Genomic DNA, 72,089 nt, shown 5'->3' with positions numbered 1-72,089 from the left:
TTTGTACCTATCATGCCATAAGAAATATACGTGTCCAAAGAACAGGAAGAGACAGTGCCTCTGGCTTCATGGAAGACTCCATAATCAAATTATCCTATTTTACATACAAAAGTATGCCCAAAAGTTAAAGGACTCTGTAAATTTGAGCACTGGAGAGTTGGCGGTGTGAACAAAACACTAAACTTTGCTCTGTTAAATCACTAAGAAAAGCAAAATAAAATAAAAAAAAATAATCAAAGTCTCAGTATAATCTTAAGTAAACATTCAAAACCAATTCCTGTAACTGGGATAGGAATATTGCAAAACCTGATTCTCTCATGAAACTCCTAGAACTTCCTGGTTTCATGTGACAGAAATGACAAGAGCAGCTTCCCATATTATCTTTGGGGGAGAGCTGGGCTGAAGCCACAAAGATTAGATTTGGACCTAGACTCCTCCACAGCATCAGGATTTGACTCCCTTTCTCATTTTTTTAATTACCAGTTGTAGAAAACTTAGAACGTAGCGAAATATCGAAAACCCCTCAAATCTAAAAAATTAAAATAAATATGTAATACAGGCCTTTAACTAATGAACCCAACCACATGGGCAGATCCAATCACAACATCGAGACAAAAAAGCCTATTGCAGAGTTGGCATCCTAATTTGACACTAAAGACTGGGAAGAAGTAGAGACTTGTTTTATTACAGAAATCACAGAATGCTCAGGGTTGGAAGGGACTTCTGGAGATCATCTAGTCCAACCCCCCTGCCAGAGCAGGGTCACCTACAGCAGGTTGCACAGGACGGCATCCAGGCGGGTTTTGAATGTCACCAGAGTGGGAGACTCCACCACCTCTCTGGGCAGCCTGTGCCAGTGCTCTGCCACCCTCACAGTAAAGAAGTTCCTCCTCGTGTTAAGATGGAACTTCCTATGTTCAAGTTTGTGCAAATTCAAATAGGATGGACAAATAACATAGGATACATACTAAACAGTCTGAATTTATGCATGAACAAGCTTTATTACGTAAGGCAGAACTGAGATGTCTTGGGGTTTTAAGACATGGACACAGATTAAGAGACCCAAAAGCTATTTTGTCAGATGTCCTCCTTGATGACAAAAGTAAATCTTCCTGTTTGATTGTTGAATGAGCAAGTATAGCTTTCCTTTGGGTTTGACCTACATTTCTTTTAATCTTTTTAAAATATCAAAATTAATAAAATAGCGTTTCAGTAAGTTGACAAGTCTCACATATACACATACTGTATTCTCTCACCTATTCTCTCTGCATTATGCTCAGGCAAAAAGAGGAAAAACCTCTTCAGCTGGAATTTAACATTTCAGCTGGTGGCATTCCCTACCAGGGGCAGTGCAGTAAAAACTGAGCATTTCTTGCCACAGAAGCGCATGTAGGGATCCTACAATCAGTATCTTGTGCACCCCTGCAATGGCTGAAGACAGAAAATGCTCTAATGCATGTACCTATTCACAAAGGTACAGCAGTCATCATTTGACAAGATGTGTCCAAATCTTTCAAATACTCCACAGATTGATTCAGCCCTTCCAGCAGACCATTTAAGTATCTGGGAACATATTTCCTGACTCAAAAGATGAAGTATGAACAAAAGATATTAAAGAAATCTAGTCATGGCCTGATAGGTACACTTTTCCCTTCAAAACAAATAACTTTTTCAAGTATCTCTCCCTGATTCTTTTTTCTTCTACTCTTGACTGCTCCAGACAAATAGTTCAAGTGTATTTACTATCCTCTACAACTTACCCTATGCTCCACTCCAACGTAAGGATCCTGCTGCGTTCTCTGCCCCCAGACCTATTCTCCCACAGTGCGTAACACTGCATGGGAGACAACACATCAGACGGACACAGCCTCCAGGAATCTGATTTGACCTTAGGGAAACAGGAACACTGGACCAGACCACATACTGGAATAGCCCTCAGAGTCCTCTGAAAGATGAAATTCTGATTTCCTCTCTGAAATCAAGTAGTACATTTCTAACAATTTCACTATGTTAAAAATTTCACCAGACCAAAAAAACCCATGCAATTTCCATTGTTATCCTTCGGATACCCAGTAGGGCTTGACAATAATTCTCCAAGCACTAGATCAAAAGATTAAATGTGGTAAAGCCTGAGAATTTTTATGAGGAGTGTTTTTAGAAGTGTATCAGCGTACTGACAGATCAGAGACAGGAGAAGCACTTGACTCTGACCTCTGCAGAGCACGAGCTCTCTGGAGCAGAAATTCCCTCTCTCACGTGCGCACTTCATACTACAGCAATACGCCAATCTTCCTGGCAATGTAGTAACAACAATAAATAGGGAGGCAGGACTGAGGTTTTCCACAGAAGCATATTTGAATCTAGTAAAGGGACAAAGATAGGGAAGGAAAACAGAAGAGTCACAGGTTTTACAAAGATAAATACTCTGCTACTCTGTCAGCAGCCCTATTAACACTGCACTGGCTTTAAACTGATGCAACTTTAATAAATAAATAAATAAAAGTCACATTAGTGCAACAGCTGAATTCTCTCTAGCACCTCTCCTAGCCCAAGCCATCAAACCCACATCCTTCATAACGCTCTGTAGACCGAGACATTTTCAACTTCTGACAGAAGGTGTCTAGAACACCAGAACAATCAGAGTGCATTTTTTTCCTATTAATTTTTGTTCTGTGAAAACCTCAGTAAAGCATTACTCCGATTATATCCCCAGTTAGAAATACAAACTTCTGCTGGCATTAAAATAGTCTGTCAAAGCCAGTGGAAGCGCCTGCCAGAACATCACTTCCATCACTTCCTTTCAGAAGTGCATGTGTCCTGTTATTTAGTTTTCAAGTATTTTATGATATCCATGACCTATAGTTATAAGTTCATTTCTAGCCAAACTCAGCATCAGGAAATTTTCAGTTTATTCTTCTGATACTTTCCTCTCTTGACTTCATCCTACTGTGTCTCAATTATAGCCTAAGAATAGCAGCAATTCCACTCCTCTGATTTATTATCCTGTCTCTGCTTCAGAGAAAGATGCAAGCAGCCCTATGCTAAACACCTGAGTGTTTGTCCATCCTCTTAAAAGATCCAGTTGTAACCCAAAAATCCTGTGTTACTGTGGGAGGAGCAGACATCTAACATCTAAGCCCTCAGTTACTTCTTTGATGGTATCCGCCCATTGCACATATATCTTAGCTGAGGACTCAACAATTTCACCTCCTTTTCCCACATCACTGAAGTTCATTCAGAACCCTAAAAGCTATACAGGTACTTTTCATATTTGATCTCTTCAGTGACCATACCCTTCCTTTTTGGTTCTTGTTCCCCTCAAATGTCCAACTATTGTATCGCCCTCTTTTTTAACTGGGCTAAATATATATATAGAGAGAGAGAAAAGCAGGAGAAAAGAAAGAAAGAAAAAAAAAAAAAAAAAGGAGGAAGGTAAAATCCCCATGTCCCAGAGGTGGATCTCTCCCTGCCCTCTTGAACAGCACTCTCACATCTCCACTTTCTCCACCTGGAGACTTGGTGGGGACTTGCAGGGCAGAATGTGTTTCTACTGGAGTTCATCTAAGGAACAATCAGCTTAAGCAGTTGTATTCAAATAGTATTAATGTTTTCAAATCGACTTCCTATTTTCCTACTGGAAACCTTGCCAAACGCACTCTTCAACAGACACTAAAATAATTTGGATAGTTGATATGCAATCCAAATTTTTAGTGGAAAACTGCCAGATTCGACATCTGTGAGAAAGTGGGTAATTTTTGTTATCCACAGAGAGCATGCACTCGGTCCGATATTTTCTACCTCTACACATCTCCTTCTACTGGAACTGCTTCATGGTTTTACATGATCAATGGGTTGCCAACAATGATTTAACCCCTTCATTGCTACCAGAATCCAAGACCCCACTGTCACCGTTTTAACAAAGTTTCCATCTAGAAGGATATTGTAAAACATCTACTTTCAAGAGCAGGATGTTCTTATACATTATCTCTGAGCCCTCCAATTACAGCAAATACAGATATGCTTTTTTGAGGTAGTATCTTCTGATTATTATTTGCCAAATACAAGCCCAGTCTCTTGTAAGCAAAGGGTTAATTCCCTTCTTCCTCTTGCCCCTTCTCTTGCTGGAGAGAGGGTCTGTCTGAACAGCTGCTGGGGGAAGCAAGGATGGGAAAATGCCTCTGGGAAAGTAGGCCTTCCTGCTGAGGACCCAGCCTAACCCCAGCAAGGAGATAGTTTTTTCTTGCATTCAGTTCTGCTTAGGGTACCTCCTCATTTATTAATGGTTATAAATATTTGGTTCTGCCTTCACACCATCTAACGGGTCAGATCCTCCAGGCAACTGAGGTGCATGAAGTTATGCTGATTTTCACCGGCATACAACCTGTATGACTTCTGCTCTAACTTCTTGGTTTACACTAAGCCACATCACTTCTGGTTTAGACTGAATTTTACTATGTCATTTGCAAGCATTAGGAAAAGCAGAATACAAAAAATACAGAAGAAAGGAGAAAATATTAGAGAGACCTTTTACCATGCTAGGAGGTTTTTTTGTTTGCTTTGTTTGTTTGGGTATTTTTTAACAAAACAAAAACTCAAGACCTTCTGTTTGAAACTGCCTGCTGAGGTTCCTTTAAATAAATGAAAACAGATAGTCCCCGGCTGTCTGGGCTACACTAAAGCAGCTCATCCTCCAAGTGATTTGTAATGTTGAAAAGGTTTATCTTCACTAAAAAGATTATCAAAGTTCACTTTGTAAACGCACATGTATATTTTATTTCTCAAAGATCACCAGTTTTCTTCTTGTTTCCACATTGTCCTGCTGGGAACAGGTGGCAGAACTCCTGCCACCAAAGCAATCTCAAAATGTATACTAAACAGGGATAATCTGTTGTCGTTGTCTTAATGATCAAAAAGGAAGCTCCTCCTGGCAGTTCTTTTTTGCCTATTTCCCCCCCCCCCCCTTTTTTTTTTTCCCCCAATGCTGTATTTGAGGGCAAATTCAAAGCTAGTGAGTGGGAACCTCTGCGCCACTGATAGATTTTTTTACTGGACAAATACCAGTGGCAGCATCACAGTGCCCAGCTCTGTTGCAGAAATCCAATCAGTGCTCACAGTCATTCCAACAAACCAGAGAACCAGACAGAACTATCAAGAGATCTTTTGATCTTTGGGGTTTTTTCAGTCTCAGAAGTGAACAGAATGCTGTAAAATTATGAACAAGGTAGAGATTGAGAAGCGTCCTATTGCTGCACTTTCAGAAGACATAAGAAATAACACACTTAAAAACCCCACAATATTCTCACTGTGTTACATCTAACGTAGACTGTTCACACACAGGGTCAAGGACACTTCATTTGGATTTATCTTACCACCCTAACATTGTGCAAATAGCAGTAATTTTTCGTATTTCATAGCTAGTTTCATCTAAGGATCTCATAGGACTCAGCAAACACTGGTGAACTAAAGGTCTGGTTCAGAAATGTACATGGAGATGAAAACCTCCCATTGACTTGAGTAGGGTTTGGATCAGGCTGTAAAAGTCTCCACAAATTTCAAGGTAAATACCACCATTACCATTTTACAGATAAGTAAATCAAGTGACAAATAAATAACACGGTGACAGTACAGCAGAATCAGCACTGGAAACCAGGAATCTGGACTCCTAGACTTTGGCCTGATTGAAAAAACTCTTGCAGCTGCTGCTTAACTTATTTGTTCAGCAATACTCACAAGAGAAGAGGAAGAGCACAGAACAGGCTAAAAAACAGTGGGCACAGTTGAAACCTAGCATCAGAGTTTTCCCAGAAAGGATGGTAACTGTAAGAATTACTATTCTCTGAATATATTGATACATCCCTCCCCCTTCCAATGTTTGACCAATAAAGTAATATGGTGAACTGCAAAAATAAAATGGTCTCAAAATGGCAGACAAGTACTAAAGTTCCTAAGAAATAAGACACGTTTTAGTGAGCGCAACAATAAAAGCTGTTCACTTTCCTGTATGTGATATATTTCCCTTTTTGCACATAAAACACTATTTGAAGCACAACTAGCAAACTTAATTACTAAGGCAACAAACAACCTGAAAATGGAAATAAAAAGAAATAAGGGTTAAGTTTGTTTGAAAGTCTAGACTCTTGCATTGGTATCCCTTTTGCCTCTTTAACAAATCTTACAAATAGCCATTTCTTACCCTGACATGGGTTAGTGGTAGACTTGGCAGCGTTAGGTTTATGGTTGGACTCGATGATTTTAAAGGTCTTTTCCAACCTAAACAATTCTAACACACCTGTGGGATAGCCAGTATAATGTAAAGCATATAGGCCTTCTTTGAGTCCAGTAGAATACTTTCATTGCTTTTGGTAGAAGAAAAATGAGCCTTGAATGTTATTTTTCATACTTGGGATCCCACAGAAAGTATCATCTCTACTGAATTTGTCACCTGATAAGATCAATCTCTTACAGATAAAAATACACAGGAAAGAATAACTTTAACTCCCAAATTACCCTGAAAATTTGTTACCATCATCCTGTGATGAATTTCATGATGTATTCCCCAACACTTCTGTTCTGCACCTTTCAACACTAAAAACAGAGCCAATCACTCAAATTCAACTAAGTTACAGTAAAGACCTGATCAAAACATGCTTGTAATTACCAACTTGTATATGCACATGCATTAAAGTGGTCTATATATATCACACACACTTTTAAAAATTTTTGTTCTAGTCTGGTTGTGGGGTCCAGCATGGATGAGGCTGAGGAACTCTGGTGGTTATATGAAAACTTGTCCCTGATGGCACCCCTGGGTTTCTGAGACATCCCCAGAAAGTCCCAACTCCTGTTAGCTCTCGCTTCTTCTACTGGAGATTTCCAGAGAACCCGCCACATGCATTTTTAGGCCAAGTGGCAAAATATTTGGCAGTGATAGCACCAGGAGATAGTTTATGCCCCAGCAACAATCAACAAAATGAACAAGGAAGATGAAGATGGCTTTCTGGGTGGAGCATAACGAAATAAATTCCAGGATGGAACCTCATTGCAGAAAACCTGCTCTAATCTGTATGCTGTTCTTTTGCTTGGCATTTCAGGAGAAAGGGAGTACTTTGAAAGGACCGCTGACTTCTTACTACGCAAATGTAGGCTGTTTTTATAACCGCAAAGTACTTAACAGAATACCTAGGATTTAGTCTTAACGTAAAGACATCGTTTCCCAGAAGACTGATACCTTACTATCTTCCTATTGCACAAAATTATCCCCAGATGTATCTGTATCAGAAATTCTAAAAGGTTTCCATTTTTTTGCCTTTTTCTTAGATCCATAAAAGAATGTGCCCAAACAACAAAAGTTATTTTCTTGGTGAACTTGTAAATCTTCTACACCTACAACTTTCACATCACAATATTTGTCAAGGACTGCCAGTGTGAAGCGCAGTATTAGACAGCTGACAGCAGACTTCTCCAGCAAAGCTCTCCAGAGTTTCCTTACCACGCTGATGAACTGCTCCGCCTCCAAGTAAGTCTCACGTGAGCTCTTAAACTTTCCTTTACTTTAGAATTAATAGTATTCAACTGCTGACAGAAGGGAGATGCCAAAATATCACACTCTACACGGACACTCTGTAATACTTAGATACAGCAATACTCTTGTTCCTTCCATTTTGAGACTGTATAATTGAGAATTAATACACAGGCCAACACTTAACTTTGTGGAATACAGCGAAGCCTTTCAGAAACACAGCAATTGGTCATGATATCTCAGATACATACATCCAAGTGCAGGTTAACATACATCCACAGCTCACAGTTCTTCATTTATTGCCCCTTCATGAATGCCCTTAAAAAAGTGTTGTTGTTGTTTTTTTTTTTCCCCAATTATGCCTACATCCACAGGAGCAACTTAGTTGAATAAGAAACAAAATATTCAGCCTGTGTTTCCCGGCACAATCATGGTGAAATGCATTCACAATGTTTATTGAGAAAATTGAAGTTTTAATCACAATTCATAGAATATTTGCTTTGGGAGTGACACAAAAATCTCTGATTTAAAACTGAAAACAACAAAATCCTGCCTTAGGAGTATATAACACCATGCAAGTAACACAGAAGATTTTGGATCCCAATTAAACTCAGAACTAATAGGTTTTCTAAAATTGTAAGGTTCCAAGACAGCTTTGAATTTCAAGGGAGAGTTCGTTCTCAAGACTTTTGGTTTTTTTGATCCTAGGAAGCAGCAGAAATGCCAGAAGAAAACCTGTGAACAGCCACAATTTAAGAAAACTAGGGTTTTCAATGTCAGTCTTACACTGATGGCAGTAACTTGCATTTAATGATGAACCTCCTCTTTTTTTAAGTATGTAACTGGTAAACAATAGGACTTTAATATTAAACCATTATTAATTACAAAGTATTTTTATTGCATAATTCTTCTTTTACTGCTATAAAAAGCAAATAACTAAGAACAATAGAACACGAGTCTTGCACAGTTAGTATTTCTTTACTTCTGAATGCCTAAATTTACATAGGTATGATTACATCTGTCCCTTCCTGAAAACTGTAAGAGTCTTCAATTACAGAATCACCTCCTTCTACATTCTAAAACAGTATCTCCCTATGAACATCTCCACATGTAGAATCTTATAATCTTATATATTTATATTCACTTTGCTTTTGTAATAGTCAAGTATGCATAAGCCATGAGAGTTTAAATGCATCACAAATAAATGCATTTGTGCATATATATACACACACACACAGTGTGTATGTATATGGATGAAGGACTTCAGTTATATGAGCAACAAGCTGATCCACAATAATTACTTTTGCGCCCACACAGAGCTCCTTTACCTTCAGGGGTACTTCATATGGTCTGTATTTTTGTACTTTTAGCAATACTTTTAAAATTACTTTACCAGATACCATCATACTCATACTACAGAAATAATGGAAAAGAACAGTAAGCATGATAAATACATCAGCTAATGGGTAGTAGGCTGTACAGCTCTGCAGAAAGATTATTACAGGCACAATGCCACAGATTTATTTATGGCTTAAAGCAGTGCATGTCATAAGCATACATAGTTTTAGTAGGTGGAGTCATCTGACCCAATCTGGCAGAGCTTTCACATGGGAATGGCAAGGACTCCTCATTACCCATGAATTAATGCTTTTATTGGCAAAAAGTGTCTCCTATGTATATTCCTGAGTGAGAACAATGTGAAGTAGTTTCCAGTGATTCACGTAAACTCTTTTTCCTTTTGAAAAACTGGCTAACAAAGTCACTTCCTTCTCGAGTTCTGCTTCAGCTCTTCAGCCCTTCCAACCATGCAAGCCTGCACATTGGGCTCATTTGTCCACTCTAGCAAAGAACCTCAATTCAAGGGTGAAACACAGTTATTTAATATTGAGCTCCTATCATAGCTTAGCTCAGCAAGGTAACTCAAATCTGCATCACGATCATATGTAAAATTTAAATATGCAGATACAGTTACTTGTCTCCATACTCAGACAAACATTAGTAATGCTGCTACAGGTCTGAAATGAAGCATGTGCTTTTTCAATGAACCGTGGATTTCACATCTTACTGGAAAGAAAGGCTCACCGGCTCAGTCCTCTCCAGCACAGCAATGGCTGACCCGTTCAGTTCACATATCACTCAATCACCAGCTCCGCCTGCCCTGAGTCACTGGAAATCCCTGAGTCAGGTTCTGAGCAGATACCGTTCTCTTAGACTGCGGCATCTCCTGAGACCACAGAGCCTGGGGACACGATTATACACACACCAAGTAGAGTCCACAGGTTTGATTAAATTTCCATTAAAAAAAAGCATTACTGGAAGCATTATGTCCATAGAATACAGAGTTTGTGGACGGGGTTCACGCTTTATCCTTTCAGTTACCATAGAATGATAGAGACAAATAAGTAACATCTCTGTCTAAGGGTGCTAAACCAGAGCACTTCTAATACCATGAGTTCTACAAGCCATTAAAAACTTGTTCTAAGGACATGGCTGCTTTTGTGTCCACAAAAGCAGTCTCATCCCCCTCTTACCACTTGCCACAGGAAAAAATCATCCCTCTCATCCCTTGCTTTCCTCATTACATGCCTGCTGTTGCAATTTTCCTTTGGCTTCCCTTCTCTGTCACAGCAGGTATCTGCTGCTGTCCTGATTTCCAAGGCTCCTCCCAGCCTAACACCATCTTACTCTTTCCTCTTCGATTCTGCACAGCCAGGCTGAATTGTCACTCAAGGCAGCTGACAGCACCACCCTCCAACACCTATTAACCATTTTTTCAAAAATGTACACCAGGTATTCCCCATAGCTCCCCTCTTAACCAAAAACATACTGTAAGCCTTCACAAAGCTACTACTTCTCTTTCAAAACTCCTCTTAAAACCTTCCTCCACTGAAGTAAGTACAGAAAAACCACCAACTTTGACCATTAATATCATAAAAACATTAAACCATGCTGAATACCATTGTATCACTCTTTCTTATTTTACCCATTTGTATGTTTGACTTAAAGAAATTTTAAAGACACAATAGATAGGCAAAACCAAGAACTACAGGATTCAAGTGGCTTTCATTGCAATAATTAGAAAGAACCGCATATTTGGATAGAATGCGCACAACATGACAATGCTATGCCAAAGGAAACCCCATTTTTACCATGCCCAGTTCAAATTTATACCTTATGACGCTGCATAATATGGTAGTGCCTTCATGTGAAAGGTTGGGGTCCCATAATGCTACCGACATGAAGAGGCAACGCCCAAAGCTTTCCTCTGAATCAAACCTACACATCCTAAAGTTTAGTCCCAACCGCCACTCCCCATCTCCATACGGACTCTGCTCTCTGCCTTGACGCACAAGAGGAGGGCTTTTTGCTGCTTGAATCAAGCCACAACTGAGCCGCGTGTTCCTCATGGAGCCCAGACAGCTTCAGCTTTATTATTTATCCAGTTTGGGACACGTGCTATCTGGGCTCTGCATCTCCAAAATGCAGTTTGGAAGGTGCTTCATCTGGGTGTGTGCAAGCCAACTCCACCACCCATGGCAGAGCCATAACTGCTTTTGCTGCCAACCCGCATGTTTAACAAGGCGGTGAAAAGAAAGTGTCATCTTTGACTAAAGTACAGGAATAGTTTGCATTATCCTCCTTTCTGCAGTTACTGAACCAAACAGTCTTTGATGTATTATTTTTTTTTTTTTAACTCTCAATTCTGTTTCCATGCAATGAAAATAATACATAATATTGGCTTCGCCTTAAAAATACTTCTCTTATGAAAAGCATTCCATTTGTACTGACTTTAGTGGAAGGTACGTGGGTGTGTCAAAAGAATTAAGTCCCGAGACACTTCTATCTCCCTGTATACTTAATAAAGCAACAATTCAAACCTTGTTTGTTTAAAAGAAAAAGTCCAGCTACGAGCAGTTTGTAAAACACCACAAAGAAGCTGCCTGAATCCCAAGATCTCAAAGTCTGGACAAGACAATTCAATCTTGTTCAGATTCGATCCCACTTCAGCAAAACACCTGACTGCAGCAGGACTTCATATCATCTTTAAATGCCTTGCTGACTGTAGGCTTAAGTACTACTGTAGCAAAATTAATATAGTAAAAAAAGTTACCATGCACAGCATACTGGGACATTCATTATCTCGGCACATTTCCTTGGAGGGCTGGAGGGGAGAGGAGGTTCGAGCCGATGGAGGGAGTTTGGACACTCGTGTCCAGGGGACCATTATGCCTCAGCACCCTGCTAATCTCTCCCAGTTTTCCTTTCTTCCAGACTCTACAGCACCTTTGTTTCCTTCCATTTATCCTCCTCCTCCCCTCCCTCCCTTCCCCTCACTCTCTCTTGGTGGCCATTAACTACGCTGACAGTTTGACAGGCTGAAATAAGGAAATAAAACACTTAAACATTGTTTCCTGATGTATGCATTCATCTCCTCTGCCAAACACAGATATTGAGGAGATACTTCACTCCTCCTGTCAGCTTGCTAAATTATAGCCCAGCTTTCACAGCAACACAACTCTCAGGTCTCGTGCGCTCACTTGATCTGTCTTCCTATCAGAAGGCCACGCAAGGGCCATTTCCATGTCTTTAGCAGGAGCTTCTTATATTTATACTCTTAATACCACATTTTCATATGCCTAGGGTTGAATTTCTTTTAAGAACAGAATCTCATGCTTCTTCTACTGAACATGCTCACATTATCATGACAGCTCCACTTCTTGCTTGGATTACAATGAAACTACTTCGGGAATAAAATAAACTAGATTGCATTAAACTTCGTGTCATTCTCATAACCCATTACAGCAGCTGAGTAAACCAAAACCGAGCTTTGCTTTCACCAGGTTTATTAGACTTTTATTTAAGCATTTTCTCCTGGTTGACAGAAAACATGCTGCTGGAGACTAGAGGCATCCCACCCTTTATATAAAAAAAACACTGCTTACAGTGTTGGCTTACAGGAGCCAACGTTCTTCGGCTCCCGGGGGGAAAGCTGCAGTGATACTGTCACTGCTCATTACCTCCAGTGGGTGTTGCTGTGAACAAGCCTATGGGAAAAATACAGGGAAAAGAGGGGAAAAAAACCAAAGCAGTATAGAAGCCCATAAACATGTCCCACGTCCAGAAAGCTTGCCTGATCCATATGGCCAGAAAGAAATGAAAGCTCGCTAAGAAACTAAATAGTGGTACTTCTTTGCCATTTATGACCATCTTCCACACCAATCAGATAAATACAAGCATTTGATACTTCATCCGCTGTGCTGCTGTAACGCTGCAAAGGAGCCAAGTCGTCTTTTTGTAATTTCAGTAGCTCCCAAGGTCTATGTAGAGTAGCACAGTGCTGTGGCTGTAGCCTCTCGGGGATGCCTGACAGACAATATCCATCGCAAAGCAGACCGACCTTACATCTTCACCATCCCAAAACGGCTGAGGAGTTGTGACAAACAAGGCACTGAAATACATGATATTCCCTCTTGAAAAGTTATGAGTGTAACAAACAAAAATATATCCATAGCCCAGAATATACTGTCACTTTTTCCTCTGGCCAATGCGGAAGGTTAGCTCAGGTTTCAACTAGCAGGTAGCAATGTAGCAGAAGTAGGCTGGCACATTTCGGACCCTTAGAACAAATGAACAGAGACCCCTCTTCACACCCCAATATTACAAATCCTTGCAGAAGAACTTTACTCTCTTCCTTGCCTCCCACTTTGTCATTATTTCAGATATCTCTAATCATGACCCAAAGAAACAGCCTTTGAAGTAACTGTGTAATTCTACTGACGTGCAGATTTAATTGGAAGTGGGATAAAAAAAAACAACAAAAGTGTCCACAAGGAAAAGTCTGTATAAGTGATGCTGTTGTTTAGAGGGACAATGAAATCTTTTTTTTTTTTTTTTTTTTTTTTCCTGTTTGTAAGAGTTGCTATTATACAACAGAAATGATTCAAATTCAAAAAACCTAAAGAGCTACCAGAGCCTGAGTGGAAAAGTAATCTATTTGCTCATCTAGAGACGGTAAGGGCTTTACTACTGCCTTCCAATATTGACTGTCCAAGAACAGTATTTCAACTGGTTACACCCATTCCTTTAGTTATCCTCCAAAGACACATTAATAAAAGCAGCAGCCTGTTATGTGCTGTTATTTAACTGAGAGGGCTTGAATTTCATGAATGAAAACAAAAGAAAACATCAATAAAGCAAGAGGAAATACAAGTTCCTTACTACTTCCTCCACACAAGCATATAAAAGGGGCAGTCAACCAAAAATTACTGTTAACTCTTTACCGACAACATGCACAGAACTTCCTAAAAATATCTAAGATTGACTTTGTTTTTATCTTGGAAATCATAAAGAGCTCCCAGCACACTGTCAGAGAGGACCAATCTTTTTTCTCTATCATTATTTCATACTGCTGGAAAAAAGAGATCCCACTCACTTGAGATCAATGCAAATGCCATGATATTTTTCAAGACTATCGGCTACTGATTATTGCATATTGGTGAAATTTCAGTTCAGCAACCTACTATGCCCTGAAACTTTCTCTGATGTTGCCCAGACACATACGTTGCCATCCTACAGTTCTTAGCAAAGACTCACTTATTCTGTCAGTGGCCTTGCATTTCTGTTTACTGCTAGATAAAAAAAAAAATAATCAAGAAGGGGTGGAAAAAGGGTGAACCAAGGTTGCTTTTGCAAGTGTAGCTTTTCAGATTGTATGAAAGATTTCTACATTTGAACACTATGAAAAACTGAAAAACTTAACCAATTTTTTTTTTTCCCAAATAGCCATTTTGCTCTTTATTTATTAAATGGTCTCTTCTTACTCTTTCCCAGTGAAGAAAAATTTTAAAATGAAAAAATTAAGGTAACCCACAAATGAAATCTATTACACGAAAATCAAATCAACCAAAAAATACATAGGAAGTGGAAAAAACCCAACAATGTAACGTCAGTAAGAGAGTTTCATTTCCTTCCATAGTTTTTATTGGAACAACTACCATTGTTAACTTTCCTCAGCATATATTTTCTTTCTTATTGTGGAATAGTAGAATATTATTATTTTATTTCCCTGAACTAAATTGTCATTGTCCCTACTTATAAGAAGAAAGCCTGCTACTTTCACCAAATCTGGAAATACTTCTGTTTTAAAACCTGTATACCGTAGGACAATATTGGTTTGAAAGAGAGGACTCTTGCCTAAGCTGGAAGCCGCAAGTGCATGATTATCAGAGTCATTTGAACAAGCATCCAGAACAGAAAAGTCTGAACTTTTAAAGAACTACTATCTACCTCCCCCAAGCAATGCCTTCACACTGTGGGCAAGGCAGCACTCATAGGGGTGGTCCTACAGCTCGCCATTCCTCTGCATGTACCTCATTCTCCTTTCCTCATAACAAATGTGACTTTTCTGCTACCAAGAGAGGTCCACCAGGCAGGTTTGGAAACAGTACTGTAAAGCTTGAGACCTACCCAAAAGTAAATGGCAACCATTGATAATTTTGGGGGTGTGAAGCAATAGTGACAGCGTATCTACTGGGGATGCAGGTTGAACTGCAAGCTAGCAATAGCGTTCTGCAGAGGGTCACATGCCTTGCTGCCACCTTCAAACTTCACCATCCAGACTTCCAGGACAGTACACCCTTCACCATATACAAAGCAAGGCCTGTACATATACCGCAAGAAAGGCCTCCTGCAGGACTTCTGCACAAATTTCTTGCTCTCTATGGATATTAAAATATTTTTCTGAGTAGGGCAGAATTTCCTCTCTGAAGTTTGTGTGAAAACAACTCCGTGCGTGTGTGTCTCTGTGTTTGCATGTAACAAGCATGTCACCTTCCTAGAAATATAGCTGGCTGTCAGCATGCTAAAGAAATTGCAAGTTGCTACCTTTGTAGCAGATACTGCATCTAATTATGGTTAACAGGGTTCTTCCACCTCCTTGGAGCAAGAACATTTGAAACAAAAAATAAAATTAAATTCTTCTGCAGGACACCATAAAACTTGTGGACATTAGATTTTAGCCTGATGTTCATTTTTGCCTGGGGTTTCTCATTTGTCATACCACAGGTACGAGAATTTCAAAAGTCAGAGCACAAGGTGCACACGTGGCTTCTAAAATGATACCAAGTCCTCCATTGTTCAAATTAAATTTACATACTAGATATCAACATATGATTATCTTCAGTAGAAATGCAAGGAAATATTGAGCAGTAAATAGAGAAAAATATGAGACTGGATAAAAATACCAGACATTGGATAAACCACAACAGAAGAGATACATGCTTTTCACATTCCTATTTTAGGAAAGTATCTTCAGAGGCAAACAAATCAGATACAGCAGCTCTTCAGTCACCTGTACATTAATGAACCTGAGCTCAAGGATGAATAATTGCTATTCCCATGTTTCAAAGGCAATGCAGAAATGTAAAAATAAAAGTAAGTGCAAGAAGGTGGAAAGTGGTAGGGAGTTCTTTCCATCAGGGTAGGCTATGGCTCAGGGCAGTATCATGGGTGGGAGAAGGATTACAGCTGACCACAGTAAGTGATCTTCCACAAGGTCACCTATCATCACCAAGACTTGGTGCCAGGCACTGGACATCAAAAGACATTGTGCAGTTGTCCCCTTAAGCACAACACATTTATAGCATATGCTCAGAAAAAAAAAAAAAAAAAAAAAAGCCTAAAATTGACTTCTTATTTGGTCAAGCAAGTTCTGTATCAGTATGTATGTCTGTATCAGTATGCAGAGGATCACAAACAGGCATGTGTAGAATGGTGTAGAACGGTTAAGACCAGTTACTAGCTATCTTAGCTTATTTCAACCTCGCCATAAATGAAGGAACCATTTAAAATAAGCACTGTCTGAAAAAAAGGAAACCTTATCAAAAAGGGCATTTATTAAAAAGCAACAGTTTTTTATTCTGTACAAAGGTCACCTTTATACCAATGCCTTCCTTTTAACCTGAAACGTGATGTTAACAGCTACTTCCAGCAGTCACGATAAGCACGAAGCAGTGGTCCTCCTCCCCAAGCATACCAGCCCCCATCACCTGCAAAGGAAGTTCCTACTTAAAACTACTATTTATAGAAGGATGTTTATGGGAAAAAACTAGTCAGGTATTTCCCTGCATGCTAGAAATAAGGGGGTCTTTACAAAGAAAAAGCCTCAGAAATGCAAATTATTGCCCTTCCCATCCTCCAAAAGGCAGAAAGCCAAACAAAATTAAACTTGAACACCCTTCCATAGTGTCTCAGCAAAACTGTCACTTGTGTGCCCCATTTCCTTTAAGGACTGGGATCCCTAGATAGACCACACCTTCCACAATGCATCAAAATCTTGAACCCCAATAAACTGTTATGTTTGTATTGGTCATGGTTTTTAGAAGGACTCCATTTCATTTTCTTTTCCAGTTTTACCTTTACATCAATAAGAACAAGAGACAGGTCATCAAAAATAACTAAAAGCATGATAATTATCCATTTGAGATTTGATTAGGAAGAGCTATGAGTAAACTTTTCAGTGACAAGCCATTTTGAAAAATCAAATATTAAATTCAGAAAGAACCATTCCCCACAGTCTATAATGCAAAAAAGGTCAGTATTCTCACTCCTGCAAAAATGCTTTGCTCACATTAGTAATGCCAAATGAATTTTCAAAGTCAAAATGGTAAATGAAATGAAACAGGGCTTTACAATGCCTGTTGAAATCAACATTACTTTTCACAGCAAACACCAACAATTCACAGTATTAATCGCAACTACCATCATCCCCCAAAGACCTGGGAGGACAAAACCCATGCAGTTGGAGGGGGGTGGAATAAATAAAATCAGTGCTCAAAAGTAAGATGAGTCTTAGACAACAAAGTCTTTGAAACTGCAGGAGCTTAACAAGCTTATATATTTATTTCACTTATTCTGTAGGACTTCTCTCAACTGCTTTAACTCCCTCTTTCCACAGCTTACCCCTGCTGCTTCTCTACTCCTCTTTCCTTTCCACTTCTTTTTATCCCAAGGCCGTTCAAATTGCTGGTCAGGATTGGAAAAAGTAAGGTACGACCAGTTAGCTCCTTCCTACTTGCTTCACATGATAAAAGTTTTGGATGGAAGGAAGAAGCCAACCTTCTCCCAAGTGAAGCCACTGAGTTCTCTACCAGACCTCACATAACACATCAGCCGTTGACAGGGATCCACTTACAGGTTGGTGCCTCTAGGATCCGCTACCTGGGGCAGGGCTGTCAGCCCTACCGTCGCAAGAGCTGCCAAATCCACCGTGGACATCCTGAACAGACTCCCAGCTTTGCACGCTGTGCGCAGCTGAAGAGAGCTGCACACTTTAGAACTGGTTATAAAATGGATAAAAACCCAGAGAGCCATAAAAATGCATACAAAAGAAATAAAGAAACCTCTTGTTCAGAAGCCTGTTTTATATGTTCACAAGTATTTAAATTAATGCATCTGATGGAGTAATAAGGACCAGGTAGAAGATGGCACTTCCCTCTGATGCTAGGATAATTAAAAGGGCAAGGTATTAACTAGCTTTGGAAAGAAAAGTTATACTGGTTGTTCTGGGGATTACGGTCCTGTCTTGATCCTACCTTCACTAATCATTGCATTTAGTCATTAGACACTTTGCCCATTCCCTGAAATCCACGTCTGCTGATTACTGTTTGCTGATCTACTCTTCAGCCAGGATTTGAAACATGGGGATAGTGATAAAATGCCCTTTAGAAAGGCCAGATAATGTCATTTCTGGTTTGTACTACAAGAAAGATTCTTTCACAGATACCGGTGTCAGCTACAGCCTCATCATCTTTTTACTAATGTGCTCCTCACACACAGTGGAATGTTCCAGATCAGATTTTTATTAATCAAATATGTATTTGCTACTTATTTTTTAAAATATCTGAGAAAAAAAACCAAACAGAGCAGCACCACCCCACCCCCCAAAATAATTCTGAATTGAACATTACATGATAGTTATAAATGCTGGCACGCTGCATAGAAAGCACAAGTCACAGAATGATTATTGATGAAACAAATAACATTAGTATACATCCATCTAGTTAATACATACCTTATTAGCATACATTTATCTGAGATGAAAAAACATGCAAACATTCTATATTTTATGCAAATCACGTGCAGATCTCAAGGCTTCTGGAAAACTGCCATTACAGCCTTTGGTACTGCAAAATAGCCACTATGCGCAATAATATTTCCAGAAGTAAGCTGTTGGAGTAAATGAAGTTACATAAGTGATGCACCTAGCCCACAGCACATAAAAGAAAGATAGTATGACCGGCCTCTGTGCTACAAATTCAGCAGCTGGTTATATATTTTATATAATGTAACCAGTAGGAACAGTATCATTTACGTCTTGTATTACCCTACGAACAATCCAATTTATAAAATGCCTATTGTGTTTACACACAAGAAACTATCATAAATCCTGAATGTTAAACAGTGTCAACGGATGAAAGCCAACTTTCCCACAATATTCCGCATGCTGAACTTAACGTGCTTTTAAAGGAAAGGCAGTCACAAGAGAACGCTCCTCTGAATTCAGATATTTACTGATGTTGGGTACTAGCGACAGCAGCAAATCTCTCCTCATAGTGAAAAGATATTCTTAAATTAACCTGAAAGCCTGGTACCTATCCAGAAATGTTACCATTTTTAACATTACGCTCCTTTATTAATTACAGAAGAACCGAGAGTGGGGGAAGTAGCAGATGCTAGGGAGAATCCTATTGCATACAACTTCTTGCCAGTCTTTTGCTCTACTGACAGGAAAGGTAGGTCAGGGGTAAAAGAGTATGTATTTATCCTTATCTGTCACCCTGGATTAACAACTTTGGGGAAAGTCTCGGGAAACGAGTACAGCCAGATTACTGCATACCCAAACAGAGATTTGTCTCCACTGCTGCCTGGAGTACCGGGATGCTGTTACAACCAACCAGTTTCTGCTTTCACCAAATTCATACAGATTAGCTGCCTCCACTTCTGTTCCACTTCCAGGCAACCAGAAGCTACCAACTCACCCCAGCTTTAGCAAATACACAGCCATAGTGTAGAGCATGTTTAAAAAAAAAAAAAAAAGAAATTGCAGCATTTGGTCCAAATACAAGTTATTGTAACTCAGCCAAGCAATGGCACTGACTTCATTGTCAGGACCAGGTCACTGCTTGGGAAAGCTGGTCCTCCTGGGGGACTGCTCCCAGAGAAGCAACGGTCTGGCAGCAACCACAGCCAGGACAAAATGCTTTGGGCACTTAATGGCAGCATACCTCCTGATTTCTAGTGGCTGTAGTCATAAAGATATTTGTCTCCAGTATGGCTGTTTCCTCATATTTTCTCATTAAATCATCTTAGGTTTTTTTTTTGTTTGTTTGTTTTTTGTTTTGTTTTTTTTTTTGTTTTTTTTGGGTTTTTTTTTTTTTTTTTTTTTTTTTTTTTTTTTAAGGGCCTGGTTCTGTTCTTGTGAGTGATTCAGGTCTTACGTGAGAACCACTTTGCTTAGAAACGCAAATTCACTGCTGGGCACGGACAATTTTTGTTCCAAGACTTCCTGCAGAAAGCTGCCCGTCCATTCCCACGGCTCGCTCGACCATCACATCTTCTTAACAGAGGAGAGCTTATCAGGACAAGCTCACTCTCATGAGATTTTAAATATTCTCTCTCTGTTTCCAGGCCAGAAACATTGCAAGAGAGGCTGTTCTTGCCTCATGTTAGTATGACAGCTGCTCTCTTGGTCAACACGCTGGGGACTGGGCTAGGGGATCTCAAACTGAAAGCATGAGCAGCTACAGCTTAGAGCAAAGAGCAGAGACTCCCTTGCTTGGAGGCTGTAACAGCTCATACCTTCCCTGATCAGCACAGAGGGGGGACTTAAAACATACACTTGCCCCTCGGTTGTATTAGTTAACATATTAATGAGTTTTAACATTGGCACCTTTACTCCTGTTCCTGAATAGCTCCAGATGGAGCAGTATATGTTTAAGTGAAAGATTCCGAGTTTTGTTCTTAACCTCATCTATATTTTGACCACATCATAAAGATTCAAGATGTTGGTTTAACCAAACAATTTTATCCACTTCTGATTTTACACTGTACTTCTCCGTAATGGAGTAACACGTACTGTATCAGTGAATGCAAAATGTTGCGATGGTAGTAGGAGCATCAAAGATCAAACATGTATCAGACAACGCTTCTGTTCCTGTTCAGGAACAGGGTGACTGGCAATGCAAAAGAGAAATTTTGAGAAGCATCTGAAGCAGTAAGGACCAGGAGCTGGGTAATATAAGCGGGGGTCAGGCTACCACTTCTCCAGTGACTGCACCCTAATATGCAGAACTGGCCCCTTAGCATTCTTAAAGGTATTTCCCTATCGCTTCCCGTCCTCATCGCATCATTTGTCATTAATGCACACTGCTGTCTTAGCCTGCCCAGGGAATAGCCAAAAAGGCAGCCTAGCCGGTACCTCTGTACACTTAACAGTGGGCATAATCACAAGGCAAGGACATCCTGAGGACTGCTTGCAAACTGTACCAGACTACTATCTGGAAGCTGCATAACCACTACTATTACATACCTACAATTTGCAGGCTTTGTATTTTATAAAGAGTTAGCGGTACGATTTTCAAAGAATGGGAGAGAATTTGGAGCTCAGATTAGATGCTTACAGTCAGACTTACCATGCCTAGATGCCACTCACTCTCTCAGAACAGTTTTTACTTTCTCAGTCTGTAATATTAATCCTTCTTTTAAAAGCAAATGATCAGCATGGGGAGACTGAAGTAAAGTTCATGTCATCCCAGATGCTACATAATGAGACAATACAAGAAAAACATGTGCACAAGCACTGCTCCTCAGTATGTATTTGGCGCATCCATACAGGCAAGTGCAAATGGACTTGACACTATTGTTGTTTGTATTTTTAGTATGAGATGGATAGCAAACAGACGCAGAGACAAACAAAAAAGAAAGCCAGGATAAAAAACCTGCTAGTGATAATAATACTGTTGTTATATCTTTGGTTACTAATACTAATAAAAAGATTTCTATGGAAATCTGTCATGGTTTGGGCCAGACTGGCCAACGAAAACAAATGACAGATTGTCCTCAAACCAGGAAAGAACTCATGAAACAATACTGTCATTGAGGAAATTAAAAGAAAAAGTAAAATGCAATGCTCACTAGACCAAGTAGCTCCCAGTCAAGTACCCTAAAAGCAGCCAGAAACCAACAGCTCAGAAGTGTAAGGTATCAGGTTTACTGCAGTCATGTCACAGTCTATCATACAGGAAACTTCTTCCTGACTGGAGGCAACTAGTGGCTCACATATACCATGAAACACACACCTTATAAATCTGTACCTAACATGATACAAGTGAATGTTTAATCCTCTCTTAATCTGGTCTACCCCAAAAAATACAGTATTTGTCTACGTGAACCTCATTTTATTGAAGTGTTTTATTTTAAACATATATCAAAAAGGGCAAGGGAAAAAAAAAAAAGTCTTGCTTATTATTATAAAATAAGTGTGGCAAATGTTCAACTACACTTTGGATGATGTGGCAACATCATAAATATACTACAGCCTGAGGTGCTTATTGTGCCAATGATAAAACTGGTACAGGACACACAGATTTCTTCATATATATAGTACAGTTAAGGTGACAACTGTATTTTACCCCTCAGTAATGAAATCGCTACATAAAACAGTATCTGTTAAACAGTTATTACAGCATTAATTTCAATATATTTCCCTTAATCAAGATAAAATAACTACACTCAGTCATTCCACTCTTTTTCCAGTTCACTGATAAGCAGAGAGTACCTTCCCATTTAGCAATGCCTTCACACTGGATTTTTAGTCTTTATGGGTGGCACAAAGCCGCCTCACCCCGGCAAACCCAAGGAGGAGGAATCCTGACTCAGATTTTGAGTTCTTCCCTGCTTTTCACTCCCTGCCAAGGAAGATGTTTACTGCAGTTCTGAGCAAATGCAATTTTCTGTCCCCTGAAGTTGATGGTTACAGTAGGAAAAGGAACATTTGGTGCCACCTGTTTCCTCACAAAAGCAGCAGCAATCAGTATCGAGGCCACAATTCTGCCCGCAGTCCACTCATGCAAGCAATCTGGATGGATCATGAAAAAGAAACAGGACCAGAACAAGTGCAATACAACATCCAAATCCTGAATAGACATTAGGAAAAAAAATTTCACTGTGAAGGTGGTGAGGCACTGGAACAGGTTGCCCAGGGAAGTTGTGGAGGAGCCACCCCTGGAAGTGTTCAAGGCCAGGTTGGACAGGGCTTTGAGCACCCTAGTCTAGTGGGAGGTGTCTCTGCCCATGGCAGGGGGGTTGGAATTAGATGATCTTCAAGGTCCCTTCCAACCCAAACCATTCTATGATTCTACTGAACTTTCTCCAGTGACTGAAAAATATTTGTGAAATGTTCACTCCAGGCAAAGTGTCAGCATTCTTTAGCAATTCTACTTGAACCCCTTTCAACAGCTGTCCAGAGGCGCAGCCCAGAGCCGGGAGACAGGGCCCCTGAGAAGGGACACCATGGTCCCTCCTGCTGGGAGCCACAGAGCCATGATGGGTGCGAGCCACTGCCATGCAAAAATCAAAGCACCACCAAGCAGCTGGTGGATTGCATGTGGCTTCTGCAAGAGGCATTGACCCCCAGCACCCATGTACTTTCACAATATGCTTAGTTGTTGTCCTTTGGGTGCTTAACCTGTAATTTGGGGAAGAACAACACTACGTAGTACACCATCCTTGAAACATCACTATTTCTGTTAAACCATAGTGCTGCTTCGATTTTTCTTTGTCACACTGAATCATGGCTTGTGCCTCCCCATAAAAAAAAACCACAAACAACAGCACCCAAATGAGGTGCAGTAAACACCTCACACCCTCAACGTTAATTTGCTCCAGACTGCTCCTTGCTCAGCAGGTCTCTTGCAGCTATTCTTCCAAGGCAATTCACTCCCTCCATGCTTTCCACGGCGTTCTGGGTACCACTGTGCTTCCCACATTTCAGACCTTACAGCTCCTAACTTATACTTGATGTTATCCAACTTCAAGGATCCTCACCCTGTGCTGTTATTCTTGCACTGATGTCAGCAGTTGTCTTGATGGAGAAATCCAATTATCATCATACTTCTGAAAATAAAGTTTAATTATAGGCAAGTATGATGAATCTATAAATTATGATGATTATCAGAGTGAACAGTAGCATAACCAATAGCGTTAAGAATATATCTGAATATTGTCATAGGGCATGGTCCAATACTCTGAAGTCAGTGAAAATATTCCCACTGATGTTAAAAGTCTTTGGACTTTTATTAATAAGAGACAATGAATTCAAGTAATTACTGAAACACAAGTAATTATTTTAGCATTGTTGTTACTGCTCATACTAACAATAATACAATTAGTGCATTAAGGATTCTTTGAACAAAGGTATTAAAACCAAGTAACAAGTGTAATCTAAGAAATACAGTAACATGGTAGCCTGGCATCGTGATATTCTGTCAATAATCTTTTGCAACACTAGAAAGTTGTCCTAGATATTTACATATTTTTCTATTCATCTTTTTATACCAGAAAAATTGCAGTAGGAAAGAAGTCAATAAAATATTTAAAGTTTAAACACAGTCACCTTTTTTTTTAATGTGATTGTTGATCTAGACTAGCAGCTTTGTTTTTATTTATTTGCTTATTTTTGCAGTCTGACATTGTGTTCCCATGTTGCTAGTGAAAACTCCAGCTAAATAAATTCAGTTGAGATTTACTCTTACTCCATTTATTTCCTGAAACATAACTGTGATGTTTGCTGGACAAAGGAAAAAAAAAAAAAAAAAAACAACCACCACACCATATCCAAAGGAAGGATCTATCTTCTTATCTATCCTGTTTTAGTTAATGAGAAAATGTAACCGTGACTTCACTGAGAGCGAGAGGAAGAGAGGCAGAGAGCCTCTCTCTGTCTCAATAAACTGTTGCACATGGTAGGACTAATAGTGTACTGTCTCATAGACATCATTAGGCTAGCTAGTAAGTAGTACATTATCTTTGGTTTTCTTTCTTTCTCCAGGGCACAGTCATGTAGTTACTGCTCCTCATTATCCTTGGTAGCTGTAAATTTAAGTGTAAACTCATTGTCTCTGCAGGGGTTGCAGGTGAGTAGTGTGTAATGTCATTTACTCCATTTTCTCTACTGAATTTTGTAGAACTGTATTTTTAAAAGGTTCTCCTCCCCCCAAATCATCCTCACTAACTACTAAGTGTTGTTAAACCCTCTGGTTTGGCCAGAAAGATCACTTGCTGCATTCAAGGAACCCACATCTGTGTGGTCCCCAAAATGATGTGTGGCCACTACAGGATCTCATAATTTAAACGAGGGTGCTCCTGGGCAGCGGTGGGACAGCAGCCAGGCAGCTTCAGGCACCAGGCGAATTTATTCCATCTACTTTTATTACCAGTTGCTCCACCACTGCCTGCAGTTCCTCAATTATGGCCAGTGAGCCTCCCTCAAAAGCTAACGAGGGAGGCATGTTCTTTCCTGCTTATGGGAGCTGCAAATACATCAAAAAAAGAAAATGGACCCTTTTATTGACTCAGATGCCAACTCCACATTAAGCCTGAAGCTTCCAGTTTAGCTTCTTTGCGTGCTCCTATTATTCAATTAATTTTTGTGGGTAGCCAGCAGAGACCCACATTAAAATATATAATATGGAAGTAATTATGGCATCAGAACACAAGACGCAGAAATATTCAGGGATAGATCATGTCTAGTGGCTTGGGAAGGATTTATAGTCCATCTGACCTGTCCACATCTAAGCCACACAGAAGAGGGCTGGGAGGAAACAGAAGTTGCGCATTAAGCGCTGCTCATTCCTGCACAGGTTGGCAGAATAGAAAAGGCAAGAAATCCCAGTGCAACTAAGCAGACATGAAGACAGATGTAAGCCAAATACAACCAAAGATAGGTTGCAAGAAACTAATTCTGTGAAAGACTGAGCTAATGATGAAGTACGGAAGGCCACCTTTGAAATCACAGAAGATTTCAGGAAGAAACAAAGACCTCCTGACCTGCAACCTGCCGCGCAAGAGATGGAGATTAACTGAGGACAAAGCGTGGTCTCCACCTCATGTCCAGCTAGATAACAAAAATACCTGTATTCCTAGAAGCAGAGAATGAGAAGACAAAAGACAACCCTCCTTCCTCCCTTCCAAGAAGTCACAAGTGCTTGTGAATCAAAGGAAAACAGATGGCTTAAACTTTACACTTAATTTGGCAACAAGAATAAAACGCTAACGAGTAAACAAGGGTATTTTAGTTCTTCTGAGCAAGATGTATGTCCACAGCCAGAACAGCCTTGTGCTTTATAGAACTGGTTCAGAGAAAAAGTCATACATGGTAATGGGACAGTAATAAGAAGTCTCACAGCCTTCAAATCAGAACAGAAGAGGGAATCAGATTTTCTGGTGCTGTCGAAACATGGCAGCATTACAGGCATAATCGACTGGTGCTTATTTTGGGCAAGTCAAAAACAAATTTTGACCTTTTTAATTGCTAAAATACCTATTTCAAAATGATCATAAAACCTACTTCATTAATTTCTTCTACACCTTTTGATAGAACCACATTTATAGGGAAAAAATCAGACTTAGACATTGTCTCAAAAAAGTCAATAAAGAGTGAAATTTTTATAGTTTTATTTTTATGATTTTAACTTATATACACATTTTGACAGTACAGCCATTTTGAAAATCATTTACCCAATGATACTTTAGATAGTTTTAAAGAGAAACCACTGAAATGGGTAAAAGCATTGTAATCTGTCCATTTAAAAACACCCACAGGATGAACTGTATGAATATGCTGCTTTGGAAAACAATTTAAAATTTACTGTAAAAATATCTAAAAAAGTATTCTTCTCATTTGCTTTAAAAAAAAAATAATCAGGGCAGTATTAGTAGCAACTTTGATATTCAGTTTATCAAGTATTAGCGCTGTTACTAAATATACTGAATAAATGTTATAAAGGCAGTGTCAACCAACTGGCATTAGGAAACACTCTCATTAAAATGTAACTGATAGCAAATGACTTACCCTGTTGTATTGTGAAGCTTTAATAGTCTTCCATATTTAGCCAAACTGATATAGTACGCCTGGGAGAGCCTTATGTTTTGTAAATATTAATCCTTTAGTGGATTCCCTGGATTACCTGTATTTTATTATTCAGCATAGCCCAGCTGTACTGCATTTGGCTGAAAATTGACATTGCAAGCAAGGAGGACATGTAGCAATTCTGACTTCTTACCTAATATTTTCTTGCTGGGATTCAAACAAAGAAGAAAACAGCTGTGGGTCATATCAACTGGACAGATTACTGTGGGGAACCAAGAACTCGGTTATATCATAAAAACTGTCAATATAGCTTAGTCTCAAATTAGGTTCTCATAATCAACTGAAGTCACAGTTCTAAGACTTTCTTAAAAGACTCCCAAATAATTAAATCACATTCTTGCCTGGACTAAGATGTTCAAATTTAGGAACTAATTCCAAAGTTAATTTCCAATTTTAACCAAATGTATCATAGCTTCACTTCTTAAACTTTGCATAATACTTTGATGATTTCATATGCAAATCCAATCAATCAATAAGACAGCCCTATGAAGCTATATATGTATATGGAAGTATATGACAAATCTAGAAGTCAGAATTCACTGATATTTATGATGTATATTTAGAATCTCAACCTGTTAAGATTAAGATATTTATTCTTAGAATTTTGCAATAAAATTTATTATTAGCTATGTTAATGTAACACCAATATTTTATTCTTAAATTTTTTTCATGTATATAAAAGAAATGATTTGATTGCAAGAAAAAAGTTACAGTTCTTAAACATTAAACTTCACTGCACTGCATACAGAACAAATACAATACTTCAGGTTACGTGCATAGTCAGACATATACTTTAGAAATACAAGGGTAAGATTTTGGAAGGAACCAAGAATTTGATTGACTTGAGAAAGCATGAGTCGAGTCTGGTTTTCAGAGAGTGCTCAGAATCCCTCTGAAATGCAATTTCAGTTTACGAGTTTTCTCCCCACCACCATCCTAATGAAAGGACAGATATGTTTCCAAACCTGCCTGGACGTTGCTATACAACAGGACTTACTAGGTCCCCACCAGAAGACCCACTGCTGAATAGATATCACAATATTGAAATGACTACCTTTTCTCATGATCTACCAGTACCTTTCTTTCAAGAAACATAGATCAAGTAAAACATTAGCTAAATGAAATAACACATACATCCTGAACATTTGTAGCTTAGGCAATAAATTTTACCAAAAAAAGAGATTACAAAGCACTTTTTTGTCCAAATCCATTGTTTTCCAACAAGCCTTAGGTTCCTAAATTATTCCCAAGTCATTTTTGAAATGGGATTTGGGCTTATAAATCATATTGCATCTTGAAAAATGTTGGTTTTAGTTCCTCCACCAAATAATTCATCATTTGATTGATGTAAAGCCAAACAGAAGAAAAAGAAAAAAAGGAGAAGTGACCAAGGAGGAGGACGACCACTATTTGTGAGTACACTGCAAACTACAGGTGCTTCAAAGAGTTGTGAATATGTCAAGCTCAAGTATATTTTTATAGCTTTCTTTAGCTTACAGGACTATCGCTGCATTAAGAAAATAACACAGATACACATTAATGTTATCAGGTTAATAGGCTTATACTGACTTGCCAAAACAGCACACAAAAAAAAATCCACCCTCCGCAAGTCAATGTTACTCTCATCCCATACTAAGCAAGGTGCTCCGGAATAAACACCACACTGATGAACACAGCAGGGTACCAATGCGCCCAGTATAGAGAAGGCTGCACGTTCATAAACGCAAAGCGTTTCCTAGATACTCATACCATAAGCTGTGATTGAGTACAGCACCTTCTTAAAGGGACAAGCAATTATTCTTCTGCTTGAAGGGCATTAGCATCCTGTATCCACAGGTCTTCTCAGGTTAAACAATTCAAAAGTACTGAGAGTGCTGCCCTCAGCCATAAGCGGCAATGCTCAAACATGCATGGCACAAAATAACTTATCAAGGAAATATCTGTCTTTTCTGCTGGCAATAAGAGCTTAATGAGTAAATCAATATACACCAGGACTATTCCAGAGTCACACACAGGAGTAATTAAGAAAAATCCCTGTCTTTTCCTGAATTTCACAGCATCGAAGAAAAAAAAAAAAAACCCAAAACACAAAAACCAACCCCACAAAAAAACAGACACCCAAGCCTGAGGCACTCTTCCTTAGTCCTGCCAACACACTGACATAGAAGACAGGGTGAAAGTAGTGATCAGGACAGCCACCAATCCAGGAAATAATTCAAGTGCCATAAGAAGTAGGTTGGTTTAGCTCCATTCTTAGTGGATAACTTTCCACTTGCGCTACCACTTCAGTTCGCACAAACTACGCTGACAGCCCCAGGAATAAGATCACTGGAGACTAAACTGCAGTCTGATTCCTTCAGTTTTCAGTGTTGCTCTTGACCTGGTTACAGGACAGATGGGTGACCTGGTCTTGCTCAGCCAAATCTTTATCCACCAAGCACCAACTTCTAAGGATGCCGGTCAATTAAGTTTTGGTAACAAACAGAAATATTTAGTTAACTTCTTCTGGTGTTTTTATACCATCATTTAAGAAAAAAAGAAAGAGGAAAGCTAGTATTTCTCCACCACCTTTAATGATAAATAATCCATCCTTTGGATGAAACTTCTCCATACTGTTTAGCTGCCGGTCGAAAGCTGAACAGTGACCCTACTTGGACAGATAGACGTGTAAAATTCTTCAAGGGCAGGCCAACGCAACGGCTGCAAAGGTTATGCAGACACAATCCCTGCTTTGCGCCTTGGTCACTTCACATCAAGGAGTTTCCAGCTTTTCTTACAGCGCCTCAGCTCACCCTGCAATCGCAGGAAACAGCATTGGCAGGGCAGCCCTCTCTCTCCCTTGGCTCCCCTTTGGCTTTCCTCTCCTTGCACTGTGCCCACACCGACCTACAAAACACAGTTCCATACAGTGGCAGCACATTTCAGCTCTGTTATTCAAAACTAGGCTTCAGAATCAAACGTGGGTGAAATAGCTTGGTGGCTTTCTTGTATCTTCAGGGTATTAATTAAAATCCCTCATTTCTCAAATATCTTGTAACATCTGTGCTTTGTTCTTCCAGGGGAAAACTCGTACCCAAATTTGACCACATCAAAGACCACAGACTTGCTGCAAAGGTTCAAAAGAGCACTGCTCCTGCTAGCGGAGGCAGCTCTCTTTGCACAGCGCTTATGGAAAGCAATCAGAAATTGGGACTTCAGAGTTCTTACCCCAGCTCTATTTTCAAAATAGCTGCAGGGCAGAAATGGAACAAACCTCCATTAAAAATACTGTGGTTTGGGTGCCACAGGGCATTTCTGAGAGCTGCAGCTGCAAGTATTCAGTGTACTTTCATGTATGGAGAGCAAGGCAGGCCTCTGTCTTGGAGGGCATGAGAGTCTCGACGTAATGTCTGTAGAGTGGTTCGAGGACCCTGGATGAAAAGCGCTCTAGAAGGGCAAATCTCATCTACTGCAAGTTCAACACCAGACTGTGCTTCCGACCCCTGTTAATCAGGAATAATATTTCTTTCTGTTATTAGTTTAGGCAATGGTTAAGAAAACCTTTTTAAAATATATATATAGCATAGAGAAAATTTGCAATTCAAATTGATATTTTTAATCTTAAAAGTATTTTGGTGGAATGGAGTGAAAAATAGAAAGAAGAACAAGTCCCATAAATCTGTCACTCGCATAGCGCATCACTCACAGCTTTCCCCAGCCCACTGAGAAGGAGAGCCATACAGCTTTAAAATGACTTCATTCCCATATTTACATATTTTTTAATAGGGCTATGATGAATCTCCTTCCGCTTGACTCCTATTTTGAGCTGTGATATTTTAATCTCCATTCTTGCTGCAACTTAGCAGATGAATGTGCAGTGTGACAGAGCTCAGAGGAAATAGTATAAATAAAGCAAAGTGGAGCTATGACATCTCACATTTTATAGCTTTTTTATTGTAGCCTAAGCATAAACAGAGCACAGCTGTGTTATACTTACTGCTGTGAGCACTCCCCCAGCTCCAACCCCCTACTGCTTTTAAAGAGACACTGCCCCTACTCCGCATCCTCTGGGTACAAGCACTGCTGTTCGAGGCATCACTAACAGAAGCAACCCCCACACACCCATTGCTTCCCTTCCTTTGTTTTCACTTTTTCCTCCTTCTACTGATTTGCCTCCTTGCCTTCCTTTCCCCTCGCCTCCCCGAGTGGCCCAGGATGTGACCTCGCAGTCCCCAGCGCGTACACACAGCCAGTGCCGTGCTGCTACCTACTGAAGGATGCCTTTCTTCCCTTGCTGGTATAATTTGCTCTGTTTTAGTACACAGACACACATGCAGAGCACAGAAACAATTTGCAAAAACAACACTTTGATAAAAGACTTGTAACTAGCTGGAAGTACTCAAAATATTGCCATCTTTTAACAGTAGGATTTTACAGAAAGGGCTCTCACATTTCTCATCGCTTCTTGGTAGCTTTTTTTTTTTCTCCACAGAAGTCAGTTGAAAAGAAAGAAGGAAAACACACCAACTTTATTCTTCCCTATTTAAAAACAAACTATCACGATGAGTTCCTAGACAGCAAAACCTCTTTTCACCTCAGGAATTTATGAGATACCGCAAAGGATCTCATCATAACCATCACCACACATTCAGCTGAAAAAGCTCCCATTTGAAACTTTAGACAAGAAAATCACAATGCACCTGGACACTTTCATGACTATAAAAAGATAAGGGCAAACCCAATAACCAGCAATTTCCCCCACAGAGTCCAAGAACGCTGTTTATCCTTGTGGTATGTTGAAAAGTTTTATGGTTCGACTCGATCTTAAAGATCTTTTCCAATCTAAATGATTCTATGAAAGTGCTTCTCCATCTCTATTTCAATGTTATAGGCACATGTAACATGCAAACGTGTAAGAATTCCTTCTGCTATCCATTTAAAAATATATATATATATATCAAGGCATTGCAATGGTTGCACTGAGCTTGAAAACCGCATCCAACTTTCCCAAATATAGGGCCAAGGGACATGCAGGGAAGTTCTTTGCTCAAGGAGGACCATGTTGCATGTCTCGTCTGCTACAAACAGCTTTAATGGGGAGAGAAGTTTCAGTGACCGCCAATGCTAATGTACAAGCTGTAATCTAGTTCTTCTGTCCATCCTCTGCTCCCACTCGACACTCCTCTGTGCCCCACTGACCCTTGAGAGGATTTGCTACTTCACTGGTGCCTAAAACATTTTCTGCAGCTATTTTTCCCCTGTCTGGGGTTCAATATAACCTGGAATAAAGCATCAAGCAATGCTCATGCAAGCAAAAGAAAGCAGTTAAAAATAGCAAAATAAAACTATGCTACATGTGCCACAACAAATTGTATTTAAAAATTAAAAATAAGTTTTAGAACCCACCCAGAAAGCATGCTGAAATTCTTTGCACGTGCAGAGCTCATTAAACTAACAAGCCTTCAAAGCTGGGATCTCAGGATTCTCGACTCTGCCCAAAGCCATACCTCTACCCAACTCATGGCCTACCAAGCCACCAGCCTGGTACACAGACCGTGTTAGAAAATTGCGTTTTTGTGAGAAGACTAGTAGAATTCCTTTGTTTTGCTTGCATATTACCACATCTTAAAAAAAAAAAAAAAAAAAAAAAAGCGTTATCACAATTCACTTGTCCTTGTCTATTCCCTGAAATCCCCTTGAGCTTGTCCAATCCTACTCTGCTTATACAATCTATAACTTCATACAGAAGTTATTATCACAAGATCATACTGAGCACTTGCTCTGTATAATGTCTGTACTGTAAATAACCTCAGACGTTTTTGGAGGAGGCAGGGGTTGTCTGCACTGATACTTAAGAGACTCCTCATCAGCCACAGTACCCAGGAGGCACTACTGAAAGCACCCACATCCAACATCTCATCTGCAAACTCTTCCAAGACCTGGTCTGAGGGACACCTCGCCTCTTCTAGGGTGCAGCAACAGGTGGGAAGCCAGGAAGGGGGTCAAGGAAGCTGTCACTCAAGGCCTGGCCGTGGGCTGGCAAGTCCCCCCCAAAACTGGAGGAAGTGAGGCTGGGAAGGGAGCAGAAGAGACTGACCCCAGAACCAGAAGCTCAATAGGGCCCAGCAAAGCTTCCAACAGTAGGTTCCTACAGGCTTCCCACCATCACCACCATTTAGGTAGGAAGCAGATGTATACTCCATGCTGACCACAAGACCAATCCTATTTAACAGTATAGTCATCAAAATGTGCTCACTCTGAATGACCGAAGGAGGTGGGCCATAAATTACTTTTTACTGGGAGAGGAAATAGACAAGAGAAAAGATAAATGAAAGGAAAAATAATATAGCCACAAACCAGTATATTTTCTCTACTACCTACCAACATCTTCCTCCTTTTAAGTTTTTAGCTACATTTTTTCAAATTCACACATGATGTCTTCCACAACAATAGTACCACCAACTTCACTTCCCTATGGATGGATCCTGAGTACTTTTCAAAGTTGCTGCAAAACTCAGCAAATACCTAAAGCTGTGGTCAGTGCCACTAAAAATCAGTACTAGAAGTATTACAATGAAAGAAATGAGACATTGCAATGAAGCTTGGAAATTCAGGCTGCCTTATAGCCCTTTACACCTCTCTCATCTCCACCTGGAAAATGTCTTGAAGATATTCATAAACACAATACTAAGCGCATTATGAATGAGAAGAGTGTGGCAAAATTATGGTACAGATTTAATGACAACAGCGGGAACTGACCCCTTAGTTACCAGAATAAATATAATTTCTGTCAGGGATGCTCAATTTGGAAAGCTTAATCCAAGTCAAATAATCTGCAGCTACAAGTTAGACCTCCCCCTTTCGAATTGGCCTCGTGAAGTTATAATCAGTATGAGATAAAACCCTCTATGAGCTTCCAATTAATACAGCTGACCCCAAAATTCCTTTGCACAAACTTCCTGCCCCTTGCAGAACTAAGTTTGATTATCACAATCTAAAATGTTTCATAAATTAAAATAAAGCAAACAATAACAAACCACAGTCATGGCACGTGCAACAATGCAATAGATCAACACAGGTACGGCAATGTCAAGACATCACCAATTCATTCACAGGCTGGTGCAATACTACTGAAGTAGCTCTCACCTACTGGTTTTGAAGGGTAAATATGGCTAAGACCCCAGTTCCTAGAGAAAAGTTCTTATGCCCTGAAAGGCATTTCCCTTATAGGCCACCGCATCTCTCACCGAAAGATTTCAGCCAAATCAAATGGAAGAGGCTGCAGGCAGGAGCTGTAGGGTACCTGCTCTGACAAACAAAGAGAGGTAGCAATCGGCTTTTTTTTTCTCCTTCTTGTTTAGTTTTCAGTCACAACAAATGAATGAAATGAACCAAAGAAAAGAACTAAGCTGAGAAAAAACAAAGTAAAATTAGTAACAGGCTAACAGCATATACCCACTGCCTGGGGCAACATACGGCTGATGGATGATGACAGCCAACAGACGAATCCTCATTCCCTGTCTACTAAACAAATTAGTAATCTCATCAATATCGTCACTACATTCACCTTCTGCAGCAGCTGCTGCTGCAACACAACTGCTATTAAGCTTTAGGGGGAAAGCCTGGCTTTGTCTTGTAGTTTGCCAAATCCTGTGGGCAGTCAGGGTTGGCACCCTTTGGAAAATGCAATTAACCTGATAATAAAAAGTAAAAATAAAAATCTTGTTATTTTTTAAAAAGCCTGCAGAGCTGTGTATGAAGGTGATGGTCACCTGCATGGCACACTTTGAAGTCCTACGAATCTGCAGGACTTGCACCTTCAGGGCCTTTCCAGCTGTCAGGGTCTCTCCAATTAAAGTCTGAGTTCAGAGAATTTAAGCTTGAAGAGGACACCAGGACCTCTCCTCAGACTTCTGGCTCTACACTCCACTTTCCTCATTACTCCTAAAGTTTCTCTTAAAGTGACTACAGACCGTGATTTTCAAAATTAAAGAGTGATTTTTGGATATCTAGTACACCTTGCTTCCTCCCTGCCCCCAAACTGTTCTGAGCCCCATGCAGTAGTGGCACTTCCAACATTGCCAAAAAGAGACAGCATCATTATCTTCACTTCCCGAACCCATCCGAAACAATGACCTAATTCAAACACGTTCCAATTCAGAAAGATCAAATTTCAATAGCACTCAACACAAATCACAGCAAATCATTTGTTGTAAGTCTGAATTACAAAGCATCCCAGCAACCTTCCCCAAATAACTACAGCAAATTTTAATGACTTCACTGAAAAAGAAGGAAAATTTAACTTATGCTGTGCAAATAGACAAATATATATGCATATATGTTCACATGCAAAGACAAGCTTTCTCTCCCTTTCCCCATTCAATTAACCTGAAAAGGTGTTGCTTTTTTTTATGAAGTCTAATAATTTTCCTTAAACGTTTTCACACAATAAAGTTGCTTAAGTTTATTCACGTCAACAGAATATTTACTAATCAATATTCTTCATTATCAGATAAAATATTTTCCATTTATTTCAATTTATCAGTGTCCACTTGAAAATATGCAATCTATGGAAGAGCTTCTTTCTGAAGCAACCCACTATGTTTATCTGAGCATGGATTTGTCTACATACCTTAATTACAGGAATTCACCAGAAAGCTTCATGGTTGCGTTAGACTTCTTCCATCCACAGAAAAATCTTAAGGTCTTCAGAGTGATGGCTGGTCATTAATCCCACTGACTCAGCCTTTCTAGTTGTTAACAGTTGAAACCTTAACAGGATGTCAGGACCATTGTCTTCTCTTGGGGTCGGCTAAACCAACAGAATATGTGTTTTCTCCCATTTGCTTCCATAATTGACTCTACGAAAAATTCACGGGGCTTCTTTGTGCTTAAGTAAGACATGCAACTTTCTTCTCTATCCCCTAACAGCTAGCACAGGGATACGTTCCTGGAACTCATTTAGTCAAAATGTATATTGCATTTATGTTCCAGTTCACCAATTCACATGCATAATAAAGATTTCACGAATGAAACTCAAATACTGAAGGACCTTCATCAGCCACACTGAAATATTTCACCATCTTTAACCACAACACTCCCATCAAACTATTTTCCAGCATTAAACACCTTGCTGCCTAAGTAGCTGGTTACTCCTCCTACACAATATATGGGAAACCAAATAAAACTTTCAAACTCTTATCAGGTAGCAACAGAAATAAGAATTTTGCTACTATATGTGATTTTGTCATTTCCCCCCAGTTTCTTGGATTTTGCATGTGGGTTGTGGGTTTTTTTTTTTGGTCTGTTCCCCACCCCCCCTCCCCCTGCCTTATTTAGCCATATCATAGCAATATTCCCTTTGGCACTTAATCATCCACAAAAAACGTTCTATTGCTTCATAAACTCCATCACAATGAACATAATCCTTTAGTTAAGTGCCAATTAATTATTAAAAACATTCACTGAGGATTAACAATCATGAAATAGATACAGTTCTATTATGTAGTTGTTAATCCTCAATAAATCTACTTGTAATAGGCAGCATTTTAGTATGAGAGCTAGCCTACTTAATCTAATGCTTTATATTTAATTAGATAATTATTGCATGTTAAAAAATACATTCATTAGGTTTAATAACTATGTAATAAGCATACATCTAATAGACAGATTAGTAATCCTTAGAAAAGGAGATTTTTTTAATAATCACTTATATTAGCATCTAAGAGCTACTCTCCAACACGAAGGCCAGTATGTTACATCCTCCCTGCTGACAGAAATGCAGGCTGAGAAGGGGTTAACGCTCCCTGATCCACACTCTTTTTGGGCCCCGGGATGAGGACAGGGGAACCTGAAGAAGTTCACCTACCTACAGCTGTCATATTCCCTTCAAGCACCTGAGATCACACCTCTCCAGAAAGGAGTCCAGCCTCTCCTGACATCAACTGTGTGACATGGCCAAATCACAGTCTTGTTTTCAAGACAGAGGACTTGGTCCGGGAGGGATAAGGAGATCCAACAAGATAAATCTCTCTTAAAACAAAGAGCTCACTGGGGTTCCCAGTTCCTCACAACAAGGCTAAATGCATTTCCATCTGTACAGAGATGCGCTTCTTGCTATTTCATTTCTCATACATTTTTTTGGTACCTCCTTCAAAAAAAGGCTGTGAGGAGACAGGCATATCCTGTTACTCATCTGGTACCTAACTCCTGTTAGGCACCAGCCAAAGGCAGATAGGCACGATGCCTGTTTCTAGGACTATGGAACTATGGGAGCTATTTATAGCATAAAGAATGCTGAGGGGCCTTTTTAGGAAATAAGCCTAATAAAATGATCAGTTGAAGCTGTAAGGGCTATTTCATGAAGCAGTAAGAATATAAACTTATGTCCCGCACCTCTGGAAATCTATCACTCCCAGCTGATGGCCAGCATCATTACCTAACAAAGGTGACTTGCGAGATGATGCTTTGGATGACCCTTAAAAAACCCTATAGCCCCATTTCTGTCTTGTCTTTTTCCCTTGCACTTCAATGATGAGCTGATTTTAGTGACTGCTCTCTTTGAAGAGGTGTTAGTTCTTGAACCGATGCCAGTGCATTGCATCTCAAGAATAGTAGACCTTGTTTTCCGATGGTGTAAGGAATACATCTGTAATTCTGTAAATCTGTGACTGCTTACACTCCGTTCTGGAACCGAAAGTGAGGAAAAAGGAAAGATGGTAGTCAGACAGAATCAAAAAGCACAGATTTTGGCTACTATTTTAAGTCTTGTATTGACACCATAAGTGATCTGTGTTCCTTCTTTAAAGTCAAGCTACAGCAGCTCAAAGTTAACTACAGTATGTTTAAGAAAGTGTCACAAAAAGTCCACTTAACTTGGCAACAGTAATTGCTCTTTAATATGAAAAAGGAACTGCTCAGGATTTCAGCTACAGGGTTATAATCATTGGACCCCTCATTTTGATGCAAATATTCATTTTCTCCACTTCACAAACATCTTAAATTTTAGTAGTATAACATTCAGTAATGAACATCAGTAAATATTTAATGATACTATATCTACTAGCATGTTCTGAATTTTCAGAATAGCAAGTCTTCTAACAAAATTTTAAAAATTCTTTCAGGATCAATAGCTTTTTGTGAATTCTGCTGTTAGCCCAATGATTGGAAAGAAACTGTTTCTTCTTCAGTAGGACAGAACTATTGCCCTTCCTTAAAGCAAAAGGAGGGCATGCATTTGTCTACATGATGGAAAACAAAATTGCACAGAAACACACAATCTTCCCCTGTTTCTCGAGCCTAACTGCAGGATCTGATTGCAATCTAGGTACCCTACTGTCATGCTGCTCAGCTCAACACACCCACCAAGTTATAGAATCATAGAATCATAGAATCAGTGAGGTTGGAAGGGACCTTTAAGATCATCAAGTCCAACCATTAACCTACCCTGATAAAAACACCACCACTCCTAAACCATGTCCCTAAGCACCTCATCTACCCTTTTCTTAAACACCTCCAGGGATGGTGAATCCACCACCTCTCTGGGCAGCTTATTCCAATGTTTAATAACCCTTTCAGTGAAAAAATGCTTCCTAACATCTAATCTAAACCTGCCCTGACATAACTTGAACCCATTTCCTCTTGTCCTATCACTTGTCGCCAGGGAGAAGAGGTCAGCTCCCATCTCTCTAAAACCTCCTTTCAGGTAGTTGTAGAGGGTGATAAGGTCTCCCCTCAGCCTCCTCTTCTCCAGGCTAAACAACCCCAGATCCCTCAGTCGTTCCTCATAAGGTTATCCCACAACTTTTTTTTTTTTTTTATAAAGATAAACTCCTAACTTGAAGATGGCAAAACCAGCAAAAAAGCATCCTATAAAATAACTAGTGAGTAAAGTCTGCCTGAGCAACTGTCAGTTTAACACAGCTGTCAAGAAAAGTGAATTTCCCAATACTACCCAAAGGGGAATCGATACCTAGACTCGCTGTTGCACAGTGCCCTGCCTGCCCAGCCGAACCAGTGACTCTGCAGGAACAGCAAGCCTGGGGGAAGCAGAGAAGGAAGCAATAACAGGGCTGCCAGAGTGGCTGGGGGACAAGGTGCTCATAGCCATGCTGCTGCCTGGGCAGCCCCAACATTCATCACAAGGGAGATGGGAAAAGCAGTTACCTCTTGGAGCAAGGTCAAGCCCTCACAGCACCCGCACCAGGGCAGAGAGAAGTTGCATTAACCTCTCCTGGGCTTACCTGTGGTAAGAACCACGCCACCTCAAACTCCCTCCTGCTCTACCTTCCTCCACAGTGAACTATCCGGCGTTTTCCCAATAAGGAGGCCTTCCCCTTTTATTTTTTTGACAACAGAGGAGTATGACTGCCTAAATTTTCCAGTAGCCTAAAACTCTATGGCTTAACAAAAAAAAAAAAAAAAAAAATCCCACCCCCAGCCATCCAAAAAAAAAACCCACCAAAAAACCCACAAACCAAAAAAGAGAGAGACTGCAAGTCCAGGATACTGCTGGAATAAGCAAGGCAAACTTATAGTTACAGCAGGGTGAGAGGAGGAAGCGGCCAACCTTCTGTCCTCCACAGACCCCTCCTCTGGGCAGAGCTCCCCAGTCAAGCGGGGGGCCGTAAGCATTTATTCCTGCAGAGAGCCAGTCCCCACAGAGCCTTGGGGAAGAAACCGGGCTGCGGACACTCCTTGTTCACGTCTTGTCAAGGCAAGCCAGAGCGCAGTCTGCTCTTCCAGAAGCAGCACAACTCTCAAGTTCAGCAATGGCTTCTTCAGACAGCACAATGTGGCACAGAGGTCTCACCTTGGTGCCACAGGGCAGGCACTGGGCTGGAACCACTGCTTCTGCCCAGCAGCATCCCCCTTTTCCTACCAAAAAGCAGGAGCTGCTTTGAGATGAGAGCACAAGGAAAGGGGGAGGTTTATCGGTTACAGCTGTTTGAACGACTGGTAATTGCAGCTGGGGGTCCTTCATCTTGTGTCACATGGAGTAGGAAAATGGGTCAGACGTAATGCATTTGGTTAAGTATCTAAGCTGAAAAGGTACTATTTTCTTTTAAATTATATAGTCTTTACTGGAAGTAAGGTTACCGGTGCAAGGCTTTCTAGCTTTAAAATGTAACAGGGACATGCCCTCTGAGGGTCAGGCTTTCATTTGCCGATGTTAATTCTCAGCTGCCTGTTATTCGTCCTTCATTGTAGCCTCTGTCTTAGCTGGGCACGCTCCTGATTCCCTGCTATATCCAGACGGTCCATGTAAATAGTGTTTATGTTAAGGAAGTCATGTTCTGTGTGACTGGAGCACATAGAAACTGATGTTGTTGTCACTTTAGATTAAGCTCTCGTTTTAGCAAAGGAGGCAATTGGAGCAGGCAGCTGAGTGGCCGAATGAAATATTCAGCTCATTTCGTTTAAAGCTGCCCCCGTCCCCATTGTTCAGGCTGGCAAGGCTGATTAACCCTTGCTGGTGCCACCACAACAACTGCTCACTCTCCGTCCCTCCGCTCCCCCACAAAACCGAGGCCTCAAACTGTCAGGCAGGTTTCAAAGGTCAGCAAGATGATACTTGCCCATTTTTTTTCCCCAATCGGTGAACTTTAGGGAAAACAAAAATTAACCCTTCAGGCTCCTTTTCATAGAGAAGAGAAATAAAGCAACACTTAGCAAGGGTCAAGGGTATTCTCCATGCTTAACGCAGGCAAGAACACAGCTCCCATTAACTATACTTTGACACCTAATTCCTCACACCTGTGAAAGTCCTGCTAACCTTGAGTCAGCCCCAAGCATTTTATGAACTCCTGCTCATGGAGAATTACAAGATTTTTTTTTTTTTTGCAGAAACTGTTGATAGTAAATAATACGGCAAAATAAAGTCTAGGTAACGGAAAGCAATGGCTGGTGCTGTTCTAAGTGTTCAGCTGCTGCTGATGCACACAGACACTCTATGGCTGCCTAAAGCACTGCAGCCCAAGGCTTCAAACACAGGGCTGCTCGCCTACAGCGATCCCAAAGCCTACGTTGTCAATGCCTTGGCTGCAGCATTGCCACTGCACCGGGCCAAACACAGACCTTCCTCTCAGGGAAGAATCTTAAGCAGTTTAAGGTGAATGGTTGTTGGCAGGAGAAGTAGCGGACACTCAAGCATGTAATGCCTGATGTCCCAGAACCGGAGATGGGCATTACTAACTAGTCTTCCTTTGGCTTGACTTATCACAAAGCTTCTATTTATAGAAAGGCCTAACACTGTTTCATGATGTGCGCTTTCAAATCAAGCTCCACTTGTGCCAGCATCAAGCGCTGTGTCACGTACGGCCTTACACTGAAGGGCCTGATGCTTTAGAGAGCTCAGCAGGACCAGCTCCCACCGCAGGGCTTGGGTGGCTTAGCCCAAGACACAGAATATTCTTGGCAAAACTGTTAGTAACAGCCCTATAAGCTGTAAAGTAATACTATTATAAACTGCAATATTGAGGCACTTTATTTTTAATGAGAGATTCTTTGGTATTTTAAGACAACAGCTCAAGCACAGGTGACAAGTTGTCTTAAATCAGTGACAAGTACTGTACCAATTTCTCCCTTTGATCTATATTTTGTACTAAATTGCAAAAAGAAAAAGCATATCTATTAAAAATATCAGTAGTTATACAAACTACAGTCATACCAACAGAAGACAACCACCAAAGTAACTCTGCTGTGGAGCAGTGGAAATCATAACTTCCCCCACCCCACACCAAGAGACCGAATGGTACACATAAATTTGTCTCTACCTACTGCTAAGGCATTTCTCTAGGATACAACAGAATTGGGAAGTACTGATAAATGGATAAACCTCGTAAAATAATATTTATGTTACCTAAATGACTAATTTCAAATAGCCTTGCAGCTACATTTTACTGTGACATTTTACAGCATAGTTCATGAGAATATCCTGCAAGAGCACTTACACTAATACTCTCTACTTGCATACATAGGATAAAATTCCAGCTTCATTGTAATGATTTCAACGGAGTCCAAATCTCATCAATTGTATGTTTGCTTTACTAGTTATCTGGATAAATATGCAGCTATCTATGAATGGCTCATGAATGCAGATAAATGTAAGATAACAGGAGAATGTAAACATTAAACATGATATCTTGGATGTAATTATTGTACACACAGTTTAATTACTAGCACTTTTTTTCCATTTGCTGTCTTGGAGACTATACTTACCTGACCCCAATACTGTACATATCTGCTTAAAATTTAAGGCCCAATTCAAGAAGATCATTGAATGCTGTTTAAATACATAAGGGTTTTAATACCTCGAGATAAAATATACATCTGTCATAATGAAACAAAGAAGTCCTACATGTTATAATGAGACCTATTTCTTTAAAGACTAACCTCTTCAAGCTCAGAAGCAATGAATGAAATACTCCTTTTAGTAATCTTTTTTGATACTTTCCTGAAAAAGAAGTCATGCAAGAAGTACACAGATGTAGCTCAACTCCTATAATCAGTCTAAATATGAGTGGTTGTAAAACCAAGTTTATGTTATGCACAAACATATTTTAGACCTATGCACTGGGAACAGTGAAGTGCTTGACATCTGGAGTTAGACAGTGGTGAATTGCAGCACGCACACGTCAAGCTCATCTGCATAAATATCTATTTTCAGAACCACCAGGGCTCAAACACCCCCAGCTTTCTGCTAATTTAAAATCACCACTCCTTTGAAATATCAGCATAAAGCCCAACAGGTAAGTTACTCCCCAAAATTCAATTTTCGGAATTATTTCATATTTTCCTCTCTCCGCCCACTTTTTAATTAAAAAAAAAAAAAAAATCACACACAAACACATCCTATTAGCCTGATATCTGACCCGCCTGCATCTCCAAAAGACCCATATCTCAGGATGGGCAAGGACGGAGATGGATGGCCTCTGAAGAGGGGAAGAAATAAAACAAACTCAAAACCCCAAAGGTCCTGCAGAAAGCACGATGAATTCAAGAGGTGGAGCTTTCCCCACCAGGCTGCACTAGTCAGCACGCCGGCATGGCCCTGCAGGCGCCCTGCAGACAGAGGTGTTGGGTTCGACTTGAGAGTCTCAGAGGTCCTAAGGGCTGTGGTCATTAAAACTGCGGCACCTTTTGAAGGAATCGAGTTATTAACCTCCGTGACCCCAGACAAATTTAAACCTGACTAACCGCAGATTCCTCTGAGGAATCAAGGCACGTGTTTGTAAATTGCTTGGATATTCAGCATGATGAAAGATGTTACATAAATGACAGTTATTAATATAATAGTGGCAAATGGGTCAGGAGGAAGATTTCAGTACCTATTTAGGCTGTTGTTTCTATCCAACATCAAATATTGGTCGAGGTTTGGATACTGATGCCTTGCAAGAATAAATATGATGTTCACCTTTTTAAAATTGCAAATCCCATCAGAATTCTAAGTTGTTTCTCTGGTTCAAAGAAAATCTTGGACCAAACTTTTAAGAAAGTTCAAATAAAAATTGTTCTAATTCCTTAGATTAGGTATAGTCTTGTATTAAAGATTTGAGTTTGGACTGTAATATTGTCATCTACTGAATTACTGCCAAAGAAATCCCCCAGCAACATCTGCAAAGCCAATTTTCCCAAAGCAAAGGGAAAAAAGCACCTGGGAATGCAAGGTATCCCCATTGCTCAGGAAGATGCTGTAAAGGTATAAATTAAACTAACGTTTTCTGAAAGAAAAAAAAATGGTTAAAAGCAACCTGAAACATGCATCACAAATGAAGTTTCCTCTTACAACCCAACTAGAGATCTTATGTCCCCACAGAGCATACCACTGTCATACGTGGAGCCGCAGAACAAGCTCACCATCTGAATTCACTGATCTTAAGCAAAGATCATAGCTGTTACACCCTGATGTTATTAGCTTCATTACGACTGTTGCTTGGCCAAGTCCAACAACTATATATAAATATACATACATGAACATATGCATCCACAGACACCAACTTCCCTGCAATTCAAAGCACCCAGCAATCATTTACAGATTATGAACAGGCATCGCTTCCCCCGCATCCCCCTCCCAGCTACTCGAGAGGCAGCCCTCTTCTAAAACAGACCGTAACAACCAAGCAACGGCACCACTTCACAACAAGAAATGAAGTGGAATTGCTCCCAGATTTGAAGTCAAAGAAGATATCAAAAGTAAACAGTATGTAATTACCCAAATGGCAATTTGCCAGAACACAACACAAATTGCCTGAGCCAGTGGCTCCCAGTTCAGAGGTGGAGGCCTTGACAATTGGGGTCACAAGCCTAACCAAAATTAAATCAGAGAAGCTGGGCTCACAAACAGAAGTGTGACTCCTGGGCCCAGAAGCAGGGTCAACAGGGGAAAACTCTGGAAGCTGTTTAAAGGTAAAGGTCTGTCTCTTTACAGATTCAAAGCATTTCACATAGCTTGTGAGAAATAAAGCAGTAACTGGTTATACAAACAGAGAGTGCATCTTTGTTCACACTTCTCATGGCGCTGTTATTAAAAAATACCAGCAGTCTGGTTACAGCTGACTTTTGGGGGGTGAGGGGAGCAAGAAGGTGTCAAAATCAAATACCACAAAAGTGATCCTCACTCGTCAAATTGTAGAAGTTAATTCCCAGAAGATTACAGTACTGTTAATGCAAAAGTGAGCTCTCAGGAGACTATACTACTGTTAATGCTATTAACCTCTTCCGTAGGTTCCCCCCACGTTAAAAAGAAAAAACAAAGAAACTAGCATACCTGTGCCCAAATCTGGGGTGATTCAGAGGGACATTTGAGAAGAGCCTGCACTTAGCACCCTTCCTGCCCCAGGAACATGGCACGGTGTGGTTTTTTGCTTATTGTCTTTCTAGCAAACCATGCAAGAAAGAAAGAGGCGCTTCAGATAGAAGGTTTGGGCCAGCTTAAGCAATTTTATAGGTCAAAATGAAACCCTATGCTCCCAAAGTCATCGGAGAACCCAAAGAGCAGTTCCAAAATTTTGTGACAACACTCAAGCCTGAAAGCAGCATCTCAAGATATAAGGAAATCTAAGGAATCCAGTTTTACAGAACATTTCAGTAAGGCTTCAGTAACTTTTTGGTGTATCCAGGCCAAATACAGAGTGAACCTGGGTCAATTTATGGTTTTTGGTGGAAACTATGCAAAATGTGGTGGTTTCAGCTGAGTTTCGTTCTGGGGTTTGGGTTTTATTCAAAGCCTGAACTCTAAGGGAAACTAAAGGGACATGAAACCGTGCAACACAAAACGGAAATAAGTTTTGCATGAACACTGAAAAGAAGGGAGTCAGTTTCACCAAGCAAGGAGAAAGGGCAAAAGCCCCGAGCAACGAACAGACCCGGGGCTTAAAATTCACCATATGTGTAACGCTAATTCTAATCTTCGCTATTGCTGTCTCTGAGGAGTCATTCCTCATACTTCACCCAACTCAGAAATTTGAGGTCAAGAGAAATTACTTTTCACTCATGAAGCCTTCCAGATTTTTAGTTGGAAGGATATTGCCCCATATTATCTTATCCATTAACATTTTCAGTCAGGTGCCAAGATTAAAATAACAGCATTTTATTTATTCAAGTTTAAACCTATAAACACTTATACCTTCACATATATCTCTTTTGAGGTGTACCATCATCCTTGACTACACACAAAAACAATGCATCATGAATCTATAATAACATCTTCATCTGGTTTGCAGAATGGATTTTTGTCTGGTTAAATGTCTAAATTACTCCCACTTATAGGTTATCCACATATGGACTGAGAGCTGAACCCATTTGAGAATTAGCTTTTAACAGCTGACCTGGTGCCTCAGCAAGTCTTTTGCACAGTCTCCTGGGAAAAAGCACGTTCATGAGCAAGCCTGGAATCACAAACCTTACACCAGAAGAGGCCAAGTGTGTTAATACTTTTCACACAACAAGTTCAACTGCCCTAATGCTACAACACTGCTTAGTGGCCAAGTGACAGAACAGCATTAAATATTATTTGCAGAGAGAGCCATCTGCCTGCCATCACATAGGAGGGTGAAATCACTTACCAGTAAGTGAGAAAAGAAAGAGATGACAGAGTTTAAAATGAGAAATATAAAGGGAGAGAAAAGAGGAAAGCCAGCAAAACCAGCAAGAAGTAAAACAAAAATGAATTATCTGGAGCTGCATCTCAGCTCACTATTGGATCTATTAACATCATATCCCAAATAATTATAGGGTTTCCCCACTACCCTCACACTAACTGCTACTGCATTCTTATAAATTGCTATGTTACATAAAACACTGTGTATTTTTAATGTCCCAGTAGTATCTGAGCAATTATATGCATTATAGTTCTGTATTTTCACATCATTGAGGAATGATAGCTTCAATTCACCACCTCTGTGCTGATGACTCCCACATCTCATTCCCAACCAATCTTGTTCTATCTAAACACACCACATTTCAGCCAGTTTTGCTTCATCTTACAACTGTTAAAACCTTTCTTCCGTCTGTCAGTGAAGACTCAACAGCAGTGACTTCAGACACACTGATGGGACAGCAATTTTTTTTTTTTTTTCTCTTTTTCCACTTGCCTTTAAAATGAGGCAGACTATAAAATATCTAATGGATTTGCTGGATATCTACAGTTAAAGTCAAAGATATTACAAAAAGATCATAGCGTGCTTCTAGGCTTAGTATGTAAACTCCTCAACAAGTGATTTAGAAAAATCATTACAGGTTTTAACAGAAAAAAAAAACAATGAAACACCACTCCTTCCATCTGGCTGGTAAAAGTACTTACCAACAAGTTCAGCTCATTATAGACCAATATCAAATTTACACCTCTTAACAAATAATAGTTATCAAATGGTATTTAACAGCTTTAAAAGACCAACAGTAAATTAAACCAAGAAAAAACGCAATAACCTTAACTAACTGCATAGATCTTGTAGTCCCCTTCTCTGCTGCCATCTGCATTCCCCTCCATGCCCCCAGCACACACACCTGCTGAAAGAGCTCACCTGCTATAGAGCCAGCTTTTATTGAGCCCCTCAGCTCAGGTGTTGGCATTTAGCTAAATCAGTAATATGTAACGGCAGTCCTCGCTGCTCTGATTTCTACCAGACTTGCAGAGGTAGCCCGGGGCCTCACAGAGGACGGTGGTGTTTTGCCAAAGGACCCTTGGAAGAGATGGAGTTCAAAGTGGTGAAGGTACAGCCAGCTGTTGAGGCATGTGAAGCTGGAGGAATCCAGGGCAGATTAAAAAAAAAAAAAAAAAAAAAATCAAACTGGGTCTCCTTTCCCCTATTGCTCTGATCTGTTGCTAGCCTGGGAAATCATGGCCCCAGTCAGAGGAGTAATGGTCACTCAGTAAAGAGGAAATGCGACCTCAGTGTAGTAGTTTTTATTTAATCAATTAATTAGTGCTACCATGGGATCCCCATCACTCCATTAGGTGTGCCAGTGCTCCAAGGATGTGTGATGTACGCTATGGTAGAGTCAGGAGATGTTCCTGCCTAGTTAGTTATCCCATGGGTGTTCCACACTGTGGAATACAGCAACAGTAGTAATCAAAACATGCTAAATAGCTGCTCAAATGTCAGTTCCTGCCTAAGAAATGCTTATTTTGTTCACTCGTCATTTCTGCCATGCACAGCTTGCTTAGGAGTTCACTCTCTTCTCAACCCATAACTGCAAGGGAAGAACAGACTTAATAAAGGCTCAGAGATTTTATTCAAAAGGGTATAAAGAGAGATTTTAAGTTTTACGCATCTTATCTAAACGGTCCAAAACTCCTTCTGGAGAAAAGCGAGAAAGAAATCTGAAAGTCTCTGGACTTTCACACAATTTTTCCAGCTCTCCCGTCTGTTACACAGACTAGACATTTTGCAGATTTCTTGAAGAACTTCCTGGCAACCACCAGCAATCACCAGGGCAGGATGCATATGTGTTAAACTAAAATCTTAAACAAAATAATCTTTTTGAGCTTCAAACATTTATTTTTTTATTTTTTTTTTACTGTGAATTCTGGAAAATGGTTTAGTATTATTTTATTTCACTGCAGCTAGTTCAAGCATGCCGCACCTTGGAACAACAGTGCAGCAAAGGCTTAGGGGCTACCCAGTGGGTGTCTTCCATGGCCCTTCTAGGAAGAAATTGCACAGGTCTTGTTATTTCTGCTATGGTGAATTTGCTTTCACTGTATGCTGTTGTGATTCAGCTCTAAACCAAAATCACAACTCATTTTTTCAGGCACACCCAGCTAAACAGACAGGCTCTTCCTGATTATTAAGTCAAACAACCTGGGGTCCATGAGGTCAATGGCTCAGTTTGTTGCAGAGCTGTTAATCAAGCAAGAATTAATACACTAAGCATAGGAGAAATTGTCAGTTAAGAGTCAATAAAAGGACTTCATCTCTGTGAATCCCTAATAGCCTAACAGCTTTCTCTTGGATGGATGGCAGGTACCATGAAACATGTAAGTGTGACCCCACATCACTGTTAATGTGTAGTCAGTTGGTTTTATGTTCAAGGACATTGTGAAAGTTCACAGCTTTCACCAAGCTTTCTCCTTTACAAATGATACTGGCAGCATACGCTTTGGGGGAGTTATGGCAGCATGAGAACTGGCAGGAACTCGTATCACATAAAGGCCCTCCCCTTTCACAGGCAGCACCTCACAACTTCTGCTACAAGTAATACAAAAGACTTCACAGTGTTGCAAAATCTAGAGCATTATCAAAGGACATTTTTCTAAAATTACTCAGCATCATTAATAAACTTGTTATTAATTCATGAAACAAATCACCTTTAAACCCTTGATTCATTTATGGTTTTTAACAATAAATGTGTTCTCAGTATGCTGTTATTCACCCCATAACGTAAGTAGGTAAATAGTGAGGTAATATTACTTTCTTTAACTACCCATAGGGTAGGTGAATTTTAGATATACTTACATCCCACTTGTACTAAAGACAGAAAATGAAGAGAGATTAAGATGCTTGCAGAAAGCCACAGAGGAAGCTGCTGCCTGTGATGGGATAAGACCTCAAGTGGTAATTCTGTGCCCATTGTGCTGCCTAAAGTCCTCCGCTTCTCTTGGGAGTCACACATTTTAAAAAAAAAAAAAAAAAAAAAAAGAAAGATCTAAAAGTGTTAAAACTAAGCATAATCAAAACAAGGCTTCAATACAGAGTGGAAGAGCAGCGAACCAAAAAGGGAGAAAGCAAGAGTCACTGTGAACTCACTAGAAAGGAGACCAAAGGAGGCACTACAAGAGGGTTTGAGATGGAGTAACAGGCTATAATTGCTTGAAATCCAACCGCTAAATCTTGTGTTGCTTTCCAGAATAAATTGCTGACAGAGGAAGTAAAATTCTGGATTAGTGCAGCAACACATCTGTACACTTGATACAAACAGAAAACTGGGAACGCTGAAGTCAGTGGGAGTGACAAGTGCGCGGCACCTCCTAGAAGATATGTATTCTGCAGTCAGAAGCGTGAGTGCAGCCTGTCTCCACATAACCACGCCGGTCTGAACTGAACTACCTCAGGTAACAATGGTGTTCACAGTGCAGAGGTCGAGGCTTCAGAAAGCCTTTATGAGCACCTTTTCTCCCACAAACAAAATTTCTTCAAGTATTATGTATCACAAAGGAACTAAGACTCACACTGAAACAAGGAAATTCCCATTGGCAGCCCAATCTTAAATATTACCTCTAACAATCAGGGATAGAGCAAATGCCATCAGGCCTTTGGCGGATCCAGTAAAAGCTATCAAAGTCTCAAACTCAAAACTGTAAATGCTGAGCACTCTGCAATTCCTCTTCAAGGCCAATAACTGGCCAGCAACTAAAGTTTAATAAGTATGGAAATAAAGAAAACTATAACAAGACGCTCAGTAATTCTTTGCTAAAGGGAAAAAAGGATAAAAATAATTTATGTATATTCTCTGTGATCCTGCTGTAAAAATCTCAGGCAAAATACACAAATCATTATTTTATTTAAAAGAAAAAGGGGACAAAAAGGTAATAATCATAGTTATTTGATCTAATTATTCCTAAAGGAATCCATAAGAGACTAGAAAATATATAAAACCCACCACTCCTGATCTGCTACCTGGGGAGAATAAAAAACATTCTAGTAGGAAACACAGGTGAAAAAATAATGAAATTAGCATCTCCAAATTGTTTAAAAAAGGATCTTCAGCCTAAAGAGAATCGACAGCATAGCTTTAAGGATAGATAAATGGCTGCCTCAAGGATCTGTCTTACCTTCTCTTTTTTTTTTTAAGTAATACCTTAATTTGCATAGTAATAACCCAATTATTGTAAGATTAGGTGACAGAAATCTCATTATTACTGTTCCTACAAAACAGTCGATATTCCATTCAGTACCTTTTAATGTTACACACCTTAAAACATAATTATTCCAATATATGCTCATTCATCTTTAATGCAATTTCTTTAATAATAATAAAAAAGACTCTTCCTGTAATTGTTAGGGGTTTTTGGTTGAATATATTACTGTTAAAACATGATTTTCCTCGTTCAGGCTGCTATAGAAACAAGCAAAGCCAACCAACTGCTTGGGGGCATGCTCCCTCCCCTCCTCCCAAGAGGGAGTCCACCAAGAGGCCTAAAGCACATATGTTAAAATATGTTGCAACAACTCTCTCTCTCTCCATCTCCCCACTCCCTGCTTCTTCCCACGCTGAGAGCTGGTCATAAGACAAGCTTGCAAACAAAATCAAATATATAGTAGCATCAGGCTTCTGAGAGTTATTTGTGTTTAGGGCTTGCTGTTACGGGGAGAGGGGGAAGGGTTGTGGTTTTAGGGCTGCGGGAGGAGAAATCAGAGCAAGCGCACAGAGGCACAGGGCTTACCTGCCAGAGGCTTTCTCAGTTTCAATTACAAAGATAATAAATGCGATAAGTGGTCGGTTACCAGATTAATAGCAGAAAGGAAACGGGGGAAGGAGATAGGGCTGGCTCCATCAGAAGAGCACAGCACCACACATGTTACACTTCAAAAGGATGTCATGAACAGTTATGAGAGTGGAAACAGCAGCTACTATTTCGCCAGTCCCATTTATCTCAGTGTATGCAAGGCTAAGGAGAGGGAGCGTTTTTCCAGGCAAGTCTTCTACGCCATTCTTTCAAATCCAAGAGAGCCTGGGAACAGCCAAGAGTTGGTACCACTGGGTATCTGGAGGGAGCCTGAACAAAATCAGGTGCCAGAGCTTAGCGGCCAGTGCATTTCACAGTCACTTATAGAGGCTGGGAAGAAAAGGACCTACAGCAACTCAATTTACGGACAGAGTCCCCCTCCCTGTCTACTCAGGGCATGCAGAGCGGTGCTGCAGGAAAAGTTGGTGGGAGATGTTCTTTGCATAAACACACAAATTCAGCTTGCTTGGCTTTCGGTTGATCACTTATCCCACCATCACTAAAAGCAGTAAATACAAGATGCAATTTCACAGGAGTTATTTACTGTTTAATTTCTGTGAAAGCCTTCTGTGAAAATGGCATGAAGGAGAAGTAATTTGGCCAAGTTCCGATTTTCAAAGTCCTTTACAATCACCGAGCCACCACAGGTCCGATTAAAAAGGAAAAGCATGCATAGCTGGAAACTGTCCCTGGGTGGAAAAATTCCAGGGTCTCTGCAGGGCTGGGAACACAGTTTGCGCATCTTGGGGGTTAGGCAGCCCACCTCCCACCCCCAATCACTACGGGGCTAAACACCAGTGAGAACTGCGCGGCTGCCTCTTTATGCTGCCATGGATTTTACAGAAGGGGAAAATACCACATGCCAGCGCACAAAGCCGACAAGGAAACGACCATCCCTGGCATTGCCCGCAGGCCTGCATGGAGGACGAGCTCCAGTGCAGAACAGTTGGACCTTTTCTCTGAAGATTTTGACCACTTGCCTAATAGTTTTGGATTTGAAAAGTTTCCAATTATAGCATGTTCCACAGAAAGCAAATTAAAATGACTGTTTTTACTTGAAAAAAAAAAAAAAAAGGCAGTGAATATGCTAATGATTTTTCCTTACATTTTTATCATCTCATTTCATGCCTTTAAACGGAAAACCTTGTGAATCTTACTATGAAAATTATCAACAAAGAAGAAACAGCCTTCCATCTTACACCAAAACTTGGAGGGCTGAGTTTATACCATCCTGACCCAATCTGACTGAAATTGAAAACTTTTCCTCTTCCATTAATAGCTTTTCCAATTCAGCAGTTCAAAGCCACAATCCCTCACAGCCTATGCAAGGATTTGGGATCATTTTATAAATCTGTGTGGCAAATGAACATGAAAGAGAAACGCTCCTTATGGCTGGGAACTATCCTTTGGGGGGAAAAATGTTATTAGCTTTTTAGAGAGCATTTGCAAGGGTAATTTGCACTACAGCATCTCTTTTTATTGGTCTTGCAAGCAAGTGTTGAAACAATTTGTCTTATCGTATATATTCACTTTGAATAGGGACCTCGTGTGAAATGCTCCTCTTGAAACAAGAAACAATGGGTTCGAAAACCAACACTAAAAAAGGTTGAGTGTGGCAATAATGTATTTCAACACAGAAATACTGAAAGTGAAGGGGGAAAGGAAAAAGGAAAGGATAAATGAAAAAGGAAAGGAAAAGCTTCTGATACAGTCTGTCATAACTTAAGGCAGCTATGCCAAAGCTCCCAGTTTGGTCCAGCAATTTCATAGGTATTATAACAGGAGGGTAAATCGCTACTCCTGGATATAGTTTGTATTTCATTACTTCTTAAGAGTCCTCAACCAAAACCAGGGCCTCACCACGTGAGACTCTGCACAAACAAACAGTAAAGTAACACCTTTCCCACTCCCAGACAATTCGCAACATACAGCTGTAAATCAGGATTACCATCACCTGTAAAGGACAGCAGCACAGGACAGAGCATTTGATACAAGGAGTAGAGAAGTCAGTGGAAATCCCTCCCCTCTTTCAGTGTGCTTTGGCTCATGGAAGAAGCAAAACTGCAGATTGCTTCTGAAAAAAATAAGCATTTCTCTTGCACTGAAACCTCTGAGCCATCTCACCTTGCTTTTTGGGACAGTTTGTCAACACAGATGACTGAGTAATGGGAATTGATCTCTTATGCTTTGGTACAAGAAAATACAGACTGTGGATCTCTAGTTCTGACAGCGGCATTTCATTCTGCCAGAGCAAATAACTTCCATTTTAAGGAAGAAAGAAACTATTAATTATATGACTAGGAAACAATACTACATTTGCAGTGAAGTTATGTATCATTTGAAGTGGAAAATCAGGGAAAGCACTTTCTTTCATTTAAAATCAGTAACAAAAAGATCTATGGAAGTGTAACAAGAAATAATAAAATCAAAGGTCGCCAGTTACATATGTTTCTAGTGCTGATTCTTCCCTACAGCAAAAATTCAATTTGCAGATGACAGCCCTGCAAGGCAGTTTGCCACTGCAGATCCCTTCCCCTTCTACTGGAGTTCAAGGGATTCCCAATGGCGGTAAGAGTCCATTCCTCACCTGTACACTGGCTGCAACTTTTTTATCTTCCATCTCAATGCAGTATTGGGTACCCTAACCAGAATTTACGCAGCAATACTACTGACCCTGACTATTCCAATTAAATACAGTTTCAATAGCAAACTTCTCAAGCCCAGAATAACTGAGTTGAAGAAAGCAAAAAGAAAACCCCACCCCAAAAACACCCCACTGGCCAGCAGGACCCAAGCTCACCCAAGCTGTGAGTCACGATTCCACATGTCTTGCAGGAGTACGTTAACCTCTGGGCTACGAACTACTTCGAAGGTGTCTTTCTCTGAAGGTTAGATTTGACTTCTGGGATTGTGGACTTTTTTGTTGTTTTTTTTTAAAGTGAAAATTCCTGAAAGCTTCCTTTTTCATGCTGATTCAGAAAAAGACAAGAACAGAGGGTTTTTGAACAGAAAGGTTACTGAAAAGTACAATGGGCCTGCGCTTCTACTTTCACAAATCAACACAGCAGCATTTAAATCAGTGCAACCCTCTTGACTTTAGTAGCTTTTAGCTTGACCCAACAGAAATAGAAATGATGTAGGCTTTTTATGTTCAATGAAAACCAACAGTGAAGCTGACCAGCAAAAGAGAGCAATTAATTTCTCCAAAATTCTTGCCTAAGATAAGAAAAAGGCAAAAAAAAAAAAAAAAAACCCCACATACGATTCTTTAAAAGCTATAAACTCAAGTCCCATGTCCTTAGCTGCAGATGACACCAAGTTAAGCAGGAGTGTTGATTCCCAGGAGGATAGGGAAGCTCTACAGAGGGACTTGGATAGATTGGATCATTGGGCCAACATCAATGGTATGAGTTTCAACAAGGGCAAGTGCCAGGTTCTGCATTTGGGCCACAATAACCCCATGCAGCGCTACAGGCTTGGGGAGGTGTGGCTGGAAAGCTGCCTGGCAGAAAGAGACCTGGGGGTTCTAATTGACAAGCGGCTGAATATGAGCCGGCAGTGTGCCCAGGTGGCCAAGAAAGCCAACGGCATCCTCGCTTGTATTAGAAATACCGTGGCCAGCAGAAGTAGGGAGGTGATTGTGCCCCTGTACTCAGCGCTGGTGAGGCCACAGCTCGAGTATTGTGTCCAGTTTTGAGCACCTCAATACAAGAGAGGTATCGAGGTGCTGGAGCGAGTGCAGAGGAGGACAACAAAGCTGGTGAAGGGCCTAGCAAACAAATCATATGAAGAGCAGTTGAAGGAACTGCGACTGTTTAGTTTGAGGAGGAGGCAGCTGAGGGGAGACCTCATCACTCTCTACAACTATTTGAAAGGACACTGTAGAGAGGTTGGTGCTGGTCTCTTCTCACAGGTAATTAATGACAGAACAAGAGGGAAAGGCTTCAAGCTCCAACAGGGTAGATTTAGACTGAACATTAGGAAAGAATTTTTCACAGAAAGAGTGGTCGGGCATTGGAAGAGACTGCCCAGGGAGGTGGTTGAGTCACCATGCCTGGATGTGTTTAAGAGACGTTTAGATGTGGTGTTGGGGGATATGGTGTAGGGGAGAACTTTGTAGAGTAGGGTAGATGGTTGGACTCGATGATCCCAAGGGTCTCTTCCAACCTAGACGATTCTATGATTCTAGCTAAATTCTCACTGGCTCCTGAGAGATGTCTGTGATAGCTTTTCTTCACCTACACAGGCATTTCACTGCATAAATGTTACATACATTAAAAAAGGCCAAACTCTGCTTCACTTGCTCATGACAGAATTGCCACTTGTTTACTACCAGTAGTAAAGTAAGCCTATTTGGCATTTGTCGTGGTTTGGCCTCAGCCAGCAACAAAGAACCACGCAGCCACTCGCTCGACTCCCACAGCCGTGGGAAAAATCGGCAGAAAAAGGCAAAACTCGTGGGTTATAGTGTAATTTAACAGAACAGCCAAAGGGAAGAAGAAAGAAAAATAGTAACACCGATAAAGGAGTATAAGAAAGCGATTCCAGGACCACCGCGCAGCACACCGACCGGGCGCGCACCACCGCAGCCCGCCCCCGAGGGGCGACTGTCGTGTTGTGTCGTGTCCCTACCCCCCACCGCCCCCCCGGCTAGCGCCTCTTATAGCTGGGCATGGGTCACGTGGGATGGAATACCTGCCTCCCCTGCCGGCTCCTTGGGGAAATTAACCCCATCCTTGCTGGAACCAGGACAGCATTGTGTCATCAGTTTGGAAGGCAATGTATTTTATACATTGACATTCTCATCGGTATTAACTTCAGAGGTAGAACTTGTCTCTTTTGAACCAACCCATGTAGGAAAATGTAAAATGAACCAAAAAACATGCATAGCTACCAGTACCAGAAAAGACAAACAGACTTAGTAAAATAAATAAATAAACCCTCAAATTGTATACATTCCCGCTGATGCTTTGGTCAGCACTATGCACCATCATAAACTGAACAGAGCAACTTCTGGAAGCTTTGAACAGCAATTTAAGTCCAAAGCTTACTTACAATTCATGTAAAAAGTCAAATTGAAGCATCAAAGCACATGACTACATTTTTAACCAAGCCTGGGATACAGTATTCCAACCACATGAACTATTTCTTCCCGCTTATCACAGCCATCATCAAGACTTGATATTTGGCTGCTCTGCAGTACTTTGTAGTGTTTCCAAATGAAGATGCATAGCATGATATAGATGTAGCTATCATACATGTGAGTCCATCTGCTTGCTACCAATAGAACATACTTGTTAAATATTGCATTAGTATTTAATTGTGACACAAACAGGCCCATATCCGGCAAGTGCCTAGCTTTAAACATTTGAATAAGTGCTTACTGAAGTCCTGAAAGTTAGCCAGGTGTTTAAGTACTAACCTGAATCGGGGCCAAAGTCAGAATAAGTGTTGACATGGTATAATACAAAGGCTTAATATTGAATGAATAGTGAGGCCAACACAAAGCTCATTCAGCTGAATTTCACTGTCATTAAGCGGGACACAAACACGTAATTCCTGGAGACATCTGATCTAATGGAACTCTAAGGTCAAGCAGAATGATCGTTCCCATCTATTTCAATGTGAAAACAAAATTACTGGTTTTTGAATACAAAAGTTGTCTCAAGAGTAATACTGTTTGAGACAGACTTGTCCACACATACAACGAGGACTTAAATGTTTACCTAAAAATCTCAACACAAAATTTACCTATGACCCTGACAGATGTGTGATAAAACGTGTAGAAGAAATAATAAAATCTTACGTAACACTTCATTTAAATCTGCAAATGACTTGATAAAAATCTGGCTATCTTTCTACTGTATCTCCCATCTCTGATGACTTGATTAGAAAAAAGTAAGAAAAAAATCCCTCTTCATTAACTGTCTCAAGGAAAACTGAATAGCTGATAGAGGAACCTGAGCTCTGAGTATTCTGAATGTCCATGGTATTTGTAAGATGTGTTGTAATATTAACACTATGTTTAAGTACTCACATGTGGCTGAAACATTAGAAATCCAGGTTTGAATCACACAAAGAACAAGTTTTGATGCAATATATATTCCTACCAGTGTGTGGCTTACATTACGGTCTGGGGAGTCTGCCATCACACAATGTGTCATTTTATATAAAATAAAATCTGGGAATTATTGAAGCCATTGTCATTTCATATGACAAAAATATCAATGCTAAATGTGCCTTTAAAACATTTATCAGTCACGTGTGTCAAGAAGCAAGAGATGAAGAATATTTCATGTGAGTAAAATGTGGATAAGTTAACTTGACAAGAACATGTATTCATATAAGAACGGGATATGTCCCTCTTGGCATGGACATCATACTGTGCAGAGCCTCCAAGAATTTAATTAGAGCTTGTAATATAGTAATTAACTACTGTATATTGAAACCTTTGGTATTTTTTTTTATTATTTTTTTCAATAGTGGGTGAAGAAAGAAATTATGCTGAGGAAAAAACATGGCACAGGAAAACAAAAGCTACTGTAAATCCACAGGCATTAAAAGGTGTGCGGCGGGCTTTGTCATCTCTCTGTTCCAACACTGACCTTACCTTGGACCCAACTACTTACAACACCTTCTATAAGTTACATAAATGATGCAATAAAGTCTGATTTATTTTTGATTGCTCTCCAGAAATAATTCCACTTCTTTAAAGAAAACATCATTGTTGCTTCACAAAGTCGATGTATCTAAATAGGTATCTTCCACAACTCGTCAACAGTAAGTATTGCTTGTTTTATGCAGAAAATAAAAACAATTCCAAACCTGGGCCCAGACACAAAAATCAGACACTTGAAAGCACTGAAAACGCTTCCTTTTATAATGTACATGTCTCTCAGGGCTTTGTTTGGCTTCCACAAACACCAATATATAGTCATGTGGCGATTTTCTAAATAATCTAGACTGAGTCAGGAAGTGGGGGTGAGCCTAACCTGAGATCCCTTTTCTCCTCTTCCCATGCTGAAAGCAGGGCTAAGTACCAGAGAAAGGGAGAAACTGTTCAACCACACATTGCATATGGTCCCACGGGCATGTTTACGGATGCAGGGGAGAGGACAGGGCGGACCTGACAAGGTGATAGGCCTATTGATCACCTCCTCCCCTGTGAATCTGCAAGTCAACACTGACTCTTGGAGATCTCTAGGTTCAGCTCTGATCCCCTGAACAATCAGCAAATCCTGAACCTAGTCCTTTCCTCGTAACTCTTCAAAATTTCATGTTTATGAAAACAATGTCAGGATTCAATGGGCAACATACTGAACCCAGAGGAAAAACATACACGTTTTATTCCAGCTTGATCCTTGTTTGGGTAGGTGATCTTAACCACTTCTGTTGTCATTTCTCCACCCATAAAATAGGAATAATAGTAACTTACCTCTTTGATAAATTATTTTGAAATCTGTGAGTAAAAAGCACTATGAAACAGTTGAATTTCATAATTAGGTGTTATTATAGTCTAAGTAGCATTTGGCAAAAATAAAGAGAATATAAAAGCATCCAGGCTCTGATTTATTGTTACTTAGTTCCTGGCGGTAGTCTTTCAGACCATCTTTGCCTTCTTCACTCAGCTGTACGAAGTGTTAACTTAATATTACAGAGAATGAATGTTAATATGGTCAGGGTAAATGCATCTATGAAGCATTTACAGACATGATGGTGAGACAAACTTACCACAGCGTAATGGGTTACCATGTTTCAGCTGAGCCATAACTTTCTGGGTGGATGCTCTCAGGCTGTTGCAACTGCCTCTGAAAATCTTTTAAACTGTGATAACTCAATCACTTTGAAAAAGTAGCTCCTGCTGGAGTTTTCAAAGCCAGAATCATCACTGATCATGGAGTCTTACTTCGTAACTCGTCTGCTAGGATGAATGTGCTTTAGCCCTTACTTTGTAGTTCAAAATGAGACTGCTTATTGGTTGGTGAAGCCAGAGCAGGGTTTAAAACAAAAATCCTACCCAGTTTCCCCATGCTGCTTCCCATGACTTTGTTCATGTTTGCTTGAGATGGGTTTTCCTGGGGTCCGAAAAGTCAGCAGCCATCAGCAGGGGGAAGGACGTTCACTGCCACCGCACAGCGAACTTGAGGCCCACTCAAAGGCCGCAGGTACAAGGGACCCCCTGGTGCTCCCCTAAACAGCTCTTTGAACCAGCAGGAGCCCCAAGGGGGAAGGACGAGAGCCCACAGAGACAGGCTCTCAGAGGGAAGCTGGAGAAGATATTTGCAGCCTGAGTACCAGCATCACGGGCTACACCTTGGCGGGCAAACACAGGCCAGGACCTGTTCTTCAGCACAACAAAGCAATTTGTGGCAGCCCTATGGCTTGATGCTCCTTCCTTCCCCTACGTAGGACACAGTCACCCCACAGGACGTTTCGGCTTGCTGCTGTCCCCTAGATGGGGCCCAGATATTGGCTGGGACAGTGGTCACTGCCATGGACCACAGCACACCAACAATCACCACAAACCACAGGCTGCTTCGTGCCGAGTCCCTGCCCTCGTCCTGCCCACTTTGTTAGTACAGGCCCAGCTACTTGGGCTACATCAGCATTATTTAACAAAACAGGCCTTAAAAAGAAATGGCGCAACACTGCTCGCGCCCATACTGAACACCCAAACTGCCGACGGGGGATCGTGCCCGGCCTGTGGTAACTCCTAAATCGTCTCTGAGCCCTGTTGGTGTAAGAGATTAGTATTCCAGGTAGCTCAAGTCACAACTCCAGCCCTCTCCCAGGTCTCCGTTGTAATCCTTCACCTAATGCACCAGCACAGTCCAGCCTCCCCACACCACGTCCTGCCTTCCTGCCTCTCCCATAATCCAGCTGTTTTCCACCTCGGAAAAAAATCCAAACAAAACCCCCTCCTCTAACACACCAAACAGGATGTACAGGGAGGTAACGTATTTTTGATTTTCTTCTCCAGGGATCAGGACCAGGGCCATTCCCTTGCCTTTACATCAAAAGCTAATCCTCCCACCTGCTCCTTGTAGACATGCAAGTTCTCCAGCCTCTTCCTCATTATATAAGGCACATGCATAATCCTTCTCCTCCCACAGAGCATATCAAGAAACACAATCCTCCTCCTCCCCCTCCTCAATCACACCAAGTCTAATCCCAACACTTCTGACATTACCCGCTAAATAGCCATCAGTACAGTGAGAACAAATGGAATGAAGAACAAACTCTGCACGTGGCTTATACCACATCCTCATGACTGATTATTTCAGTTTTCTCCTCAGCCTTCATGTTCTGCTTCATACCTGCAATTGAAAATTATTTTTCTATACAAATTCAGTCTTCTCTTTTTTTTTTTTTTTTTTAAGCGAGGGATGAGATGGAGACAGGGTGTTCTTTTATTAGTGAATAGAGAATTTTGTTTTGTTTTGTTTTGTCGGTGGCGTTTTATGGCCATATTTTACAGACAAGTTCACAGTAAGTTCAGAGGAAAAGAATTTTCAAAGAAAATCTAGCACAAAGCACTGTGGGAAATGATATGGAAAGTTGACAAAATTATGATAAACAATGAAAAAAGAAATAATTAAGTGTGCTGAAACACTGCATCAGTATTTATCACATTGTTAACTTTTCTTAGGGAAAATGCTTTATTGTCTGCAGTTTCAGAAAAAGATCTTAACCTAGGCTATGGAAGCAGAATGCTGCGTATATAATGGGTCTGAAACGTATTTTTTTATATATATAGAAAAAAAGAAAATGGCAAATATGTCTGTATGAGATAAGGCTTTCAGAACAAAATATAATACATGGAAATCCTTTCTTGAAGTGCTTTGTGGTCTTAAGGAGGTAGGAAACCAGAAACAGTAGTTACAGTAAACACAAGTCTAACCAAGGTGTGAAAAATTGGGGCACAGGCAGAAACAAAAACGCCGAGGAAAGCGGCTAAAAGAAGTGAGAGAAGTGATGTCTTACATGGACATGGTTAATCTATTTACAGTTACTTTAAAATCCCTTTAAGAACTCGGTTGCAAATAAATAGAGAAGTTCTACACCCAGCATTTGGGAAAGGTAGTAAGAAAATGAAGAGTAAGTAGAGAGCTGGGCTCTCAGAACTCCTAGCTCTAATTCCAGTCTGCCTATGTCAAATTGGCTAAGCCATACCATCTCTTAGACCAGTTCCCTTCATGGCTAATGGGGTGATAGTATTTTCCTCTTAAGCGTGCTATCAAGATGAATTAACTAAATTATATTAACTAAGGCCACCTCACTGTCTTCCTGCAAATCTGTCAGGGCTCCTTCCTTGCCTTGATGTCTACAAAGGATATCTTGACTGCTGGGCAGCTGGTGTATTAAGATATCTGCCTATTATAAGTATGTCTACATTAGCAAGCAATTTGGTGCAACAGAGGCAGAGCACTAGATCATAGCAGTTGATACTGGGGCAACTACATCTATATTATCTAGGGCTTAGGTTTACTATCGACTAGATTCAGCCTCCTCGTCCTCTGTACTGAATAATGCGTGTAGTTCACGTTTGTTTCAAGGGACCAACCATTGGTTTAGATCCTTGTATTTCCATCAGTGCTCGCAGCACCTGTGGTGTCTTTCTGGAAAGGAGCTTCTGCTTTATTTTCCTCCAGAGCAATCTAGTTCAACGCAAACCAATACCATTCTTCAAACCAAGCTGACATATGCTAAGTAAAAACAACCAGGGAGATTTGCTTCAAAACCACACTACTGCTCCAAAACAAAATGCTAAGACAGGTGTAACCAATGCTGACTACTGTAATTTTTCTTTCTGCATTCCCTCTATCTTCTTATCCATATCCTGGGTTTTTTTTTAGTCTTCAAGATATGTTAAAGTTTTACACCATGTAAGGTTTTGGTGGTGTAGCCATTCTATGAATACTGCTCCTGGCTGCAGTTTACATGCACTCACAAGCAACTAGAATAGCACAAATTAAAGTGGAAATAACTGAGGTGCAAAGGCAGAAAGAAAAATCTGGTGCTAGATATTTCAAACCAGTTTCCCCACTGTAGTGTGGAGTGGTCTAAGACAGTAAACTTTTGGGATAGTCACAGTCAAGTCTTACTCCATGATATGTTGACAAATTATTTGGCTCAGCATCTGAACTATAAAATTAATTTTCTCAACAATAACGTATTTCAATATTAGTGTTAATAATTTGTCTTTTGCCAGTACATTTTATCTTCCAACTTATTAACCATCTGATACCTACCATACAAACCCTGTTGCAAGGTTTATCCTATCCGTTGAAGGAACAGATAACATATATAAATGTTTAAAGTACACTTAGCTATGTTCTATTTTGTGTATGAAACAATTAATTGGAGAGTGACTGTATAAACGATGTTTGATAAGGACAGTGTTGAGAGTGTTTATAAAGCACAGGAAAAGGATAACACACTGATACAGACTCAACAATATTTTAAGTAGGAAGACTTCCATTTTGTTGTTACTGTGCTTTTAACTGCAAGAGGTGGAGACTTCTATTCTTCTGGAGAAATCAGTCAGGAATCAATAATAATAAGTAGTACATTCAAAAAGGTTACTTCAAGCACCAGGAAGCTAATCTTCTTTGGTTACTCATAACTAGTAAAGGGATAAAAGCTTATTCAAGGAATAATTTGGAGCACCTGAGCTAAACAGTGTCTTTGAACCACCTTCTACCCACATCCTTCCCCACTGAGAGCAACAGATGAAAGTTAGCCTTAAGTTAGCCTATCAGCATTCCCATATACTTTATGTCTTTAATCAGAGGGTTTAAAATACATTATTTTATTTTGAACTGATAGAGCTTCAATTTTGCCACTGAAATATTCCCAAATTTTGCCACTGAAATATTCCCACTGAAATATTCCCAAATTTTAACATTTCATTTGGGTGTGCTATTAAAAATGCTTCAGTAACTCATTAAAGTAGAAGTTTTTCAGCTTTGAGAGATATTAATTTGGATCCACTCACAGAATAATATGATTTATTTTATCAATATTCTTGTGGACTCCTGCTACTGATATTCAGTTAAGGTCCTCATATATACCCTTTCAACTGAAGGTAAATCAGAATTCACCTGAAGTAACTTCAACCAGATTTCAGTGCTACTTTGCTGTTATTACGTTGTAGTTAGTCCCTGTGGATAGGCATCCACAGAACAAGTCTATGGTTAAATAATGTTCTAATACCTTAGAAACATTATAATGCCCTAGACAAATATTGTTCTGATACCTTATACCTTAAAGGTAGATATAAACAACAGTAAAATCTTAGAGATACTCATGGTTTGAGTACTGTGCAAAAATTCAAGATATAGCTGGATACTGCACGGTGCAAATGGGACAGGGAGCATCACAAGGAGCATTCAGCGATGACTGTACAGTGTCACGTACAAGCTGATGAGGCCATGTACCAAAACACACTCACCTATCACCAAATCCTAGCTACCGTGGCCAGGAGGAACATCATTCCTCTCTCCCAAGTGATACCAAATCTATCTATACTATCCTTCTTGATGAAGAGGTGCTTCCAGTCCAGAGCTGTCTCTGCACGTTTTTATTTTGTGCTCCCTAATACAAGTCACACACAACCCACCGGAAAGTCTTTGCAGCCATGGTGGTGCTAAGCCTGAGTCCGCCCTCATTCATACCAAGTCAAAAGATGAGTGGCTCTGTGCTAACAGGGATCACTCAGCAAACATAGTGATAAGCACACAGCAGTACACTGTATTTAAGTCTTAGAAATATTATTTTTTAGTTTGTTTCAGTTTTTGTATCAAGATCTTTTTGTAAATAAGAATAAATTATCATATTTAAAGTGGGTATTAAATTAACCACTATTAATCTCCTAGATTAAGACTCCAAGAAGTCTTAAAAAGCAGAGGAATTTTAAAAAGTAGTCTTTCACTTTTATGTTTCTAATCATCATTGTCTTTCTGCTTCTAAAATCAAACCAGTTTTGCTCATCATTTCTTGGGTTCTCAGAATGAATATTTGCAGAGACCAAAATCCTTGTGTGACCCAGAAACATCACTACTTTCCAAAAATATAATGACATGCTAACCTATTAATGCAAACCTGAAGCTTTACATCCTTTTCACTAAATCACACCAAAATGTTCCACCACGGCAATTTCATTGAATGTGTTGCCAAACTTCTTTTATCAGAGACATTCACAAGAATGACGCTTTCAAGTAATGGAGTCTTAAATAATCTGCTCACTAGCATAATTCTTTTTTTTAATCAGTTTGCACTATTTAAAATAGTTATTCGTTCTTCAGGGCATGCTTTTTCAACCTGTATTCACCTTAAGTAATACGGGGTCCAGTTGACTTCCATGTCTTCTATGAGACACTCACCCTGACATTGGTTTGCTAAACATGAGTAAGAACTGAAAAATCTGGCCTTAGGTGTCCAGCTATGTACTTCTCACACAACGTATCAAACTTTCCCCCCTTTGAATTAATGTTAGAGCTGTGCTTTTTAATGCATGGCCTTGGCTTGATTTATGAGTACATTTAAGGAATGTGAGGTCACTCAAGCTAGCAAACCAGCTGGCCTCTATGCAACAGAGCAAAACAAAAACTTTAGGCAAAAAATCTCACTGTACTTGCTTCAAGGAATGTATAAAATAATCTTTTAAATTTTATTTTAAAACCCATAAATACAACTACATTGTCATTTTCTGAAATGCAGAGCTATTTTAAGCGGAAGCCAGAGATGCACCAGAGGAAATGTTTTTTTTTTTTCCAGTTCTGCCCTCATATAGCAGTACCCACGGTTGTGGCTACCTTATTCCTACCAGTCTGAAAATGAACACCTAACGAAAAGAGACTCCCTTTAAATTAAATACATATAAAACTTTGTCAAATATATGATGCAATTTGCCATTTGGAATGGAGGACAAAAAGTCTTTCCGTAAAGCTAACGCAATATGCCAAGTTTTTAACGCTGCTGTCTGCAAGGCTTTCATCAGGTGACTGTTGGATGGAGACTGAAGAGACATGCATGTAGTACACAAACTCCCGACACATCATTTTACTGGCAGTTTGGGAATAATCAGAGTTAATCTAAAAGGACCATGGGGCAGACTAGAGGGGGTCAGTATTTATGGGCTCCTTCTGCACTTAGTGAAGAAAAAGAGACACAGTTATGAAAGAACATCAGTTTTCCACCTCCTACAATTTACAGATCCTTGAAGTATTCCAGTGAAGTGCAGAAACCTTACAGCAAATTTGCAATTTTTGCAATACCCTCCTAAGACAACAGTCAGAGCCCGCCAGTCTCCTGATAAATCAGCCGTACTTGGTCAGCCACTCTGGAGCTATACATTGCAATTCAGGGAGACAGTAGAAGAGGTCTACACAACCATGTTTCTCCAGGGACAAAGCACATACATATTTACACAGACTTAGTGTCATCAAATATTGTGATTTTATAACGAGATTCATAACAGGCATTTCTCTTAAAGGTCTGCTCTATTTATTGGAGAGTATCAGCTCCAATTTAACAAAGAAATGGAGCTACTAGCTCTGATGCTTAAAAACCCCCACCCTTTAAAGTACGAGTCCTGACAACTCAAAAGCAAGAAAAATATAGAGGGTTTGGGTTTTTTTTATCTTACAATTTCTAAATGATTTTGTGGCCTGCTTCAACTGGTAATATTCACACAGATGGGTTAAATGTCATTTTGCACTCTGAATTAACTTCTCTAAAATCTGTTCCGAAAGCCTTGTCACTCACCTGAGTAATCCTACTGGTTTTAAATGGGCCTCCATAAGTGACCAGACTAGTCTACTTCTGCACGCTGCTGAGCGTTACGTAGGAGGTGCTGATACTCCCACATCCCTTTAAAAAGAAGATTAGGCACTAAGATAAGTGAAAACTTCTGTTCAAATTGGCTCAAATCCTTCTCCTATTTAAATTGGTGGCAGAACTCCCACTTACTTCAAAGGTCCAGGACAGGCACGCTGTATTAATTAGGACAGTATAAAAACTCTCATTACAAAACCGAAGCATGTGACACTCACCTGATTTAAAACAAAACCAAAAAACACAGTCTTGGATTTGCATCTTTGTGAACACTGGGCACTACAGACTTCGGTGCAGAAGTCCCGGGGAATTCAGATTTTGAACCAAAAATAGGCAATAATGAGATACTTTTATTCATTACTCGTTTGTTTTAAGCTTGAAAGCAGGAGCCTTTTACGGCAGGTCTAAATTTGTTGGAATTCATGTAAATGAGAATAAAACTTGACCAAGCGGTAGGTCACACTTGCCACGGCTCTCCTAACATTGAAGAGGGCTGGGGCTTTTTCATTTTAAAGAAACTTTAGCCTTTGCAGCACTCTGCAATCCACTGTGCTTCAACAGCAGCTCCTTCAGCGCTGAAAGGACAGAGTCACCTTAGCACGACGCTCGATATAAATCTAGCGTCGCCACGTCAGGCTCCTCTCACAGCAAAGCCCCAACGCAGGGCACATAGAACTTCATTTAATTTACCTTCCCGGCTCATCCCCGCTCCCTCCTAGAAGATGGCTACGTCAGGCTGGCCCGTCTGAAAACAGCCTCTCTGCTACATCAGTTAAACCCGAGAACTGCACTTGGCAGTGCCGCAACGATGCCTGCTGTGTCTTGACAGTGCAGGGGGCTGAGGCCGAACTTCGGCTCCCCAGACCAAGCGGCAACGCGTTTGCTCCACATCAAATTCAGCCTTTTTTTTTTTGAAGCAGTGGGGAAGCAAGCAGGCTAATGTCAGGCTGAATATTTTTAATATTTGTAATGAATAAAATTATATGCTTGGAACGCAACCTTCAGCATAACGGCATTAAAAACTAAAATTTTTATTTGGATTATATTCATGGTAATAACAAGTGATGTAGGGTTTTTTTTGTGACATAGGTTAAAAAGTCTGTAACCTCTAATTTGACAGGAACTCTATTATCACTCTCTGGAAAATTAGACAAGATAGAATATTAAGACATCCAAAAACTGACACAAATAGAAAACTAGGTCTCTCACTTGCTCCTCTTTCTTTAAACAAGGAAGATGATTATATGCTGTTTGACATTCCATTTTCAGGGCAACTAAAGAGATGCCGGGAGTCACACTTCATTTATTCTTCCAAATGCCACCGCCGAAAAAAAAATGTGTTGGTATTTGAAGGCACCATACTCCCACAAACAGCGGCCAGAATTAACCTTGTCTTCCTGATGGTTTCATTTGTGAAGTCCCTCAGTTTAGTTTCTCAAGATGAAATTAAAAATACCCTCGTGGCTGAGTGTAAGCACTTAAAGCACACACACTACATGGTGGGCCGAAACTCCCCAGGGTGTAGCCTCACTGAACTCATTGTATTAGGCCAGTCAAGGGGAAATATGTTCTTGTAGAGATTTCCAGCCTCAAGATATTTGGATTTGCTTAAGGTTAACGTCTGAACTTTTACATAACTATTCAGACTGAACCTCAAGAAACTTTGAGGTTCACAAGCAACTCTGAAACTAAGAGCCAAAGAGATTACTTTAATAACTCTTCTGTGATTCCCAGTAAGAGGTTTTGCTTTTCAGTGTGAATAAAACACTGTTGGTTTATATCTTGTCATACCAGCGAACAAAGGCATAATGTTGCACACATTTCCTTAATAAACAAACAAACAAACAACCTCTCCATGTTTTCTGTTGGAATTTTATCAATCCAAAATAAGAAAAAAGAAAATTCAATTTTTTAAATCTACTCAAAGCTGACACAAAAAATTAGAGTCATTAGTGAGTTTTTAGTCTGTTCTTACTCAGGCAAAAGTCCCATTGAAATGAAGCCAACATTACTTCAAAATCTGAATACTGTTTCATTCAGCTTTTCAGCACCAAGATGAAGCTTTAGTTACAACCATCTGTCATGGGTATAATCTCATAGCACTGATACCCATTTCTCTTAAATATAACCTTTCTTCATAAACTCTTTATCTACCTCTGGGGTATATACAAAGCTCAAAGAATACAAATGAAAAATCAGTATTTTTGCTATTATTGTACATGAACAATAATAGTACCTTGCACTGCAATAAAAATTCATCCCAGATAGCTCGGCGAGGCTGAAACACACACTACAATACAGTATCTTGCAGACAGAGTTTAAGACTTGTTTTGGCACATCTTGAAAGAACATATGAACCAAAGGGATGGTGGAGAAGGAGACAATGTTGTATTTTAGGATCTCAACACATTGTGAGGTTTCTCAAAAGGCGGCTCCCTCCACTACCGTTAAAAATCCACTACACCTGCATTACTGACTATTAATGAGATGAAGTTTACAACGTGCTTTCAACAGGAAAGTTATACAGGACGTGGAAAAATATAAAACATCATTATCCCTGAGAGCTTGCATTCCTCAATATCCAAATCTTTCACACTGGCCTTGCTAATGTGTGACAGAAGGCTCAAAACTCTGGACAAAATAGAGAAAATAGGGGTTGTTGACGACTGAAATGAGGAAACAGCACAGTCTACTGGTTAAGGCATTGAACTGGGTATCATGCCACATGGGGCTGCATTTCGAACTCGGCTACTGAGGCACTTCTTTTCCTCGGGCCAAGTACGCAGTCAGTCGGGCCAAGCTGAAGACTATACAAACGCCTGTGCAGTTCGAGGTGCGCGCAGAGACATTTACTTGCACTCTGACCTGTCCGACTGGAATCCATCCTGGTCCATACAGCCACCTTAGCATGATGCTCTGTCCACCTGCAGTCCTGGGATACATTAACTTAGTTTCTGGACTTCCAAACCAGTCTGACCATGCCCTTCCCTGCAGACATGCCCCTTACTGAAAAATAACAGGTCAAGGTCATACCAGTTATTCCAAGTTGTGTTATATTAAGCGCTATATTGATTGGTAGTTTTTATTTTCACACATAAAACCTTAAATAATGTATACCTCTTTCAATGTACCCAAACCCGAAAGTCATCTCCAACCACGCAAAACAAAAAGCAGGAAAGACAGTTGTTCAGAGGAAAGAAGACTTGTGACTTTCAATGGGTCTAAGATTTTTGAGTCAAGACAGATTTTTTTACATCAGAGTCATGATTTTTGAAGACCCGGAATGACTATACTGTTAATTAAATATTTTTTCAATCTTAAAGGCCTGCTTTTCATCTTCAGTGACAACACAATACTAAGTAGCAGATCTTTTCTGGTTGGTTTGGTTTTTTTTGCAAGGAACATCATTTAAAAACAGTACAGATACATCCAACTCCTGAAGACAAGCAGAAGCAAAAAACTAATCGCAAACACAATGCTTCAATTTTAAAAGTCCATATTAGGCATTATACGCTTCTTGAGGGTTCTGGGAACTGTAGTCTCCCAGCTTAAAATGTGATAAATTTAAGACAAACCATCCAGATATTTCCATTGGTAAAAATTAGGTAAATATTGCCCCCTGAAAATATCCCCACAACTGAAGGGAAGAAAACCAAGTGAGCTTATTCCTCTAGTGTAAACAGATTATTCCCTTGCTTAAAGTGATGAAGCTGTCTCTCCCTGTTGCACAAATATATAAAACAATATATCTTAACTATTTGCCAGGATACTGGGTAATGTCTCCGGGGCTGACTATCAGCTGGTTTAATTGTAAGACAGTTTTGCGTTAGGCATAGGAGAGGGGAATTTGGTAAGCACTGCGAAGGAGGCGGGAGAAGAAAATAGGTCAGATAGCTTACAAACATGCCAGAAAGGGAGACTAATAGTTCTACTTTTTATTCTATAATAAAATTAATGTTGCCCCAGCAGCATGCTATTTGGTACATCCATCTAATTTATTAAACAAACAAGAAGACAAAGGATTTGCTGAAGATAGTACTCCTGTGTATTTGTGAACTAGTTTCTCGTAATTAACAAAATTGATGATAAATATAATTTTGTTTTTACTTTCTCTTCGTTTTCACATACGAACACGCAATATTATATATCAGCTAGAATAAAATCTGCTAAACTGATTATGAAACTACCACTCTCTGATTTATTTATGTGTTTCGTAACAGTATTTTCCCTTTTGCTGGTTCCTTCACAAAAGGGCAAAACAGGAGGAGATATGCACAATTTCACCCACCAGAATTTTACATTCAAGCCCACAATGTGCACACAGCGCAGGCTGCATGTTCACACACAGCAAAGCAAACAGTGCAAAAAAACATGAAAGGGGAGAAAACACTGGACAACTCCGAACAAAAGCAACCTCAAGTACAAAGACTTGAGATCTTTTTAAGATCTTCGCAAGCAGAGAGGAAAATAACTTCTTCAAAATGGGGGCAAAGTGAAAAGGGTTCTTTATAAACACAGACTCGAAGCCTTCAGACATTAAAGACTCACAGAGTAACACTATAAACTCCCCCAAATCTCATCTCACTAAACGCTTGAATTAATTTTTTTATTGTCACCGAGAATTAAGTTTATTTGGTCACTCACATCTGTGCAGTTCTCTGCAAGGTTTTGAAGCCTTCGGTACAGTTTGTGGAAGCAGCTCTGCAGAACAGGGCCTTTGGAACTATGTTTACAAGAGAAGACAGAGGTAAACAGCCCTACTGCAGCAGGGAGAGTCCTGCAGAGAGGAAACCCAACAAAAGATGCATTATGCTATTAACAATAAGAAAACAGCTCTACGATTTCCTCTCATTTTTAATATTTATATTGGCTTGGTGCCCAAAAACCCCCAGTAAGTCCTCCTGCATCTCAAAATCTGAATGGAGCTTACAGACTGAATAAAGGGACAACAGGTAAAATGTTTTTGCTCTAAAAATACTATTTCTGGCATTTGAAAAATTTTCTTTTCCCTGCTTTGCCTCACAGGCACAGTGGACGTGTGTGCTCAGTTTAAGATTCCCAAATTTATCATATATGCTGAAATGACAGCATACTCACATGATGACCGTAGCCAAGATATCAGTGCTGATTCATATCTGCATGAAACTCACTCTCCAGTTCATAAAATTCTTCTTATCTTTTTGCTAAGTTTTAGGTCTGCTGGAACCTAAAATCTCAAAGTGAAAAACTAACAGCATGTATCTATTCTGGGGCTGAGCTGGAAGAAAAATCTGAGTTCCACAGCTTTCCCCCAAAACAGTAACACATTCAATTTTATTTATAACTCTCACCTATTTTGGAAATTTTTGTGAACCTGGCCTGACATTCAAATTGGTAATTCAACTTAAAACTAGGGGAGACTCCTCTCCTTTTACGCCGCCATACAAATGCTTTGAGAAGGCTCATACAAACAAAGATAACAGCATACCATGACACGAACATGTGACCATCATGAAGTAATTATGAAATTCTAAAAAGAAGAGGTAACTAGACAAAATCTACTATGAACTCTTTCTGTTAAACAGCAAACATAAAAAAAATAGAAAAGACAAAGACAGTGTCTATATGCTGGGTATTATAAAAGGTTCTGAAAACTGGAGTATGACTTTGGCACAGGTGACACAGGGTTGTGAACACTTTCAAGGAGGTCCCATCAGACCTTGGAGCTAACGATCCTCTTTCAAATCTGTCTACTTCTTCCTTTTAATCTTCCTTTTTTGTTGTTTTTGCTTGAGAGAAAACAACAAGGAATGATGCTGTGGGAGAAACGCCAATACTCAGCTCCTGCTGAGATGAGAAAAAAATATGTGTCGGAGCTGGAGCTGCTGAATCCTGCTCACTTTGTGCAAAGGAATTAAACAGCGTCTCCCTTCACTGACTAAATAGGGCGAATTTGGCTTACCTGGGTGGGATAGTGTCTTTCACTGATAGTGTAATGTAAATACTCAAAATGACATGGGCTCGACGCAGAAAAGGATGTGTCAATTCAGCTCCACTGCTGCCATGGGCAGCATCCAAGGGAGATGGGAATTGCTCTGGGCTAGGTGGTGAGCCCCTCCACACCTGCCTGAGGGAGGCAAGGAGGTACAGCAGCTCCTCTACGGAAGAGCATCTCGATTGCCCAGACCATCAGTCACAGACAAGCTTTTGGTAACAGATGGGGCAATTGGTTTTGCACCCCCACACCCCCCCAAAAAAACAAGCAAACCCTAAGGAATTACCCAAATAAACCCCTTCTGTCTCATTTCTGAGCAAAGATCCCATAAAATGGGATTTTTAGAATTTGGTTTTTAACTTTCTGCACCTGCTTCAGGTTTTTAGACACTGTTTATAACTGAGAGGATGACACAGGAGAGATCTGAAGGAAGCTCTTTGTTGTTCTGCTGTCTCTGTCACAGAGTGTGGCTGAGAGTTCAGAAAGCTGGTATTCCTACCGCATGGCAGAACTGCCAAGAAGAGCAAGCACCAAATATTTAGCCTTAAACACTCTTGTCCTCAAATAAATCACAACAAAAATTAGCAATACCAACACTGACCATTTACAAATCTCTACAGGCCTC

The sequence above is a fragment of the Vanellus vanellus genome (genome assembly GCF_965231255.1).
Source record: "Vanellus vanellus genome assembly, chromosome: 1".
NCBI lineage: Eukaryota > Metazoa > Chordata > Aves > Charadriiformes > Charadriidae > Vanellus > Vanellus vanellus.
Note: the sequence above shows the minus strand (reverse complement) of the source record.